This window comes from Rattus rattus, chromosome 11, assembly GCF_011064425.1.
Source record: "Rattus rattus isolate New Zealand chromosome 11, Rrattus_CSIRO_v1, whole genome shotgun sequence".
NCBI lineage: Eukaryota > Metazoa > Chordata > Mammalia > Rodentia > Muridae > Rattus > Rattus rattus.
In genome coordinates this window covers 7,749,278-7,821,366 of record NC_046164.1, presented here as the reverse complement: position 1 = coordinate 7,821,366, position 72,089 = coordinate 7,749,278, and positions in this window count along the sequence as shown.

Below are 72,089 nucleotides of genomic sequence, written 5' to 3'. Positions count from 1 at the left end.
TGGTCCTCAGCCTCCAGCTCTCTGCTTTTTATTTTTACTTATTTATTTTAATAACTCTGCCATATTTTCAGGTACATTTTCATTATCTGACCTGGGGAATCCTGTGCCTATGGGGTTGCAGTGTAGGACATGCATTACATGCTAACATTAGTATCTCTCTGTTTTACGTTTCATTTTAGTGAAATCTTTTTTTGTGATTCTTTTCTCACAAATAATTAACTCTCAGTTAAGCTTCTGCTGTGGTTCTCCTTCATACGGGAGGGCTGTGTGGCCATTCCTACACTGCTTAGATAAACTGTCTTGGTGGGTGATGAAGCTTGCAAATGGGTGTTCTCGCCTCTCAGCCTGGGCTGGAGGCTTTAGGAACAGCTCTGCTCTGTGTGACTCAGACACTTTAGTTTCTCTTGGCCCTAGCTTTTTGTGGTGGGCAATGGCTAGTGAGTGTTTTTGTTGGTTGGTTCGTTTTGATTTATTTTTTTCCCCTTGCTTCCTGTTTCCTCACATTTATTTCCCTGATGCTTGTCCGGCCTCCTCATCAATGGTGTTAACACTGTGCCTTCTACCTACCGAATGTGTTATCTTTGTCCTGCCTAAGTCACTCTGTTCACGGTTGATAGCTCTAAGTGTTTCAAGGATATGCTTTTGGTGCTCTGGAATAGCATACGAATTCATATTATAACATTTTCCAACACCCTGTTGATATTAGGTCTTTGGTTGGCATTTTCTCACTCAGCATTTTATTCTGATACCATCGTGATATATCCAGCTGGCCACAGATTCATGCTTCAGCTCAGCCTCCTAATGCTGGCATTGCAAGAGTGTGTTACCACTCCTAGCAGTCTGTCTGTCTGTCCTTCTGTCCATTTGTCCGTCCATCCATCCATCCATCCATCCATCCATCCATCCATTTATGTTAGTTCTAATTTTATTATTCATTGACTTTGTGTGTGTGTGTGTGTGTGTGTGTGTGTGTGTGTGTGTGCGTGTGTTCACTTGTGCATTCAGTCACAGTTGTTGCACATGTGATGGTCACAGGACAACCTTTCAAGGCTGGGATTTGTTCCTTTACTTTCACATTTCATGGGTGTTTTGAGGCAGAGTGTCCCATGTTTTAGTTGTTGTGGTTTGGACTGTAGGCTAGCTGTCCAAGGAGTCCAATTTTTGGATAATTTTTCTGTCTCCTCCTCCAATTTTCCACAGTAGTGCTGTGATTACAGGTGGGTGCGTCCATCCAGGCTTTTATGTGGGTCTTGGGGATGGAATACAACACCCATTGAGGGCTTTCCCTGGCTATCTGTCTGTCTGCTTATCTATCTATCTATCTATCTATCTATCTATCTATCTATCTATCTATCTAAAGATAACCCTGTGCTAGGTGTTGCAATTTTTTTTGTAAGTATGGAATCTGAGGTTAAGCTATTTATTTAATGGCTAGCATTGAGCTAAGCTGTGTGGGTGAGGTTCAAAGTCTAGGTCATTTTTAGTCTGTCTGTCTGTATGTCCTCAAAGAACAGCTGAGGGATAGCTGGGTTTGTGGTATGTCCCCCACCCCTGCCAAGATGAGACTGGCCTGACGTTATTGGAGATGCAAGTTATATGATTTAAAAAAAAAAAACAAAAAAAAAAAAACCAAAGAAGCCAAAGTCCACCCCCCTCCTTGTCATTTCAAATTGTGACCATCCTTTGCTGATGCCTGTTAGAAGTGGTACTTTTTTATTGGTTATTTTATTTATTTACATTTCAAATGTTAGTCTCCTTCCCAGTTTCCCTTCTACAAACCCCTTATCCCCTCCCTCTTTCTCCTGTCTCTTTGAGAGAGGTTCCTAGGACCCAACAAGGATGGTATTTATTTTCTAAGCTCTTTCTGTGATAGTCAAGTTCTGCCTTTTATCCTTGTCTCTTTCTTTTCCCTTTCCCTCCTATATTTTCTTTCAGATTTCCCATTTTCTGGCTCATGTGTTCTTTTCCTTTCAAAATGTTCCAGTGTATCTCCCTGGGAGGAGTTTCAGGTGCGTGCTTGAATTATTTATTGCACTGGCCTGCTTTTGGCAGTGACTTCCCCAGGAGACTGCCAGCCACAATTATTAACAACAGTTACCAACTGATCGGAGGACAAAGCTTAGAAACATTTGAGATGTTTCTTTCAAAATGCAGGCTTTTCATGTAAACATAAGATTCCTATTCTGGTATACCTGTTTTAGGAACCCAGGCCACCTCAAATAATTTTGTCATGAGCCATAGAAAAGCTGTTTGCTTGTTTATTTATTTACTTATAATTTTTGATACGCTGGAGTATGGAGAGATGGCCCAGTGGATAGAGTATGTGTGGGACCTGAGTTTGGATCCCCAGCTCTGATGTAAAAGTGTGAGAGTACAGTGACGTGCACCTATACCTTAGCACTGGGATGGTCCGAGGGGAGACAGATGCATCCCTATGGTTCCTGGTCAGCCATGTAAGTCAAATTGGGAGCTCTTGGTTCAGTAAGAGACCCTGTCTCAAAGAATAGCGAGAGCCCAATAGAGGAAGATACCCATGCTAGTCTAAGGCGTGCATGTGCACGCACATATACTCCATACATGGACACACATGTTCATTTCAACCAGCACTTATCTCAAGGGTAGCAATGGCAGATGTGGGTGGGAGGTCACACACTGTACAGCTTCAGAGTACCACTTACCTTTCTGTACCATCTTATGGAGAAGTCTATACCCCAAGTTGAAGACAGTCGATTCTCACTTGCAATAGCAGATAATTAGCAGATACTGAACTGATGTTGTTAGGAGAAATGCAGTCTTGGGCTTATATTTCTCCCTAGCGTGGGGACTTCTGATCTCACACTTGTAACTGATCAATACCCAGCCTCGTTTTATGTATTTTGCTTAGCGGCCTCTTATTTACCATACATCGCTATTGCATTTTCGCTGAACTCACGATCAGCAGCGCTCTAGCTCGTGCCGGAATGAAGTACATCTAACCCATGCACTCTCTCTAGAAGGTACACACTGTCTCCTGTGCTTGGGAACTACACAGCTCTTCACTGCTGTGCCTGGGGTGACTTCAAATGTGAAGTCATTATCGTTACCAACACCAGCAATCACAGAAAAGAGAAGGATGTGACGTTCCAAGACTGCAGAAAGGACACTTACATACAGTACAGGGGCTAAAACAAGAAGGTCGGGTGTTGCCTAGTTTGTCTCCTCTGGGAGCATGTGTGAATTTGGGAGACACAGTTTCCCCTGATCTGTATGCACACAGCAATGCTACAAAAAGGGTTATCACTATTGACTTTAGGCTTCAAGTACATTTTAGGTTGTAGATGGATCCATAAATATGGAATCAACCACTAATGAGGATCGGCTGTACTTTTTTAAGGTGAGAATTCGGGGTGCCCAGAGGAAGTGTGGGTTTAGATCCACCTTAGGGGAATATTACTGTCATGCTCCAGAACTGAAGCCCCGTTACACAAGGACAGCTCCTCTCATGCATCCAGTCCTGCCGAGGAAGAAGCTCAAACGGATGATGACAAGCTTTGGTGAAGGCCTCAGGGAGTTAGTGTCAGTGGGCCTTTGAGCTGGGAGCATTTTGACACTGTGCTGCCCGGCCCTCTCTGTGTGTTACTGGGAGACTTGACACAGGACCAGCTGGAGCTGCTACACTGAATTCACTGGCTCTTCCTGGCAGGAATTCCCACCCTGTCTGCCTAACTCCTCAACCAGGAAGTTTTCTTTGTGTCGGACAGGAAGCCTTTGGTCGTCTCCTGGTGCTGGATCAAATGTGAGGCCTGAGGCTTGCTAGGCAGAGGGAATTGCTTTTTGCCTTTTCACGGGATGCCAGCTTTCGGCTAAGTGCTGGGATATAGCATGACAGAACCCCACAGGAGCAGTCACAGAGGGCTGGGTGCTGGCACACACAGGCCCTGAGCCTTCCAGAAGAGACTTCTGCCAGAAGAAAAAACAGGTGCCACCTCACAATTTTGTCTTGAGAAGCTTCTCGTGTCAACCATTTGGATATGATTTTCTGAACATGAACAGGGCTCGACTATACTTAAGTGACTTTTGTCATCCTTTGATTCAATCTCTCCCGTTTCGGAAAAGAAAAAGATGTGGAATTTGTGACAGTCTAATGCCATCTCTTACAGAGCCAGAAGAAAATGTCCAGTGGTTCTTTATAAGGGGTGCTCTGGGTCGTTTTACTTATCAAATACAAAGCGAGATACCTTCTTTAATTGTATGTTTATACCTGTTTGTGTGCATATGTGTGCATTTCTTTCAATCATAAAGATACTTGATTGAATAGCTTTTCTTGTTGATGAGTATAGATTTTTTTTATTGTTAATTGCTGATACTGTTTCTCCTCCAAAGCGATATGTTTCCACTCGATTGTTCATCCCTGACTAATAGGAATATTCCCTCTTGGAAATAGAGGTGACTAGAAAAGGGCAGTTGCAGGTGCTATCTAGGAATCTGGACTGTGTCCCAGTGATGTGTCGCATCATGATTGGCATATGTCATGTTGGTGTTGATGAATGGCTATAGTCTCACTTTATGCATGAGATTAACCTGAGTATCTAGATTTGGAGTGTGTGTGTGTGTGTGTGTGTAACGGTTACTAGGGGTATTTTGTGGTTAGTGTGAGTGGGTATTACACCTATCTCACTGTTACCTTGGAGACACCTGGACCTCAGTTGATCGTTTGGAGAGTTGATACAAGAACTAGAATTAAATGCCCAGGGGCCATGCTTACTACAGGCAGAAGGTCTGATGAATCTTTTTATTTGTTGTAACCAGTGGCCACTAGGTTCTTGATGTCTTTAGAGATATGTGTGCTTAGAATATTCTTTAAGGAAGGAGCTTCCATGCTTGGCCTGGCTAACCAACCAGTACCACATTCTCCTCCCACAGGCAATGCCAGGCCCTCTGTCAACTTTACCTTCAGATTCATTGGATATGCTGGTGTCCCACTGATGTTACATGATCCTCCAGTCTCAACCACAGTCATCAAGTCCAGTGAGCACCACTCTAGTCAGGGATTTTATTTTACCCAGATATAAAGCTTTACTAAAAATAAAAAACCAAAAAACCAACCACCACCATCAAACAACCACCACCACCACTACCACCACCACCAACAACAACAAGAAACAAAACAGAAGGGCCAGATAGAGCAGTTGAGCTCAAGGGCCAAGAACTGTGTCTGAAGGGCTCCATACCAGTATCTGCTGAGGCTGTGGTCAGAGGATCAGGGAAAAGCTAACCCAGGGTCAGCAATATTACAGATAAGCCAGACTTTCATCCAGGATGTGCACAGAGAATATATCCAGTGGGTGAAGCAATGCCTTGGAACCAAATAGACTTATAGTCTGCTTTCATAATCAGGATTGATTTGTTTCGGCCTGGATAAAAAGATCACAGCTGTTATGTAATAATTCCCTGTGGCCTGCCACCTCAAGCCCCTGGATGAATGACTTAATCTCTCTGAGCTCCAACTGCTCTCCCTATAAAGGGAGAATATTTTCAGCCCTTATTTTCTGGGGCCATTCTGAGGATTAAATGAGATAGTTATGAGAAAATGAATGCATACACGATGATGTACAGTCCCCAACTTAGCACAGTGCCTACCTTTGCCTACCTGCAGCACTTGATAAATGGGAGCTATTATTTATGGTGCCGTTGTACTGTATTTCTAATAAAACTCTGCCCTCCTTTAGCCTTAGGTAAGTATCCAATGCCAAGGCCCTCTCCACCTTCTGGTTCCTGTGATTATAAGCACTCACACCTGTGCACCCATGCATGCCTGTACTTTCGGGGGTCCCTGTGTCATGTATTCATGTCACACGGGTCTTGTTCTCTAAGGCTTGCAGAATGGCCTGACTTTGGGAGGTTCTGCAATGTTCTTTGGAGGTAAGTGCCCATCTCCATTCTAAAACAATACACCGTTTTCCCCAGGATGGCACAGTGACGGCAGCAGGCAGGCCTTGGTCGCATGGGCTGAGGATGTCCTTAATGCCTTAACAAGCAAAGGCAGGGACTTAGAGAATGAACCTGCGTCATAGACAAGAACTGAACTGCTGGTGATTGAACAGGAAAGTCTGATGGGGGGTATATGGTAGAATTAATTTCTAAAAGTTTTCTGATATTTATGTTTGGACCTCACATCCCACAAGTTATGATCTTTGAAAGACCTATTTAGGTGTACCAAAGTGACTACTAAAAGAGCCGTGACAACATTAATTTGATTTTGCCCTTTAGCTCCAGGATCTATTAGTCTACCCTTCTTTTCTCTAATAACACTCCTCTGGATTCTGAAATACCAAAGGCTGTTCCACGGCAGGGTGCTGTGTTCATGGGGAAGACTATGAGGTGTGGTGAGTGTTTACTGACCACCGAGTGTTTTGTGAGCACAAATAGCTCTTTTCATCATTCTTTCAGATGTCAGAAAGGTTTGTGAACATTTTCAGCATTTGTAATGAAATATATGAAAGGAGGCTGAATCTTCTTTCTTATGCTTGTTCAGTGTACCTAGTAGAGAGAACTTACTTAAAGTATTAGTGTCATTGGCTGAGATTTGTTATTTGAAGATATTAGATGAACTGCATATACATATTAATATATATGTCAATTGTATGTGTATATACGTATGCACATACACACACACACACACACACAGAGTTGGGCTCTGATACAGGGTCTCCCTTTGTATCCCTGACTGTATTGGAACTTGTTTTGTAGATCAGGCTGGCCTTGAACTCATGGATATCTGCCTGCATCTACCTACTGAGTACTGGGAATAAAGGCAGGGGCCACCATTATGTTTGGATATGAACTCTGACCTCTGGCGCCTTCGATTGATTGATTTTGTGGCTTCTTTTATTTGTTAAAAGAACTCAGCAGAGTTGAGATTTTTGTGTAATCCATTTCCATTTCTATTTTCGTCTCGGAAATTACAAACTAACACAAGAGAACGGCTTAATAACTCTCAGTGTGTTAGTGCTATTAATTCATATTTTACTTATGTATTTAATCTCTATCCTCTGCACTTTCCACCTTGTGTTGCAGCATTTTTAGGTAAATTCAAATAACATAATGTACCCTATCAAGACATATTTTAATATACACATGTAAAAGATAATGAAACTTAGAAATTTAACCAAGATGATGTTCTCATAACAATTAATAACCCCAAATATTTAATTATGTTAAATTTGCTAATTGTGATTTTAGTTTTTCTTTGTTTCTTTGTTTTTAAGGATCCATCGCAGGCCCAAAAATTCTGATTGTTTGCTGTATTCTGTTATTTATCTCTTTAATGATTCTTTTTAAGAAGTTGTATTTTCATTTAATTATCTGTTTCGCATGCCCTCTGTAAGAACTTGCTTTAGTTTCCTAACGGCTTTTAGTATCTTGTATAGATGTGTACAAATGATCCACCTCTCTCACCCCCAGTTTCTTACTTTGAAAATTTATAATGTTGGGCCAGACTGTCCTTAAGGTCATTTATAGTTGTCAAATTTTCGGGGGAGAGGTTGGAGGAAACACTTTGACTTTTTTCTGTGAGAAAGGAAGTGTGTTGTTGCTGTTGTTGTTGCTGTTGTTGTTGTTGCTGTTGTTGTTGCTGCTGTTGTTTTTAGAATGGACCGACATTAGAACTGAAGATAAAAGTTGAGGGCAAAGAATCTCAGCATCCGGAAGCGTGGTTTTGGGGAGCCAAATTAAGACAAAGCCTTAAAACCAATTACCAACACAGGGCACGCAGGAAAACCATCAGCTAGATAAGGGCTACATCATGTGTCATCACCACGATCTGAGCCTCCTCACTCTCCACCAAGGTAGTGACTATATTGAGTCTTCTTGAAGGACAGATCTCTTAGAGGGACAACCCTTTTGACAGCAGGCTTTTCTCTCAGGATGCACCAGTAGCCTTTGCTTCTTCTGCTTTGCCTCTCACTTCTACTTCTGGGCAAGTCAAACAGCATGGTAGCTGCTTGATATATATACCCATGGCATAGGTGAACTGGTTAATAGCAGGAAATACTTCGTTTGGATTGCTTATCAAGATAGCCCTTTGCTACAACAGCAGAAAGTAGTGGTGACATTTGACAAAGCAAGTGAGGTCTCCTTATGGCTGGATGTCTTGTCCAGTGCCAAGGTTCTTAAGCTTCTTAAGCAGGAGAATTCATCACCTCTTTGGCTCCCTGCTTCTTCACAGCAAAAGAAACCAGGGCATTTTCCTTCCCTTGTCTGACTTTCCTGTTGTATCGTGCTCAGCCATAGGAGAAAGCCAAGCACATATCTTTCATACAGTGGGTGTTAGTGGAGTGGGACCTGCTCTGCCTGGAAGGAAGACAGGTAAAATGGCCCAAATTTCCATTTGAGGATCTCTGGGTCTGTCCCTTTATTAGTAAGACTGAGCAGGAAAGGGATTAGTTCCACAAAAACTGAGCTGAACCTCAGTCTGGTTGGTCTTCACTCTTTAGAGGAATTGGTGGCTAGACTGTCCACTGGAAACAGAGTCTCCCCTCTGGGAGAAGATGGCACCCTCCAGGATGGTGTTTAACCTCTTCTGTTCCTTGTACCTCAACAAAAACAGCCAGGCAAGGTGAGAAGACGTGTGTGTGTGTGTGTGTGTGTGTGTGTGTGTGTGTGTGTGTGTGTGTGTGTGTGTGAAAACCTAATGGAAAAAGAGATAGCCAGGGCTACAGATAACAGAATCAATCACCAACTTTACTTTTAAATCATTAAAATTAGTATTTTTTTTATTATCTACTTTTCTTATTGCTGTAACAAAATGCCATAGAGAAGCCGATGGAGAAGCTCAAGGAAGGGGGAAGGATTCATTTTGCCTGGTTGTTTGAGAGGATGCAGAGTGTCTGGGAGAAAATGGCAGTCCGAGTTTGAGGTGGCCGGTCATACTGCATCTGCAGACACAAAGCAGGGAGAGATGAACCCTGGCACTCTGGTCACCCCTCTCCTTTGTGGTTCAGCCTAGTGTTCTAGCCCACAGGCTGGGTGCTGTGGATTTTCAGAGTGGGTCTTCCCTTCTCAGTCAATCCTTCCTGGAGAGCTCTACATGGCTACATCCAGAGGTGTGTGTTCTAGGTGGTCCTAAGTCCGTTTAGGTTAACAGCGAAGATCAACCATTCCAGAGATAGAGCAACTGAGATAACCGGAAGTGAAGAACTAAATGAGAATGATTTAACCGGGAAGACAGCTAGAGTTAAAATGCAGTGAATAGTTTTATGGTAGATTTAACACGTTTGAAGAGAAAAGTCATGAGCTTTTCGTTTCTCCCGTCCCGTATACTTTTAAAAATAATTTTAAAAATAATTATGAAAAATTGTATGCAAAACAGTAGTAGGAGTAGTAGAGTAGACCTCAGTGTTTCCATGGTCTAGATTAAATGACTTCTAAGTCATGATTAAATTTATTCTGTCTGTACGAGCCACCTTTTTTCATACAATGTTACCCTGCATACCAATGACATCACACTCTGTTACCCTGCTCACTGGTGACATCATTGTACATCACATTATTTCATCACCAAGTAATTCACCATCTACATTTCCAGTGAAGACATCACAGCATTTTCTTGGTTTCCAGTGTTGACCTTATTGTTATGGTCGTGTGATTACCTCGGTTCCTTGATTTCTTGTATAACTCTGGCTTGTTATTATTCTTTTTACTTGATAATTGTATCTTGATTGTTTAGTTTCCTGTCTGCTATAATTTACTACTAGTGCTCTGACCAAAGTCTTATGTCTATATCTGTATGGCGATAAACCTCGGGTGCTCAGGTGGTTCTGCTGTCCCTCAGGAACTATCTCTCTAGCAGTTATTTGAGATCCTGCCCCAGTTGCTCAGTGTTTCTTCTTTACTGGGTTCACAACATGGCTGTGGTCTTGGCTCTCTCTTATGTGCTCTCCTGCACTGAATGCCGTGTCTGGGATTCTTCGTTTTCCTTAGGGTGCTCACCCAGATCAGAAGAGCTGTGACTTTCACTCACCCTCGGAGGGAAGGTCAGTTAGTTAGGTCAGAGCATCCTGGTCTATCTTTACTATGAATAGGAAAACTATGAATGCTGGCCTAGCCTCCTAGGTGGTGAGTGATTTCTATGAAGCCGTTACAGATGTTTTCCATTTTTTTCCACCTCCCACGGTTAGTGGGAAGGTGTATGTTATTGTTATCACCAGTAAAATCCTCCTGGAATATCCAGGACTTATCTATCATACTTTTCTGAAGTTTCATGACGATATACTATGGTGTAATTTTATCCACCTTGCAAAGAACATTAGCGCCTTTCAGCTGTGCCCTCCAATATGGAAACTACGTAGCAATCATAATCCCTTCCTTCCCTCCATCTTCCATGGTCCGTTCCCCAGGATTAGAATCTTCCTTGCCTTCTTTTTCCCTCCCTCATCTTTGCTCTCATGTGGCCTTGCTGGTTCCTTTGAATCGCAATTAGAACCAGGTATGCTTTTTTTTGTTTTAATGGCTTAAACAATTTATAGTCTTGTAAAATGCTGGCCTCAATTTTAAAGAAAGAAAGGCCTTCTGAATCAATAAAATAGTTTTGCATGGACAGTGAATGAGCAGTTATAGAGTAGAACTTGAGTGTAAATTTATTTTGCTCGTAGATGAGGGTAAATCAAATAGACTTCAGGGAACAATGAAATGGCTCAGTGGGTGAAGGTACTTACCAGTAAGCCTGCTGACTGGGGTTCAGTCTTTGTAACTTAGTGTGGAAGGGGAGTAAGAAACAATTCCCAATAGTTATCTACACATGTGCACGTGCACACACACACACACACACACACACACACACACGCACACGCATGCGTGCGCGTGCATGCGCACCATGGCGTTTGTACACCTGCACTTGCACACACAACAGTAATAAATAAAAATTATAGAACTGGACTTCAGTGTTGCATAAACTCGGTTTTGATTCTTGCTTTGCTATTGCTGGTTTCTACGGGGAAGCCTTTGTCCTCTTCAAGTCTCAGTTTCTCTAGCTCTAAAATGGACATAATAATAGCAGTCATCAGATACTAATTTAAATTTGCTTATGCAAAAGGCCTGCAGCCTTGAAGTTGGCCTGGTTGAAGAGACCCTCTAATGGCCAAGTGCAAACTGCTTTGGAGAGATGGAATGTCACATGACTCTTGATATTTTTCTCTGGTTCTGCCTCTTCCTGGCTGTGTGATGGTTAAGATATTTCTTTTCAGTTTGCCTTTGCTCTGTTTAAGTTTAAAACGGATATAGCATCTCTCTCTCTCTCTTCAGTAATCCCTGTAAGGACTGTGCACGGCAGAACGCTGTGAGCTGCTAGTCCTTCTGTAAGTGTTTGGCTAGGTGTTATTAAGATGAGGAAGTACTGGGCTAGAGAGATGGCTCAGCAGTTAGGAGAGCTGGCAGCTCTTCCAGAGTTCCTGAGTTCATATTCCCCGGACCCACATGGCGGCTCACAATCATCTGTAATGAGATCTGATTCCCTCCTCTGTGTGCATAACGATAGAGCACTCTTATACCTAAAATACACGAATAAATGAATCTAAAAATATCAGACGAGCAAAGACTATGGCAATTGGTAACTGGCTTTTGTTCTCTGTAACATGCTGCTTGTGGGACTTTCCTGGGCTGGGCTTTTCTTGACAGTTTAAATCTAATTATGCATAGTGACGATTTCCATGTGTTCACATAGTGAAGTCTGAAGGTGACCTTGGAAGAATTAAGAATTAAAATTGGCTGTCTGGTCTAGAACACTATATAAAGTAAATGTAATTGTTTCATTCCAAATCCTAAGACTTCCTCTTCTAGACAGAGTGGGATGTAGGAATCCAGTTACTGGAAATTTTTGCTTTATTTCTTTATAACAGTACGGAACTCCTCTTTTGGAACTGAAAAGTAGCTTAGGGAATATGTGATTAAAAATTTTAATTTTATTGATGAAGAAATTAGGCTAGAGAAAGGCTGATATTTGTCCAAGACACAGCTGTGTACTAGGGAAGCCAAAGAAAATAGCTGTGTCCCTTAAATTTCAGCTGAATATATATACGTATACATCGCCAGTTACAAACCATAGTAGAAAAGGTAGACTCCAAATGGGTTTTCAAAACAAGTTGTTTAAATTATGCAAGAAAACGAAAAAAAAAATCATCAGCGAATTGGGATTTAGTAAGCATTTTTGAGTTTCTAAATTAACACCCTAATTTTCATATGCTACAGGGCTATTAATTATGTATTTCTTTTACATTATTTAACTCAAAATGTATCTAAAGCATCAATTTCTCCTGTTTGGAGGATTTTGGTGATCACAGCTGTTAACTTAAGGATCATGGTCACAGACACTCAGTAACTTACCTCAGTAACTGAACTCTTTGGGAAGGTAACATCTTCTCCAGGAGTCCACTCTGTTCTCAACATTCGTTATTATAAATCCTAATGACTGTGAATACACAGGGTTTTGTAAAGTCCTGTGAAATCTAAGGAAGGCACACACCGGTAAAATCAGGGCGACATTCCTGATGGGCAGCAGAAGACCCCAGCTCCCTACACATTAAACATTTTTTTTTTTTAAATTTGGAACTAATGGGTGTGAGAAATAGTGTTGTTCTGAAAATTTACAGTCCAAGAATGTAATTATGCTTTTGTGGGGGGAATTGGGGTGCTTTTCAATATTGCTTTTATTCCTTCTGTGCTGACAAGATACAGATTTGGAATTCTATTTCTTTTTTTTATTCTTTGTCCCCTTTTTTCATGTTTTGGTATCCTGCACAGGCACAGGTACAGCATGATCCGGGCAGTGGCAGAATTGGGGCAGTGCCCAAAGATCAGAAATGTCCTCTTCAAGTCTCAGTTTCTCTAGCTCTAAAATGGACATAATAATAGCGGTCATCAGATACTAATTTAAATATGATAGCTTATGCGAAAGGCCTGCAGCCTTGAAGTTGGCCTGGCTGAAGAGACCCTCTAATGGCCAAGTGCAAACTGCTTAGGAGAGATGGAATGTCACACGGCTCTTGATGTCTTTTTCTGGTTCTGCCTCTTCCTGGCTATGTGATGGTTAAGATATTTCTTTTCGGATTTGGCTTTGCTTTCTTTAACTTTAAAACTGATATAGCATCTCTCTCTCTCTCTTGAGTAATCCCTGCAAGGACTGTGCACAGCAGAACACTGTGAGCAGCTAGTAACAGCATGATCCTGGCAGTGGCAGAATTGGGGCAGTGGCCAAAAGATCAGAAATGTCCTGCAGTGAATGGTAGCTTTAACTCACAGGCCCAAGGCCCCTTAGCTGCAGATGTGTGGTGGGGCTTGACACTTGAGGTCCATGCTGGCCCCTTCTCCATCTTAACTTACTTTGGCATTTGCATTTCTGTTTTTCTATAAGCCTACATTGCTGCTACCAGAGCAAAGAAGTCCAGCTGTGAAGAAAGGATAAACATTGCCATTTATGGCTTTTCTCCTCACTCTTTGCAGGAAACCTTACCCAGGTAAAAAGATACCCTGTGCATCTCATTCCCTGAACAGGAGCATGATGGAGTTACAACTCTGTGCTTTAACGTTTCATTTCATATTGGTTTTCATCACAACACATAGCTGATCCATTCTTTTTTTGACAAATGCTTTGGTGTCCCATCCTAGCAATGGGTGTCTCATTTTTATTCCGTCTTCTTCCAGATATTCCTTTCTTCCTCAGGTAGGCAGCATCCTTCCCTTCCTTAAAGGAAGCTCTCACTTAAATGTGTGTTGCCTAGAGGGCTGCTTTTTCTAAACAAGGGAAGGCAAGCTGGTGAAAGCATAGGAATGCATCTGTCCCTACCTGCACCTCCCTGTAACCTCTTGGCCTATGAGAGGTGGTGTGTTTGTGTGTTTGCCAATATCAGAGCTACAGTGGCGGCCCCAGGAAGCAGCAGAGCGTAGACAAGTGAGTGGGTGGTTGGGTACTGTCAGTGGTGAATCCGTAGATTGGACATAATGAAGCAGAAAATCAAGATGCCTCGCTGTCAGAATTTTCAAGGTCAACGCTGCTGCACACTTTCTTTTCAAGTCGGGTTAGCACAGGACTTCATTTCGGCAGCTCTGAGTGCCTTCCTGAACAGGAGGTATGTCCCAGAGCTTGTAAAGCCCATCTCAGGAAGAGCATACAAACTCCCGGAGGACCCTGAAATGTCAGGTTTAGCCTGCCTTCAAGCAAGCAGGCTAAACTTTAGAAAAGAAGTAGTCTTCAAACTTTTTTATGGAAGAGGGACTCGTTTTTCAAAAGAGCTGTCTCTACCATGTCCAGTGCATAGAAGGGATAAAGTGGTGTGGGAAACATAGGTTTTGGTAGTGCTGGGGAATCTGGTTGGTTTCTATCAACAATTTTAACAGCTAGGTGTGTTCCTGGAACACAGGCTGTGAGAAGGTTGACCAGATGTGGCATTTCTTTTCAATCAAAGCATTATGTCTTTTTTTTTTTTTTTTTTTTTTTTTTTTTTTTTTTGTCTGCAGAGAGAAACGAGGTGCTATGAAGACTCTGTTTTACACATAATTTCAAACAGGAAACACTTTCTTCCTGGTCAACCCCCCCCCTTTTTTTTAAATGGCCTGCCTTTACTTTGTTAAGTTGAAGGGTCCTTCTGATGGCTGAAGATAAGGTGTATCCCTTCAGTTAACTTTTAGCTACTAAAGGAAAAGTTTAAAAGTATTTGAACTGCAGAAACTAGCTTGTAAGGACAGCAAGTCTCTCTACAAATTCCAAAGCCTGTGCGATTGATTGCTTTTAGTGTTTGCTATGGCCAAATGATTAACTAGGACCCTGCAACAAGGCCTCGAGAGATGATTTATGCTGTGAATGCAGGAAGGATGTTTGCATATAACCATCAGATTTTTTTTGAGGCCCTTTAAACCTTGTTTATCTTGGGGACAGTCCCTACTTCCATCATTTATCTTTCCTTTTGTATTTTATTGTCTTCTCAGAAGGCTAAGCCAGCCTCTTAATGTTTACAAAGTATGGTGGATCTTGGCTTTCTGGGGCTTCCCATGAGTCTGTGGGAGAGAAGTGTGCTTCTATCAATTGCTACTACCAATGAGGGGGCAGATTTTTATGATTAATCAGTTTCCCAAACTAAACAGATACGATTCTCACAAACACTGAAATACACCATAATTATTTAGAATTTCATAATGAAATGTATGCTGATCAAAGCTAGGACTAGCTTTTATGGAATTTTCTTTCTAACACCTTTTCTCAGATTTTTATTATGGATGGAAAATTCAAGTTACCCACATTGAAATAGCATGTTTTATTTAAAAATATTCTTGATGAGGGCCAGCCTTGATGGCATAAACCTTTAATCCCAGCAAATAGGAGGCAGAGGTAGGCAGATCTCTGAGAGGTCAAGGCTAGCCAGGGCCTCATATAGTGAGAGCCTTTCTCAAAACCAAAAACAACAGAAAACAACAAGATAAGCCAAACAACAACAAAACCAATCAACTGAACAACAACAACTACTACTACTACTACTACTACTACAACAACAACAACAACAACAGCAACTACTACTACTACTACTGTTGCTGCTGCTGCTGCTGCTGCTGCTGCTACTACTACTGCTACTACTACTACTACTACTACTGAAGCATCTACCATATCTCATTGGGCCTGTAGGTCACTGAGTTACAAAAGTGGAGAGGGCAGAACCATTGCCTGTCTTCAGTGAAGCCCTGGTCTCATTTTTAAATCTATAGTTCTAAAAATATCTGCTGAGGTCAGCTGATCCACTCTTCCCACAGGACATTGTTTGAAGGAATCTATGCTGCAGGATGGGAAATCATCCTGTTGGTGGAACTTTAATCCTCTGTGCCTTTAGAGCAGGGCTAATGGAATAGGAGGAGCACAGACTTATTCTGAGCACAGTGACAAAGGTTCTTAAAACTCACTATCACTCACAGGTAGGTAGGTGAAGGAAGAGGAAGACGATTGTCTTTAAAATTCCTCCTCCTTTAGGCATAATGTAGACTGGAAGAGAGGCAGGATTCCATGGTGACTCTCTGGTAACAAGAACCTAGAGATTCAACACCAGCCCACTGGATGTGGATGTGGATGTGGATGTGGATGTGGATGTGGATGTGGATGTGGATGTGGATGTGGATGTGGATGTGGATGTGGATGATGTGGATGTGGATGTGGATGATGTGGATGTGGATGTGGATGTGGATGTGGATGTGGATGTGGATGTGGATGTGGATGTGGATGTGGATGTGGATGTGGATGTGGATGTGCTGCCCTTGCTGCCTAGAGAGGTGGCATTCCAAAGTCTTTCTCTTTTCTTATCTTTCTGTTACCCAGCAGGAGTACAAATGTGGAGCAGCAGACCAGGCCTTCAGGAGTTCTTCTTTGTTGTTGGGAAGGCGTGTTGACATTTATCGATAGTACATATAACTCTGCTCACTTGGGCAATGAGTACTTTAGTCTGTGGATGGATGGAATCATACTGGTCAATACTGTTCTGAAAAGGACCAATTCTGAATAGCAGTTCAGATGCTCAGCCCATCTGTTCTGTCATACCACAATATAATTTGTTGTACCATTATGCTGTATTTTTGAATTGATGCCTTTTCTGGTGAATCCATATATATGTGCAGAACTATCTTTTGCATGGCTTTTTTTGCAAGATGTGTCTGAAGGCAGTTTTATACTATTCAAAGGAAGACTAGGATATAAGCAGGAGACTGGGAAATTTAACACAGCAGAATACAAGGAGTTTCTTGCCATTGCCCCCATTGTGAAAGGTTCAGGGTTACTTCTCCTAGACTCTCAGGGAGAATAATGCACCTAGCAGCTTTAAATGGGGTTCATATTTTAATTCAGAAATGAAGGTTCTTTCAAGGTATGTCCATGTATTTCCTCCCTGATGGAAGCAAGCATTTTTGAGTTTAAGAAATGCCTGTGCCAGGCATGTGGCATACACCTTTAACCCCAAGGGGGGCAGAGCAGGCAGATCTATTTAAGTTTGAGTCTATCCTGGTCTACATTGAGAGCTCCTGGGCATCCAATGCTACATATTGAGACCCCTGTCTCCTAAAACCAAACCAACAAACCAAAATAACAACAACAACATCAACGACACAAAACAAAACACTCTTCTTTTGCACATTTCATCTGTTATTTTAAAGTAATAAACATTTCCAAATATTTGCTGTTCATTGGCGTAGTCCAAAGCCAATAACTCTCAGAGAATGGCTGATTACGTTTTGGAGAGTCTTCATTATGCAGGCATTTAATGAAGGTTTCGCTGCACATGGCAGGACAGTGGGAATGAGTACACATTCTGCTTCTTGGCTTGGATGCAAACCTGCTTCTTGGTGGTAATGCTCCTTGTACGATATAACCGTAGATTGATGAACAGACACTGTTCAGCTGTGAGCTCTGTGTAGACAGGGCTCCATGTCTGCATGTATCTCTTGGACCCTGCCATCTGGAATAGTAACAGAACTTAGTTAGGGCTGTATCTGCCTTTGCGTAAGTCACCGAGTTATGTCCACTCTTTAAAACTTGCCAAGTATCAGCTTGTTAGCAAGCCAAACTCTATTGCCTTTTGTTTAATCCCACAAATTCTTGCATGACAGATTCAGCATTGTTTGTCAGAACAATTTGAGAAATGTAAAATAGATGGTTCTTGCCTCTTATGTGGAACACAACACCAAACAAACACACACATGCTCTCTTTCTCTCTTTCTTTCTTTCTCTCTCTCTCTCTCTCTCTCTCTCTCTCTCACACACACACACACACACACACACACACACACACTCACTCTCTCTCTCCCCCCTCTCTCTTTATCTCTCTCTCTCTCACACACACTCTCTCTTTCTCTCTCTCTCTCTCTCACACACACACACACACACACACACACACAGCACTTGCAGAGTGTTAAAGACTGTCTGTGTACTTCATAAAGTTGTCTTCCTCTCATCTGTTATGAGTAGGTGTGATTAATTTCCAAAGTGACAGACAGTAGAAAAATCAGAACAATTGTCCAGATTCTCCCACCCTGAGTTTTCCCTGCTATCTTTTGCCTTCTGTTATCTTGAGTAGAGGCCACTTAATACAGCTTGCACTGTGACATCAATTCGAACACTTACCCAGTGACATTTAGCCAAAGTTTATGGATCCCGTGCTATTTTGAGACCTTTCTTGCCCAACTTCATCAAATGCTTTACTTTAGAAATGCTGACAGTTCTTCAGATTATTTTGTGATGTCAAAAATGTTTTATATCCTATAAAATTTGGGTAGTTGATGTTATTCACTGTAATTTTCCTTCTTTACAGCTACTTGTAATTTATGTGTTTCTTCTTACTTTGTCTCATAAGTCTAGGAGATTGCATAGATGGCTAGTACATGGTATGCCCTTCCTGCTCCCAATGGCACCACCCACTCTAGACTTTTTGTCTTCAGTTGTGTTTCATGGATATTCATAGACCAAGAGTCTCCTTTGTCTTCTCATTCTATCAAAGTAAATGGTGTATTTTTTTAGTAGGGATTGTAAGGACTGGGGTTATGGCTCAGAGATTAAAAGCACTGGCTGTTCTTTCAAAGTAGCTGCCTATGATTCCCAGTACGTGAGCTCACAACTGTCTGTAAGTCAAGTTTTGGGGGATCCAGAGCTGCCTTCTGGTCAGAGCACTGTATGTACCTGGTACACAAACATTTATGTAGGTAAAACACTCATATACATAAAAATAAAAAAGAGAATCTTGGGGGGAAAAAGAAGTGATTGTATTGTCTCAATGTAAAGAAGCGAAAACTATGGAGTCAGTCAAGCAACTTGCTTTAGATAGATTTGGTCTTGATCTAAACACACATTTTTTAGCATAAGATTGTATAAAAAGATCTTAAAAGGAAAGAGTGAAATTATATGGAGCTATCCTATACGTGCCACCCAGCTGGTGATAGTACCAACATCTGCCTATTTTGATGCCCTTTCTTCAACATTATGCTTGCTTTGTACCTTTTAAGTGCCAAAGAAATTCACCTGACATTGGGAAGATAAGAAGATATTAAAGTTTTTCGCTCATTTTAATTGCATTTATGTAACTCTATTCTCATAACTCCTTGAAATAATTCTTGTTATTATTTTAAAACACATACAAATCTAGGAAAATCCATTTCTAATCCCCATAAAGAGAAACAAAAACAAGCAAACGGGCAATCTTAGCAGGTGGGTAATTAAAAGCAAACAAAACCAAGTGATCTGGGAGCTGGCATGCTCAGTCAGGGGTCCTGAGAGTGTGTATTCTGTTCAGGAGATTAAATGACCTTGAACTTTTAGCAGCAGCCATTGGATTGACTCCAGCTCATTTCCCTCCGTAGTCTGATATGCTTCCTCTGCCATTTTCCTGGTCCATGAGAAGAGAGGGCATGAGGTAGAATGTGACTTTGACAGTCACCTGTAATGATAAGGTCTTAGTTCTGTTTAGTACATCACTTCTCTACACCGATGCTGTTGCTTTGAGCTATAAGGTCTTTGATACCGTCATGGGGTCATCTTTCTATCCCTAGTACTTGCAATAGAACCTGGTTCCTGATGGGTTCTCAATGGCTAAAAGCAGAGTCCCTACAAGGTAGGGTGCCCTTGGTTAAGAACCTCCATGTGGACTGCTTACATTTAACATGGATTAATATAATATAAATGAAAACATGTTTGGCATGTGTTTGGTATAAGAAAACACCATTGCTGGTCGTTGTAGTACACACCTTCAGCCTCAGCACTTGGAAGGCAGAGGCAGGTGGATCTCTGTGAGTTTGAGGTCAGTCTACTTAACATAGCATGCTAGGACAGCCAGGAATACATCGACAGACCTCGTCTCAACAAAAGAAAAACACTTATCATTTTGGAGACAAACTGGAGGAGAAAATTAAATTGACCTAATTTTACTCCAAGTACATTTGCACAGAATAAAGTAAACAGTACAATTTGTAATGAAAAGGAAGTAAGCAAAAAGAACGCAAGGCAGGGTGAGATCATAGCCAGAAAGCCAAGTTATTTCTCAAAACGCTTATTTCTGGTATGACCTTCTCTTCAAGCTAACTGATGAGACAATCACTTGCTTCCCCTAGAACAGCAACACACGGCTTTCGGGGGCTTATTTATAACCTCCTGCGAAGAGCAGGCAGTGAAGAAGAAAGCTTAATTATGCATTTTCCACCCAATGCTTCCATGTGGCCAGGAAGAAATATTATTCTGCTTGTATCGTAGTATCTTCTACATCTGAGCAAACACGCCTAGCTCAAGCCCCATCCTGGAAGTCAGCTTGGTTGTTTCTTCTGTAGGGTGGCCGAGTTGGTGGCCTTCAGTGGGATCTCTGTTAGGTCATTTTCCATTAGGGAGATGGATTTCTTTTCCAAAGCTGTGCTCTAGGAGAGTTGCCAAGCAGCTACCATTAAAAGAAAAATGACACAAAAACCCAGCAAAGAACACGATTCTTTCATGTGGCCCTCTCTCCCTTTGTGCTCGTTAAGCTTGCTGCTGACTGACCAGTTATGAAATACAGTCCAGGAGTTCCTATGCCCCGGGCTGTTTCTGAGCTCTTGGAACCTCAGTCAACGCTCGTTTCGAAGAAGTTGGCCACTCAGCATTCCAAGGGTGGCCATCCAGGATGGAATTGAGAAACTCTGAAAGTTTATCAAAGGCTTTTGTCGCTCTAATTTTGTGAGGTTTGCAAAGCATTTATTTGCAAAGGTTCTGTGCCCTCACAGAAAAGAGCATCCCAAAGCCCTTGTCTTTCAGAGCCTTCCCTGGCTCTTTGACAGGATCTGTAGTGGGCCTTAGAACTTTTAACGTGTTTTCTTCAGATCTTCGGCTGCACTGATATGAGCAACCAGAGAGGAGAACTTGGCACCTCTTCGCTTTGCTCTGTGTCTAACAGTGAGCACAAGTCCCCCTGAGCAGCACTCATGATGTGCCCACCCAGACAATGACAGCCTTTTTTCTTTTCTAAGGTCTTGAGAGCTTGAATCTGAATTGTGTATTAGGATCCCCAAAGAGGCATTTGTTGTTTTATTTTTTTTTCTTTATTACAGAAATGAGACACTGTCCCCAGGTATCTTTGGCAGCCTACAAAATGGAGACCTTTCAGATGATTGAATTGAATTGACTGATTCTAAATGTTATACCATTAGTGAAAAATGTCCAAGAATCACTTTAGGGACCTGGAAACGGTACAGCTTAATCTCAGTCTGCTCATCCTAATGCCACTGGGGCGACTCTGCTGTGGCCTCATGGATTCTTTCCATGTGGAAAGTTCTAGTGGGAGAGTGACTGCCAGGGTCAAGAAGGCAATGTCCGTCTCTTTCCAAGTGAATTTCCCCTCTGTTGCTGCTGCCCAAGAGGGCCACATGCTCCCATGCCTGACCTTTGAGTTCCAGCAGCTTCTCATTGCCTGGCCTTTGCAGTCTCTCTTTCTGCTCCAGTTTCCTCCATAAGAGTTTTCATTTAGAGCGTGCTGACTGGAAGGAGTGGTGATCAGCTCCGTGCTGAAGAAGCAGTTCCTAAGTTGAATTCCTTTGACTACATCACAATCAACAGGCTCAAACAGCTCCTTTCACCTTGAAATTATAGCCCATTGTAAGTTTAAGTTTGTGTAATAAACCCAAGGCAAATGGCACTTACAGTCTTCCTATGTCATTTCTTAGTACAAAAGTACATTTGGCTTTCCTTAGTGACGCGTGTGTGGTCTCCTTTCCCAGAGTAGGCGCCTGTTGGAATCTCTTGTCTATTTAATGATGTCACTAGTGCTTTAGACAATGGCACTTCTGCTATACAAGAATTAAAATCGAGATCATCAATGTGGTCATGGTGATGAAGAGTTGTTCCTAAGACAGGTTAGAGCCATTTGATATTAACTGGGAGAGTTTAACTGTAGCCATCAATGAGACAGCAGCTGAAGCCCTGACATTGAGGATAGCCCTGCTCAGTTCCACGTCAGCAGAGCAGTCATGTATGTGGCACCATACACTAATGCTAGTGTGTGGGGACAAAGGAGACTGGGATGTGGGCAGTCACAGTTCCTCCTTCCTTACGCTTCCTGCAGAAAGTATGAAATGGCTTATTGGGTCCTTCTGTGAGAGCTGTCAAGTTAAAAATCAAACCCCTTCATCCTGCACTATGTTTGAGGGGAGAATGGTTTATGTACCGATGGTGGGCAGGGTTAAAAGAGATAAAGAGAGGGGCGTGCCCAATAAGAGGAGTTGGGACCAGGCTGATGGCACAGGTGTGGATGGAGGAGACAGTATTTGTGGAATAGGATGTGAGTAACTCCTCCACATTGCCCAGGACTCAAGAATAATATAAGTTAGGGCTCCTGGTCACCTAGATTCTCCACTGGAACACTTCTGCATAGTCATAGGAAATGGTGGGAAAAAGAGAAATTCTTCTTTGAGCAGGAACTTTACTTTGTGACTCTGGGATCATGTGGGTCAGAGCTGGTAAGTCTGTAGCAGTGATTAACAGTCTGAAAGCTGTTAACGTACCTTTCAAAATAAGCGGGAACTAGTTTCGTAATTATTCATAGGGTGTCATTCCCCAGATTCATAATTATCGAGGATGTTTTCCTCTCCTGGGAGAGAAAGAGTGTCTCTATTGTGAATAACCATCACTTTACCCTGTCTGTCTCCTAGCTCAGGATAGGAACCTGTTGGTATTAATCAGCGTGACATTATCACTTACTAATTGTGCTTTCATAGTTCTTATTTTACCCCTAACTTGTTAATGGGAAAGAAGGCAAGTACAGTCAAAGAAAAGCTACGTAATACCCTCCTCTGTGCCGAATAGAAAAGAAAGCTGTGTTTTACATGCTTCTCAGCCTACAGCAGTCCCTGGGGGCATGGCCAGAGGACTACGGGTCACAGGTGTCACCAACCGTCTGCAGACGTTTGGCCTCTAGAGTATTTAAAACGATCATCTGTGGCCTGCATGTCCTGTGGGAAAGTCGGACTGTCCTGCTTTTCCCTAGCACTTGGAAGCCTTGGGACGTCCATTCTGTATTCTGTGATGACTGAAGTTCTCTGATGTGCCTCTCGCTCCTGCTCATCAGATGGGTTTGCTGTTCCATACAGCTGTTTCCACAGGCACTGGCTGCTTCCTCTATGTGTTCGGGGTCACTACATCTTGCTAGGTACTAGGTCAGTGATAGACCAAGTGATGGATCCTGTTACCGTTCACGTTATCTATCGCCACACTACGTATATTGTAATGTAAAGGGTGGAGTGCGCTTCCTTTGATTTGAATATTTCTTTTTCTTTCTGAGACGTTTTGACACTTTTATACACTTTCATTTGCCTCCTTAGCCTCTGCCGTAACCCGTTCCCTCTGCGTTTCTCCGTCTTCCCACCTACAGACCATAGAGAAAATGATGACCCTTCCTGTAGTAACCAGCAGCAGTCATTAGCTACTCAGGAAGGGAGATGCCTCGTGGGCACCTCCTCTATCCAGGATGGAAGGTTGGAGCACCCAGTGTTGGGTGGGGACACAGCTGCTATGTGCTCACGGGTTACAATGGTAATGCCATATCTGGGTGGCAGTGTTTCACAACACACTTTCCCTAGCCTCCTGCTTTGGGAGCATTTCACTGCTTCTTTTGTCATGGAGATGTTAAGTATGGGTCACTTAAAAGTCTTAAAAGGCCCTCTTGTGAGAAACGGGAAGAAGCAGGATTGTTTTACTTAGAAGTACCTTTCCTTGTGGAGGAGCGTCCCTCCCTCCCTCCAGGCTTCTTAGTCGTCATCCATGTTGCTGAGGTGCACTGATGTCCGTGTTTCACCTTTACCGGTTTCCCCTACACACACAGAATGTGGTCGCTTGACGTAGGCTGCTTGGTGTGAACACCGATTGCCACCTATCAATCGCGTGACCTAGACTCTTGAGAGCGTCTCCGTGCCTTGATTTTGATCTTCTCACCAATGATGTGGTGAACTACCTTGGGAGATTGTCTTGGTGATAAAAACGGGATACTTTAGATATCAGAATGAATTTTTAAAACCGGCTATTATTACTTGGTAAACAGTTTAGCATGCTATCTCATTTTAGAGCAAATTAAATTCTTTTCCACAGCGCCAGGGGTAAAACTCGGAGCCCGATGCAGGCTAAGAAAGAACTCTCTCATTGAGTTGTTACTGGAGTTTGAAGCATCAGGCCCGGGGCCTGGGTAATTCTCACAACTTGGGTTCAACTTAGAATATTTTGGCTTCTGTCAGGATGGTTACAAGGCTACACCTTCAGCTCCAACTGCTGCTTTTCATTTGGCTAAAATTCTGATGCAGTATTAGGGGTATGTTTGGTATGTCTGCATTACCTGCCTTAAAGACCCTGAGGTTTGGGACTTGAGGGTAACACTGAGGAGAAATTACCCTTTTGCACAATGGATTTATTAGAAGAGCTATGAATAGCACAGAATGACAGCATGGTAGGGGCTCTTGGGACAGCTTAGGCCCCTGAGGCAGAGTTGGAAGAGGTGTGTGTGGGTGTGTGTGTGTGGGGTATGTCCCTTCTTAAAGGTTTCTGAGCAGGGGGGAGGTTCTATGCTGCTTTGCTGACGACTGTTCCACAGAAGGTCTGCTGACGACATTCAGACCTTTCTCTGACTCCTAAAGACCAAAGGAAAGAGGGGTGTGTGTGTGTGTGTGTGTGTGTGTGTGTGTGTGTGTGTGTGTGTGTGTGTTTTGCAGTTAAAGGAAATAACACACGTGACCTTGAAGATGAGGCAATAGAGAGGAGAGTGCGTCTGAGTCCAGAGAGAGACTCCAGTATGGGCTCCAGGTTGCAGCACTCTGCCCCAGTGGCTGCCTTCATCATCAGGCCTGGAGCTTAAACATTACATCTTGGATCTTCAGCCCTTCTTGGTAAAATGAAGGAAGTCCTCTTTGCAGCGTCTAAGTGTCTCGGTGGTGACCGAGCCCTGTGACAGAAGGCTGCCCTCAAGGAGCACTTCTTTAAGAATGAGTTTGATGAGATGAATGCAAAGGTCCACTTTTCAATTCCTAATTCCACACATTCTTGGAGCCTTTGTAACCAGCTAGAGCTTCAGCCAAAAGACCCACAGCGTACTAACTGATTGACAAGAGAATGCACTTTGTATTAGATATATGTCACGTTTTATAATTTGAATGTCTTTTCTTTTTCTTCTTTTTTTTTGGGGGGTGGGGTGGGGTGGGGGAAGGAGGTGTTGAATTTAACCGGTTTGGAAGACAGAAAAGCAAGCATACTCCCACGGGTTAAAAGATTCCATAAATGCGTTTCGAGCTCTGTACATGAGATGGAATATTAAGCTTGGGAAGATGCTCTTCACAGAAGCTTAAGACCTTGTCCCTCCATCTTCCTGTTTATTTTTCCGGAAAAAAAAAAATAAAAGATTCTAAGTGGGAAGAAACAGAACCGATGCCACGAGAACTATTTCTCTGATGTGAATTCCACTTCCTTGCGCACGAGGGATCCCATATTGCAACCCGTCCTTGTAAGGGAGTAGGAGGCAGCGTCTCACTGTGGTAAACAAAGGTGGAGTGTGGTGTGCCCCATTTCAAGAAAGTGTCCTCTTAAATGATTGCAGAAACACAAATCTATCCCAGCGCTAGGCTTTTCCATGTGGACGATCTTGTAAATTGTGTCTGGCCTCCCTTGTTACTGCTGTTACATTCATTCCCTCCCTGTCGCCGCTGGTTAGGTGGGTGTTTTCCTTTTATCTGATTGCTGTAGAAACCCAGGTTATTTCTCCTGAGGCGAGAAGTGTTCTCTGGGGCTGGTTCATCCTGAAGTGCCCAGCCGTCTTTCCTAAAGAGAGAGGCTGTTGATAGTTTCAGTGCCCTGTTGTGTCAGAAAAGGCTGACTTGAATCTGAGGACAGTGGTAGCATTTGATCACCGAAGAAAGGGACCGTCAGAGCAGCATTTGGACTTTAATTGCTAACTCTTAGGACGCTGTTGGTGCAATGGCTCTTTCCCTGTCTCCAGCCTGCTGCAGGGCTGCTCATCCTGCCTAAGAGGCTGTCTTGTCAACTGTGATTAAACAAGAAGCAACAGGCAAACGACAGACAGTTGTCACCACCTCTGCATGGCTCCAGGAAAACAAATGCAAGCCAGAGATGACAGGAAAGACTTTGAAGATGCTGTTCTTTTAATTGAGGCTGTTGGAGCAGTGCCTTAGCGTTAGAGAAAGTGATGCTCCTGGTCTTCTCATTCCAAGTTTATGTGCCCTTTTCTGAGTAACTTTACATACACACAGACCAGAGACATGGGCTTCCCCCCTTGTGTTACAGCAGTCTACACTGTATTTATCATTTTTAAAAACCGCTTTAATTAAGCTTTAGGGTCAAAGATTTCAAATATTCCTGGGACCAGTTAATTGAGTTAGCTAATTATTGTAAAAGTAGGTAGGATTTATAATGGTTTTATTATCAGAGGTCATGATTTAGGAATCGGTTTCTTCCTAACTTGAAGGAATTTATTAAGAGTCCTGAGGCCTAATCCTTTACCTTGCCACACAACGAAGAAAATTTACATTACTAATGGAAGTTAGGTTTTCAGTCCGACCCACAAATCTCTGTAATTTGTAATGGGATGACATATTATACTTAAAAGATGCTATAATTATAGCAAAGCTGTAATATTTTCTTTAATCCCAAGTCATAATACTGAATGCAGCTTCCTACATAGCTCAAGTATTAACAGAAAGAGTAACTCGACCTATCCCTTTGTGAACTGTTAGGGGAAGTTTTCTTCTTTCCCCACAATCAGAGTAGTGTGAGGTGTTCTAATTTGATCTCCTCGTTCACGTGGTGATGAGAGGACTTGTGTGCGGCCTCATGTGACAGAGATGGCATCAGGAATTAGCTTGTGCTGACCTCCTGCATCATCCCCATCTCTATGGAAGGGCTAGGAATAGGTCACCTAGCTACGACAGATACTGGGTTCTAGCAGCTGAAAACAAATGGAGATTCCTACACTGGGCTAGAGTGCTGTAAAGCCAAATCAAGTTAGAGACCCCAAGGGCAATCCTGACTCGACATTAAGTAGCACCTCACTAAGTGTTAGACAGAGGTGGCACCGAGAACAGAACAAAAGAGACCAATAACTAAAATGTGGTGAAGTCTACGACCTCGTTCTGTTAACAGATTCTACACAGAGAGATTTCAGCTTTTCCACTTTGTATAGTTTAGCTCGTCACACAGATGGCTTTTAGTATGTTGAGGCACGGTTTCTTCTTAATTTATTCAGAGTTTTATTATAAGAGATGTTTATTGTAGAAATAACAGCATAAATTTTAAAAAGAGAAAAAAATTCTAGTTGTAAATTAATTCCTTCCCACATTTGGAGGGTTTTTTTTTTTTCTAAATATGCATTTTCTATCCTTTCGTATTGTGTGTCATTTAGCATCTTAATGTAGCTATTTTTAATTGTTTTTAAAACTATTTATTGCATGCTTATTTGTATTCACGTGTGTATGGGTGTTTGTGTGTGTTTGTGTGTGTGTGTATGTATGCATGTTCACACATGTATGGCATGTATGTGTGTATGTAGGTGCTTATGCATGTGGAAGCTGAAGCTGGCCTCAGTCCTTCTCAGCATCTTTAATCAGGGTCTCTTGAGGAACCTGGAGACCCCTGGGACCAGCCAGCTTACTCCTGTAAATCTGTGGTCCCAGTAGCCCTTGATCCTTGCAAACCAGATCTTCCCAACTCTGAAGCCAGGACACCCTCTGTCTCTGCATGGAGACCTGGATTTTCTGTGGTTGTTGGGCAATCTAAACTCTGGTCTTTGAATTTGTGTGTCAAGTGCTCTGTGCCCTGAACCATAGTCACACTAAAGATATAAATGGCCTCTATCCTTGCTTATAACTAAGGCATTCTCAATTTAATGTGACTATATTTAAACACAGACAACACTCTTACTGTATTTTTCCTTTGAAGATTTTTATAATGTTTTCTCCCTTCCTGTTAACCTTTTTTTTTTTCTCTTTCCATGTAGGGTTTTTAAAAAAAATAACACTGCCTTTCTGCCTCCATTTGTGTAAAACCAGTCACAGTTCCTTCTCAAAACTCAGGCTTTCTTCAAATCGATTCCTAAAACTTTCCCAAAGATCAGACAGGCCCCGCTTAGAACTCAGCTATCTATTCACTCATTCAGGTCCGAGTCTAGGCTGTGGGAATGGAATCATTAAAAAAAGTCATGTTTCCTGCCCTTCTAGCCTTTAGTCTTTTAAGTCAGAATACAAATTAAAAAGACAAATTCTAGGGCAATTCTCATGGTGCCCTAAAAATTCACGAGCATTAATCATGTTGGAATCCCTCCTCTGCTCCCCTTCCCCGTCCTCATTAACATCCGGGCAACAGTTAGTTTTCTCAGCTAAAAGTATGATGAAGGTGGAGGGTGGTTTTTATTTCTTTTCTGACAATGTAATAGTTTATAGCTTTCCTCATTGCCCCCTGTGTACATTCCTCTTTATAGGACTGTACCATCGTAGACTGCTGCTGTCTCATTTTATGAAAAGTCTCTCACAGTCCTACACAGGGCATTCATCAGTAGCTAACTTTTACTGGACCCTTGTGTTTATGTTGACTTGAGAGACTCAAGTATCTTGTTGGTGAAATAAAACAGTGTGGTAGAGAACACATCAAATTGGTAGGTTAGAAATATCTAAGTCCAAATTTATTTATTTTTTTTTATTGGTACCTGTTTCTATTTTTACTACCCAAGCCTTCTGTCTACTCATCTGCAAACTATGGGCTGGATAACAGTTAAAGTTCTCAATATCAGGCAATTAGTGTGTAACAGGCCACGCCAGGTACGGGTGCACAGATACAATAAACATTTGCGATTCTCCGGGAGGCGTCTATAGGCCCTCTGGGTCCTTCCACTGATGTGAGTCAGGCCTTCCTGGTTGTGATTGGACCTGCTTTGGCTTCTGCAGTCAGCTAATGGAGTGTCTAGGGCTTGCTGCTGTGCAAGGCCTCTCACACCCTTGGCTAGCAGGTGGCTTTGCTACTGATGGGGCAAGATAACATTATGCATTTCTTTCTGTTCGGTAGGGTCACTTGGGGTCATTCACATGAGCCCTTGCCCACGTTTCAAAGAGTAAGCGGATACATAGGAGGCCTCTCAAAGTTTGCCAAGTACTACCACGTCCTGGTGGCTGAAACAAATCTCAAGGCTAGATCAGATTCAAAAGATGCAGAAATCGACTTCAAAGTCTAATAACAAGATGTGCAGACTGGGAAAGGCGTGGAACCATTTTGCAAGCAATTTACTCTAGGCTCTTTTGGTCTTTACATTTTTCTTCAACCTGTGATCTGATTGGATTTTTGAATATCTACCAGGGAATTTGTCGTGGAAAGGAAAACGAAGGAGAAAAAACAACCTGTGACTGCATTAAAGACACTTTATATAGGATAAAGCTGTATTCATTTCCAAAAGAAACCTAAGATGACAGATATCGCAAAAGAGTTAGCAATATGATTTAATAAATAAGCCTCATCTGTTAAAAAATTGAGAACATTTCAGAGAAATCCCTTTTCGGGGACTTGGAGTAGCTACAGGATACAGAGAAGTAAGCATGGGCTGAAGTTGCTAAGCCTCAAAGGATGGGTTGGCAGTGAAGAGATCAATGCTAATCAGATGCATTTGTCTTTATAAATCTCTGTTACTTATATGCATAAAGAAGGTAAACGTTATTTTTATTAAGAAGAGAAAGAAACACTTTGCTATTGAATAATTGGTCTTAAAAACTTTTAGTTTAGCAGGGCATGGAGGTACATGTCTAAAATCCTGAAAGTCTTGTACCAGAGGCAGGAAGATTACCACAAGTTTGAGGCTCCTTTAAAGTACATAGTGTGTTCCCAGGCAGCCAGGGCTAAGTAGCAAGAACTAGCCTTAAAAGAAAAACAAAATCAACTAACCAAAAACTAAACAAACACGTGAAAAACCTTTTATTTTGCTTCAGGGAGAAGCTTTATCTTGGATATGAACTCTCCACTAATTAAACTAATGTCGAAAGAATGTTTTATTTTTTTTCAAGAGCTTCTACATATTTTAGGTGGATACTCCTTTGAATAAATCAAACAGGATTATTTTCAACTGCCAGGAAAGACTTCTAGCTGTATTCCAAAGTCTGTTTCCCTTTGTTTTAACTTCTAGCCTTCTTTGCGGTTCAATGTGTTACCGGAGGTCCATCTTTTTGGGTGCGACTGGGAAAATGTATACCACCTCCTTCCTATTCCAGGAAAATGCCATAGTACATTACTTTTCTATCTTTCTCTCCTCCTCCTTCCCCTCTTCCTTCTCCTCCTCCTTCTCCTCCTCCTCTTCCTCCTCATCCTCCTCCTCATCATCCTCCTCATCCTCCTCCTCCCTCCTCCTCCTCTTCCTCCTCCCCTTCCTCCTCCCCTTCCTCCTCCTCTTCCTCCTCCTCTTCCTCCTTGCTCACTGGGGTGGCCAGCTCTAGCATGACTTTGGAAGCCATGGGTTGACTTTGAAAGTTCCAGTGTGTTTTTGCTTTCCTAAGTGACTGCCTGCAGTAGATAGACCCTCTGTCTGTCTGTGGAACATCTGCCTTGGATATTAACTAAATGAGACATGTCTCTTACATAGGGAATCTGTTTGCTTCACAAGTATAGTCTGTCCTACCTAATGTAGCAAACAGTACATTCACTTGGAAAAAAAAATCAAGGCAGGAAAGCATGATTCCCTTGCTAGGCTGTAGTCTCTGTCCGCCTCCGAACAAAGCCGGCTGTCTCCCGTGTGGAAGGCTAAGCACACTGCTGACGTTTGTGCTTCAGGTAGCTCAGGATTTATCAGGAAAGCAGGTTTGTATACTGATGGCTACTATACAGTGTACAGGGGAAATGAATCACAGGGAACTCTCTGTTCAGGAACTCAAACAAGAGAACATTCTTTTTCTACGGCAGTTCAGAGGAAGTTCCACAATCTAGACATTAAGTAGGTCTCTGTAGATGGGCTAATAATGTGGACAAATGATTGGCATTGAAAGTTGTTATTACAGAGAGCGTTAGTTAGCAGTTACTGGGTACTAGGCTAATATCTATCCTTCGATGTAACACTTTAAAAAGTCCACATGGTATTTTTCAAGATAAAGAAACTGAGGCACGCTTGGTAAGCAGGTAAAGTAGGTTCCCATGATGAGGAAGTGACTCACCTGGGCTTTGAAGCCTAATAGCTGGAGTCTATGTTGCTAATCACCCAGGTAGTACTTAGACCATGTGTTTTCATTTCAAGCTGATTTTTATGAGTTTCCAGCTGTTTAGGATGTGTAATATTTACCCATCGTTTACACTAATGGCTTGTCAAGTAGTTTTCTACTAAACACAGACACAGTGCTGCCCTGTGCAGAGTTCATGCCCTAGAGATTTTTTCCCTCAGAAGCACAGGCTTTTCCCTTTGCATCTACCCTCAAGTACTTCCTCAGACTCATGACAGAGCCATGAGATTCTTCTCAGTCAGTTCTTTAAGAGCATGGGTCTCCCAGAGAGAGCCAACAATGGTTTTTACTGAGTTGCTTTGGCTTTTCTCCTCTATAATATTCACACAGTGTGTTTGGTTTGGCAAACATAAATCTTATCGAATCTTCACTTTTCTCCGTTTCTTGTTAGGTTCAATTGGTCTGTGGGCAGTACCATTTTTTATTACTACCAACTACATTTCTTTTTCCTTTTTATTGGTATTGGGCCCTTTGTCTGGGGCTTATACCATATAGCGTTTCTGGTGGAGATAATTTTAGTTTTCTTTAAAATATTACGACTGTTGTCCCACTTTTCCCCTTTGCCTGTGGTGATTTTTCTTTTGCAGAGGAAGGTGGCTGTTAGCAGATCCCAAGAATCCCATTAGCTGCCCACCAGATACCTTTGACTTTGGAGTCAGGAGGCTAGACAGGCACTAAATGTTCTCGGAAATCCTTTCTCCCTGGGGCCATTTCATCTGGCTAATTCTGCAGGTTGTTGAGTTCTGGGAGGGTGGGTTGCGTGTACCCCCTGGCAGAAAAGAATAGGGACAGGAAGCGGGCAGCGTCAGTTTACTGATGTTGGCAGCTCTTCAGTGGGAAATTTAGATGTAAATTATGACCCAGGTTGGATCTGTTGCATGTACTACAAGAAGGGGCTTGGGAGTCCAACACGGCTGACGAGAGAATTGTGAACCACAAGCTGCCCTCTTGTCCCTTGAATACAATTGCCTCGACCCTCCAAGAATGAATTTAGTAAATATTTTCAATTGTCAGACATTTATTCTCTTTACCTCGACAATGTTCCCGAGGTCAGGTAGTGAATTAAGAGCCAGACCTTTTAATTTCCATGACCAAGTCCACTTTCCTTTAGCCCTGTTCCCTTTGGAAACTGTCCTGCCTCTGTTCTGGATGACAACACCAGTTAGGGCTTCTGGAAGTCTTGGGTTGGTACAAGGGATGGCACTGTTCATGTCCTATGATGGAGCTCAAATCCCAACTCTCCCATTTACCCAATTAAACTTGCATGAAATTATTTAATCTCTTGACTTCTGATGTCACATCCCAAGTGGGAAGGGGGATGTGCACCTTATAGGGCCGTTTAAGGATTAAACAATGTGGGAAGTGTATGTAGGCCCGAATGAATCTGTATTGTTGACATGAGCACATCCATGTCAAAGACCTTGATGCTTCGGACCCATGGTCAAACCCTCCCTGAGAGAAGCTCAGAAGGACAGCAAAGCTTTCCTTTAGTCTAGGATTGAGTGCTTATGAATGATTGATCAGTCTGTGCAAACAATTGATCAGTGTGTATAATAACTAGCAAGTGTAGCTTCCTCCTCTAAAATGATGGCTACCTGAAATTGCTCTCCTACAGAGGACCTCCTCCTCCTGATGTACATGACAATATGTTGATTTTCTGGGTTGCATTATAGGTGCTGTCCTTCAGACTGAGCACACTCCATCCCAGCATTTCTCTCTGTGTGTCTACTGTTTCCTAAGTGTCTGCCATTTCCTCATTCTCTCATTGTCCCAGTCAGAGTTCCAGATTATCAGTCTCTGATGGTTTGGCAAAACAAGGCACTACGTGCCTTGGCAAATCAAGGCTAAATCTAATACATAGTAACTGACCATTAAATTCTAGTTACGACTGGATTCGATGCTTATTACCTGTAACCAAGCCTCAAGACTGGATGATGCAAACAAAATAAGTACTAAGGCTCAAAGATGGACTTTGAAAACAGCTCACAGATTGTGCTACTTAATGACACTACTAATTCATTAATCAGTTAGATTTTATTATGTTGTCATTAGAGTGCTTTTCTTCTTTGTTATTTTCATGAATCAAGGTGAGCAATTCTGGGCCCCACCTGAGCTGATAGTGTGGCCTAATGGGAAGTGTGAGGTTCAAGGAGGAGGAGTGGTATCTGGATTTACATTCTGGAGGGGATATGAAAATAATTAGCCATTTTACAAGAGCTAATAAACAAGACAACAGGCCATCTATTAGCCTTGATGTTTGGAGAGACTCAGTTTCCTTGACCCTAGAATAGAGAGAAGATGATAACCTTAATGTAAGAAAAACTCACTTATCCCTAAAATGGAGACAAGAGATGACAAAATGCTGTCATCTATTTTTAAGGTGTTTCAAATGTTGTCCTGAGCATCTGTGATCTCCCAGCAAGGTGCCCTGTTTCTCTAGGCATCCAATTCATTTCCTTCCCAGTGCTTAGCTCAGGCTGTATTCAAGTGCTTCTTTGCATGCCTGTGTGCTAGGTCTCTCTTCCCTGTGGCTTGGTGTTTGCTTTATTCGCCATTCTTCTGGCATACCGTGGGCGCTCAATAAATCTTTGCTAAATGACCAGATGAAAGATAGGACAGCAAGAAAGGGTAGCAGCCAGCAGGGCTGGCTCTCCTCTGTAAGCCCGTATCATTTATTTGTTGCTTCATTTCATATTGCTTTTTCGCATCACCTGTTGTCTTGTTAATTAGCTCTTGTAAAATGGCTAATTATTTTCATATCCCCTCCAATAGGTAGTCAGGCCCTTATGTGCCCGCACCATAGATGGGAGCTCACAGATTGTACAGTGCTTTGCATAGTAATTATTTGTTGAATAAATGACCCAGGAAAAGAAGAAGATTCATTCTGGGGGATTTCACTAAAGATTATAACTTTGGGACAATGTCATGAGGTCAGAGTGTATTTGGAATGGTCCGTTGTCTCCATAGTTCTATTCTACCCATTACCATGTAATGGTGATCATCAAAATTTATAAAGATGAGGTCAAGGGTCAGCCAGATGGCTCAGTTAGTAAAGGCACTTGCTGCCAACCTGGATAACCTAGAGTTCAACACCCAGGGCAAAAAGAGAGCAGACTTCCTCAGGTTATCCCCTGAGCTCTACAAGAACGCTGTATACACACACACACACACACACACACACACACACACGATAGATAGATAGATAGATAGATAGATAGATAGATAGATAGATAGATAGATAGTAAACTCAATCATTTTTTAAAAAGAAAAATGAAGCCAGAACAGTCCTGTTGTCACTGTCCTCCTTTCTGTGATTGTCTCGGTGGCTCTGTGTTTGGTCCACTGTGCCCATGGCCATACTCCATCTTGTGATGAAGTTGTTGTACAACTGAATTTCTTTCTCAGGCTCCTGGACTTTTGGAAAATGCTCATTGCCTTCCTGTTGGCTTCCAGTATCCTGGTCCTTTTCTCTCTTTAGTTCTCTCTCCTATTTTTATCTTCTAGCTTTACTTTACGGTCTGTCTGTAGCTTTCGCTGCACTCTAGTTCACAATGAATCAGCTGCTTTTGGGTTCAGGGCTCTCCCTGTGGATAGCTTGAATCTACACGGTGCTCCTTCTGCTCTGTTTTAGTGTTTTGAAAGCCATGGCCTTTGGTCTCTCCTGGACCTCACTGCTGGGGCCAATCTTTTATTAATTCTTAAAATATTCCCTATACAAGTCTGCTACCCTGCCCATTCCTCCCAGAGAGGCTAAGTAGTTTCAAGTACTTTTTTTTCAAAGCCACAGAGATTATAATTGTCATAGTGAGGATTTAAACATAGAGACTCTGGCTCCAGCATCATTCACCGTTCATTAGTGCCTCGTGATGTGTTTTACATGTGTTCACAAACTACTGCCAATCGTGTGGGATGAGGTTTGGATGATTTTTCTTTTCCTACAGAGAAAGATGCTGTGACATCTGATCAAATATTGAGCTGTAGTCATTGTAGTTTGGGTATGAATTATCTTTTTTAAAGGTTCAAGCAGTAAGTGTTCAGTCCCAGATGATGGTACCATTTGTCAAGGTTCTGCTAACGTCAATAGGTGTCATCTGAATGAACTATATAGGATGTGGAGGTGTAAGCCCAACAAATCTTTACATTTCCAACTTGTTTTGGTCATGGTGCTTTGTGGTAGTAATAGAGCACTATGTAAGAAGTCAGAGAATCCTGTTCTTGGTCCCTTGGTGTCTTGTCTGTTTTTACTCTAGCAGGAAGTGAAGAACATCCTCTACCATGCTACTGCCTTGGGGATGCTCAGCCCAAGTGCACTGGCCAAGCACCACAGACTCAGCCAGCAGCTAGAATAAATCTCATTACCCTTCAGTTGATTCTGTCAGAATACCCATGTCAAGGGTGGCGGTGGTGGTGTTTAAGGCTAGCTCCAGTTGAAGGACTCCAAGCATACTTCAGTGTTTTTATCACAGGTTTCTGGGTGGTCTTCTGCCATATTTTCTGTTCCTGGGATGACTACTGTGCACAGGCTGTTTTTTTCCTACCATGTCACTAGTCTCTCCTGGCTAGAAATCAAAAAGTTAACATGGAACTGTGAAACTCACCCATTCCTTCACTGGAGGAAGTCTGCAGCACATCAGCACAATCTCAATGTTCACTCCTCCTTTCCTTCTTAAAAAACATCCAATGGCATTCTGTTTCCTACCAAATGGAAAAACTATTCCACCTCCTTGCAAAGTCCTCTATAATCTAGCCTTACCCTTTCTTTCTATCTTCATTTATGCTATGAAACTTGCCATGTTTTTTTATGCCCGTTCTTTTCCTCATTTTAATTCCTCAAATCTAAAATAGTCTCTCAACCTTTTTTCCTTAACCAAAAACTACTGAGTCTTGATTCTGTGATCCAGGCTCCTGTAGTCCTTTGGTGGCATTGGCTCCAAGCTTGTCCTGTAGGTGTCCTCTTCCCTTCTCTCACCTCCTCTAGTCTCCTACTGCACTCCCCACCCCCAGTCCCATGATGTTCTGTCACCTCTTTGTCTATGTGTCACAGTTTGACTTCTACATATTTCTAGCTACTGTTGCTATCACTGGTTTTATTGTATCAACAGTAGTAAAAGTCTTACCCATAATAAATGGTTTTAATAATATAGAATCACCCAGAAAGGTTTTGATAGCCAGTACATATTATTTACAAATGGGGGAGGGTGTTTTAGAAACATTTTCAGTAGATCTGATGTGAACACTCTTCTTGTTTAACCAAATAATTTAATTATGAAAACCACATAGCCTTTGCAATTTCTAATTAATTCATTGATAACACTTTCTCTGACCTAGATATAGCTGTTAAAAGGAAAACAAGTATAAAATGTGTTGAAAATTCGGCTATATTTAGTTCAGTAGATAAGCTGAGTTTGGAGAACACAGTTTTATTGAGATAAAAGAGTGAGTTAGGATCCAAAGACCATATCTTAACACCACTCTGACACTGAAAAGCAAATTAAAAGATAGGATCCCTCCCCCTTTAGTAAAAGGAGACATTTAGTTTTAAGTGAGTTTTCTTTTTGAATAGCTTATCTTTTAAAAAACGATCACCACCAACATTGTCCCATCCTTTAGTTCATTGTTTTCTCTTGTGGCCTTCATGCTGAAGAGTCCTTCATGCTCTAAAAATGGTAAATTTGCTTGAGGTGTCATTGTTAGGGTTGAATTTACAGGTGAACGTGTGGTGAAATATTTGCCCGTGAAGTCAATGTTGGTTGTAGTAATTTTTCTAATAGTGAGATGTGGGTTGTGAAATGTTCACTTGTAGGTGACTCTGGGTCTTGATGCACAACTCAGGTCTCTCTAAGTACTGGCTTTTTGCTGTACTCACTCAACAGTTTCTCGTTGGTAGTGTTCATGAAGTGTGGTGAAGGGGTTAATAACACCTCTAATCTTTCTGGTGCATCCGGTTGTCTTCTTGGAATTTTGTCTGGTCGAGATCTTTCCCAGTCTTCTAGGTCTTCAAGCACATGCTTTGTCTGTGTTGAATCCTGACCAGGTGCTGGGAGATAGCCCTTCAGCCCTTGCTTTGGCTCTAACTTTCAAGCGAGGCCATCTGTGTGAGATTGCCTATGGTCCCCTCCCTGGGACCTCTTTTCCTATAACCTTTTTGTTCTTTATGATGCTCTGTTTCCCATCTCCATTTCACTCTTATCTCCAAGAGGAGATAACTTTTTGCATGTCTTTAAACACAGAAAGTAACTTGTAATTAAAACCATAAAGTAAGAACAGCTATTGAAATTATTCAGTAAGGGCCATGCGGTTATCACGTAGTTATTTTTAGCGTTTTCTGAGAAGAGTCTGGCTAATATCTCAAGTTGGCCTCAGATTTGTCATCCTCCTGCCTCAACCTTCTAAGTGCTGAGATTTTTTTTCGATGTTAAGAATAGCTTGGCTCTGTGCCCATCATTTTTTTTTTTTTTCAACACATATCTTTATATAAGGTACAAAAAGTGGGAGCTGTGTTCACTGACTAGTGGTGGGGGAAAGGGACAACTCCTAATAAGAAGCATGATTACCCTCTCAAAACTATTCTCATTTTGTCTGGAGTAAACATTATTTTGGAGAGCCATCTTGGGCAAAAATGACAGGCTGACTGAAACAATCAAAACAGTTCTATTTGTGCTATACTGTTCCGGCATGTGCTAATAATTCTTACTAATGTTGCCAGTCTCCGAAGCACGCACTCTCAGATTCTATTGTACAGATGGTGGGGCCAGGCTCTCCATGACTAATTCTTGATCACCACGTCTTTTGGTGTTTCTAGTGCCCGGGTGTTTCACGGAGCAGCAACTACACTGGTGAGATCAAGGTAGCGGCTTCTTTTATATTTTTAGCACCAATCTCGGATACTTTGCCTCTCTGAGAGAGCCTTGTGTTTCCCAGGAGCCCTGTGGATTGAATTTTTCCTTCTTCACTGTTTCAATTTAGGAATGCGTTGGCTTATGGTGTCAACTACAAGTAATCACTGTCCACTCAGGTCACATAAATTACTGTGCTGTTAATTTAGGGCCTGTGAATGTACTTATGCCAATGAATCACTTCCACATTTGGTGTGATTTTTGGATCCCTCTTAATGATGACTTAAATATCACTCGAATATATAAGATATGTAAATGTATGTAAGCAGAAGATAATGATGTGACAGCTTGATGGATGGTAGTACCTCTTGCCAAAGATTGTAGTCCCACGCTTCCCTACACCACGTTACAAGAGCCTCTGTGTTCTGATAGCCAGAAGTGATCATCTGTCTCGAATATAAGCAATATGGAAGGGGACAGAAAGCTGGAATGTGTTTATTCCCCTAGAGGTCTCAGAACTACCAAGCACACCAGTTGCCTAGCTAGCTAGATGAGTCCAGTGTTTGACTGACAACTAGTGATCTTCTCCATGTTAGTCTGGAATATAATTTGTCTTGGAGATAAAATGACAGGACTGTGAATCTTTAACTAGGCCCTTTTAAGTCCAGGAAGTTGAAAAGCTGCATTAGGTTGGGTATTTCAGGCAGGAGAACAGTCTAAATTCTGAGCCGTTCGCTTGGAATGAGAACACCTAGGTGGGAATTGTTGGGATGGATGTTTTTGATCAGAAGCCAAATGTAAACCCTAAATGTAAATCACTGATCTTCTCCTCCCAGCTTCAAAATAATGCATTGCGTTCATGCACAGACTGCAGTATCATTGAGGCAGAAAGGCATTACTAGATCTGGTAATGCTCTGTGACGACTTTCATTACTGCATCTCAGCAGGCTCGGTTTTAGGCAGTATGATGAAGTAGGTGAGCTCAGCCTCTGATAGCCATGACTTCCTGCAAACACGTTTGCCTCTCTCTGTGGTCTCCAACACTGACCAGCGAGTTTGCTTTTTATCACATTGACTGTGGGCTATTTTGTTTTTTGTTGTTGTTGTTGAGGGTTTAATGGTAGGATTTCCCTTTTGGGCATCTTATTACTAATACTCCTGACCATCATTAATGGATACCTGATCTGTTCCTGGTTCTGGTTGTGTGCTCTGCACATAGTCTTTTCTTAACACACACATACATACACACACACCCTTCCATGCACTCAGACAGACACATGAATGCACACATGCAGACAGACAGACAGTCAGTCTCTCTCTCTCTCTCTCTCTCTCTCTCTCTCTCTCTCTCTCTCTCTCTCTCTCTCCTGCTCTGACCATGAGTTCCACACTCCATGTTCTTCTCCCCTCTTTGGCATTTCTTTTTCTCCTTCCTCATTTGATATGTACCGGTGAACAAATTCATCATATATGTGCTAATATTCTATAATTTAAAGCTCTTAGACTCTGTAAGAAGTCAGCTACGTTAAACAATTTAACCATGTTAACAGTCATGGTTCTAATCAGTCATACCTCCACTAAACATTTATCATATTTAATCCTTATAACTTCTCAACGGTGGGGGTGATGATGTCTAGTGTGTAGATGAGGAGATTGAGTAAATGTGTATAAGGTCATTGACTAGAGTTGCTACAACTGGGTGTGAGTCTGGAGTTGGCCACACTCTTACCTCCTCTGTGTTTTTAATGGTGGCAAACGAGAACAGGATGAGGGAGGAAAGGGAGGCACGGGGTGGCTGAAGGGAAGGGGGGGGGATGCCTTTTTGTTCATCCTCCATTTTGTCTGACTTCTGCATTGTCACTGTGACTTTCTAGGGAGTCGTATTAGTCTTAGCTGCGTGTCACAGAGGACGTTTAGGACGAAAGAGAAAACAGTAGATTGCCTATTAGATTCATTGCGTTGGGGAAGCAGCTCCTCTATGACTTAATGCCTAGCTGGTTAAATCTTAAAAAGGTGGAAGCATCTTCAGAGTGACAGGATAGTGTTGTTACCTCATCCTTTTCATACCACGTATATTTCACTATATGGAATAAGGATTTTCCCCCTCCCACTTAAAAAAAAACTTTTATCTTCGGGTTCACTTAAAAATAAAACTTATTTTCTATTGAACTGAGTGTATTCTCTCACTGTTTTCTGGTCACCTTTCACATTCCTTCTACCTTAGATGAGCTCATTGGAGAAACTCCCGGGAGACTCCTGGAATGGCAGCTTCCCCGCCCGGGTGACCTGTCAAGGATGGTCACACTCGCCTGCCCTGCATGCATGCACTCTTCCCAACGTTGGTCTCGATGGCGGGTGTCTGGCTGTCAAGGCTCCAACATAAAACAGATCACGCTCCTAAATCAGCCAGTTTGCGGGAATTTAATAAAGGGATTCTTTCAAAGGTGACGGCGGGGCATTATATAGGGAAACAAGAGGAATAATTCAGTTCCCCAGGGCTGGAGACTGCACAGAGCCAGTATTAACCTTTCATCTGAAAGGGCAAGGGGAGGGAGTAAGGAGCAGGACCTGGAGGCAGAGAGGTTTGCTTTATGGGAGCTGTGACCTCCTGGGCAGAGCTTGGTGCATGGCAGAGAGGCAGCAGGCAACCCAGATTCCTAGCTTCCCCCTTCTGAGCTGCACTTTCCTCCCTGGTCTCGATGTGTGTCTGCTCATGTGGTCCATATGGGGTAGTGATACATGGAGATGCTCAGGGGCTCTCGCTCATGTGCCAGAGCCACACCCCTGCCAGATGCTAGCCAGTTCTCTCTTGGTGACTGTCATTTTCCAAATCGATAGCGTTGAGATCTCAGCCACTCAGACACCAGCGAGTTGAATGTCAATTGACTCTCAGGAGAATTTTTAGGTTGACTTTGACCAAATTAAAAAGATCAACTCTGGCTTGAGTTAGTTTTTACCTAATTAAAAGATGAAGGGATCTCCCTCAACCCTTGGTGCCTTACTGTTATTTGTGAGGTATTGATATTTCTCATATCAATATTCATAAAAGTTGGTAATGGCAACTAAAGGACTGAAAGCCAAGGCATCTACAGTGTTAGAGAATCCTGAGCCTGGAAGGAGTTCTCCATTCTCTCTCATCTCTCTTCTCTCCTGCTCTCCCCTCGCTGTATCCTTCCTTTCCCTACTCCCCGACACCCCTTTTTGTGTATGTGTATGTGTATATGTGTATGTATGTATGTACGTACATATGTATGTATGTTTGCTTGTGTATTTACTTTTCTTTTTAAGAGTGCAGAATCTCTACTGAAGTCCTAGCAGAAATCATCAGAGGGAAGATTTTCGGCCCAGCCCACCGCCTTTCCCATCAAGTGTAATTGTGGGAAAGAAATTCTTCACGGGGTAGAAATCAACTCACTGTGCTTTTGACAGTTGCTCTAATAATCCACTGAAAACAAACTTCATCATCTTTCAGATGTGTGAAGAAAGTCATTCCCTCCCACCCCCCGATACTATCTCATTTCCAGGCTAAACATTGCCAGTTTCTCCCACCTGCCCTCATGTGGTAAAGTTAATTTCAAGAGTCATTTGTTGAGCCCTCAACTGTAGGCAAAGAGCTTGGTCCAGGTTTCAGGAGGACACACCTGCAGTTTATAGCGTGTTGGGGAGAGAAATGTAAATACCACACTACAAGACAGAAGGTTGAGTGTTAAATACATGTTTAGCTTACATACCTGTAAGTCTTCATACAAATCGTGGCTGAAAATACCGAACATGAGAAGAACAAGGGAGAGACCCTTGGGGACCAACCATAAACCTTCTCCAGACAGAGCCTAACACATCAGTTAACTCGTATCAGTGACTATAGTCATTCAACCTATTCTTTTGTTCTGGATACCTCATCATCCCATCAAGAATTTAGGGAGGACTTCTGTAAAGCCAACACATCTAGACCAACAGTTGCTCAGGGATTATACACCTCCGTAGTGAAGTTCTATTACAATCCCAATGGCTAGGACTCCAGGGTCATAGTGGTGTGATTGTTTTGTTAATGTATATTTAAATAAAAGGATTCCACTAGTCTCTGAAAGTCTTGCTTTGTAGCCCAGATTGGCTTTGATGTTTACTACATAGCCCTCCGGAAATAAGCCACAGTGTGACTCTTAAACTACTTTTCAGGACTTTACTATTCCTGTCTCCCACAAAGGGCCAATGTCACACTTCTGAAGCATGAAGAAATAGGGAGACAGGTGAAGTGATCATGTCTTTCAAAACCTTATCTCGCCCTGGCCTTCTGCTTACATATACAGCCAAGGTAAACTTCCCGAGAAGGTGGATTGAATGTAGGAAACAGAACCAATTCGTGGGAATACTGTTGTCGTTGCTGGAATGTTGTCATCCGTTCTGGCCTCTTCAGATCCTTTATTTGTGTTCCTTCCATCTCCTCAGCCTCTAGGGCTTTTCTTGTTGTCTGGCTCTCCACAGAGAAGCACCTGTGGTGGCTTCTTCCCTTTTATATCAAGTGCCAGCAACTAGGGAGGCAGGTTATGCTGAGGTAGACAATGCTCCCAGTCTCCCCAGGCTCTGGATGAAAGACAATGGAATTCCCCTGAATGAGTAGGGAGTATTTCATTAAAAAATTTGAGCTGCAGAAACCCTTTGTAATGGAAAGCTTTGAAGAACTGCCCTTGCCCTACCCCAGAATCATATATTTTAAATAATATTTCCATAACCTTTAAATGTGTTGTGCATCCAGCAACCCAAAGAAGGTAAGTGAAGGAGAGATTAGATTGCCATTCATCCTGAAAACCTTATCTCAGGGAATTTAGTTTCATTGAAGGATGATGCTATTTAGACACTTGTTGTATGTCTCCAGGTCTAGCTGGCAGTTATGGTGAGACAGATGGACAGAGCTGTCATCTTTGACAGGCCCTGTAAATAGTTGCAAACCCAGGGAAGTACAGCTGGTGGAAGATACTGGGACCCCTAAGTAAGATCCATGGATAGATGTTGCTAAAAAGATTTGAGTAAAGAACACCTCTGTATACATTAAGTTTGCTCTCTGACTCCTGCTGACATCACTATGTTTGTATTAAGTTATTCAGCCGACTAGTAGATATCAAGCCCTTACTGTATAGTTAAGACTCAGCCTCTAGAAATGAGTCATTTCTTCTACCTATAGAGTTCCTAGTTTGGTGTAAGAGGCCCAAAGTTAAATATGTGCCCACTTAACATCTGATTGACCATGTTCAGCTCCCCAGGAGCTGGGTACACTGGGAGTTTTGAGCAGACAGATGACCCTTAGTTTTGGGGGCACTCGGATAGTTCGTGATTATACAAAGCATTTTTACTCATAGCATTATTTGAGTAAAATATTCAGTAAAATGGGACCTCAGCTTGCTGTGAGGCTAGAAGACCAGAGTAGCTATGCCTATCATTGTTTTTCCATTGTACAGTGGGATAAATGCCGACATGGGAACACTTAATGGGGAGAGCTTTGACTAGCTGAAGTGGGTAATAGAAGAGCCTTTGAGAGAGGCCATGTTTGCATCTTGAGAGACAATGAAGCAGTGAGGGTTCTAAATCTCCAGTCTCCTCCTCAAGGTGGATGTTCATACCAGTCACTAGATTTCAGGAGTAGAGTATTTGAGAGAGTGACAGAGTTTGATTTGCCTCAGTCTACATCTGAGAGACTTCATTCTGTCTAAGTTAAGATGCCCAGAAAGTACAGAGACACACTGGTCTGGAGCCTAGCATTAAGATCACACAGGATTCCTCAACAGTACTTAGAGGAGTGGGAACAGAGGGAGAAGAAGGGAAGTGGGAACAGAGAAGATCTGGAGTTGAGAGCAGCTAGAGAAGGATGAAAGCTTGGCAGAAGGATGACTGGAGACACCAAGGTGTGACTGGGTCAGTGATGTCAGTGTTGTAGGAGTCAAGCTGTCTGTGGACTCACTGGGAGCTGTGTTTGGCATAGTTGTCTGCCTCACTAGCAGGTGAGCTTTCAAGAACCAGCAAGAGAGAGGGCGGAGGAAACATAATCATCTGAAGTTCTTCAGAAATGGGAATCTCTGTTTCTTAGTGTCCTGTGTCTTAGTGTCTTAGTGTCCTGTCTCAACACAAACACCCAACCTAACCAAATAAGAAAAACTATACACCGCCAAGCAAAGCTATTGTAACAGAACATGAAGGATCACTGGGCAAGGAGGCAAAAGGGGTTTTAGTTTCCACACGGTGGTGTTTGACCCTCCTAAAGGAGGGTTTGACAATACCTAAGAAAATGAGTGGTCCGTATGTTCAGAAAATCACTGCATTGTATCTGCTGATTGTTGACCCTCTGGTGTGTTACCTTCCTTCGGTGTTGAATGATCCCTTTGGGATCTGGTGTGAAAATGTGCCTTGGTTGGATTATAAGAAACCTAGTCACCCTAGAGTAGGCCTTGGTTCTGGACATGGGGTATGGGAAGATATGATTTATTATGTGTTTCTGGATTTTATTTTATCACAGCTCTAGAAAGTGGTCATGGTGTGCTTCCAATGCATCAATTAACCAATTGAAAAGCTAAACACCATCAACAGAAACCCAGAGATGTCCAGAGTGCAGAGGTATCATGTGAGGAGAGAGACTAGTATCAATTTAGTGATATTATGATCTAGGTCGACTCTCGCTAGTCAAACTGCCTGCAGTGATATTACTGCCACCGGAGAACATGTTAGAAAATGCAGTCTGAGAGTGGCTTCCTAGAGCCCTCTTCTCATCAGCCTCATGTAGGATTTGTGCTCAGAGGAGGCAGAGAAGCATTTCTCCATGCTCTGTTTAAATCATCACAGTCAGTCCTCAGTCGCCAACCTAGGCAGAAGCAAATGGTAGTAGTTCTCTGTATCAGTTGATCCAGGAAAAAGAGAACCAGGAGGAAGTATTTTTTTATGAGTTTTATCATAAGAAATTGACTATTTAAATGAGAAATTGAGGAGGCAGGACCCTCTTCTGTAGAATAAGCAGTCAGTGAGGTAGATTAGTGTATAGTCCAGAATTTCTGGGCATGAGCCAAAGTTACGTTCCAGAAACAGGAAGGAAGAACAATTGTGAGTTCAGATGCTCTTTGGGGTCTTGTGGGACTAGAATAGTCCAGCTCATTTAAGGGCTCACATGATTAGATTAGGGCTGGGAAGATGGTATCAACTGATTAGGGACTTTAGCACCCATGCCAACTCCTTTCTTAGCAGCATCTAGACTAGTGCTTGATTAAATAACAAGGAAGGGTTTTTGCATTGCTACCTAGGACTCTCTCCTCTGCCTCTTAGCCCAGCCAAGTCAGCATAAAAATTGTATCTTCATTTTTCTGCAAATAGAGGCTATGAAATGATTACTTTATAACCATTAGCTTGTTAATGGTACGCTGACATTCAATCTAGAGCTATATAGCTTTGTGTCTCCAGAAAGATAACAGTTTTTACAATGGATTGATGAGGCCAGGCAGGTCAATGTGGTGATAACTTGTGGCTCCTTGTGTGTCTCGTGTAGGAGCCTATGGCAGGTAAGGGTAGAGGTAAAGACAAAGACAGGTGAGTGTGACTCAAGTGGTTCATAGCAGGTAGCTGTTTTATCGGCTTGGGCTTTGTTAAAGTAAACTTGGTTTCTCCGGATTACTGCCTTGCCCAATCTAGAGAGAAAGTACTCGCAGGAGACCTTATTGATTGTGAGTTAGTTGCTGACCTTTCTAATCAAGTTGCAGATGGTGTTTGAAGCCCTATGTGCCTGGGCTCCTCTGCCCCCTTTTTCCTTTAGAGATCATTTTCTCCTCAGAGACAAACCCTCAAAGATACTTGTGAGTGTGTGTTTTCCAAATCTAAAAAGGTTACTTGTTTTTCTTCCTCATTGTTGGGATGTATACAATAGCAAGATGCAACTGGGCACCCAGTGTTGGCATACGGTTTTAATCTAGGGACATACATTATTTCAGTAAGAATATAGACCTGTCTGCACCTGATGCAGATTGAGGCAGCCAAAGCCTTTGGAAGCTTTGCCTGCTAAGTGTGATTTGCTCACTTCTCTAAAGTTTTCAGACTTTGGTTTTGACTCTATGTCTCTCTCTCTCTCCTTTTTTTTTTTTAAACCAAGGTTTAGTTTGCCATTTTCTCTTCAAAATATCTGGTGGCTGCTTTGTAGGCCCCCCTGGAGTACTGTCCTCTTGTCTAAACCTGGGACTCTTCATTGCTGTCCCACAAAGGTTCGACTCTAACGCTGAGCGTCCTACAGTTGTCATGGGAAAGGGGATGGGTCTAAGGGGATGGGACTGCTCTTTCATAACGTCAGCAAGGTGGGGTTTTCACAAAATAATAGATTGGGAAAATGGTACCCAATGGCTCAACCTACAGACAATTCATATTTGACTTTACCTATCTCCCAAACAGCTTTGATGAATTGCTTTATTTCTGTATGTATTAAGGTCTATGCTAAGCAGCTGTTACACAGGCTGCTCAGGAAATTAAGATCTTTCCCATCCTTTTTTTTTTTTTTTTTTTCCCCTTCCTAGAGTTGTGAAGCCTTGATAGGAGGCCTGGCCAGAGAATACTAAATGGTGATCAGTTATCGGGGATATCTGCTGTAAATGCCATCTGTTTCAGGCTTCACATATCTGTAATAGCTTTCTTACAGAAGCACTCTATTTATCATAAAGCTTGTCACTTGTGAACTATGTGGAAGTCTATAGTAAGTTGGAGCCAGCACGCTACGTTTCAGTCACACAAGGCTCATTAGCACTTGTGAGGTCAGGACAGGCTTGACTTTTGTAGAAATAGATGGGGTTTTCTTTGTATTTTTTTAAAAACAAACAAACAAACAAATTATCTTGTTATACAGAGCTTGTCAGCCAGCTCACAGCGGCAATATGCAAAGTGACACAAATCTCTGTACAAATCGTGAGGCGGTCCTGTTCTCTGGTGATTTCCCCACAGACGGCATCAAATTTGTGTTCTGATTAATTACTTTTCTGTTCCAACTCAATATATAAATAGCATGAAGACCGTTTTCGGTGGCAGTTTCCCAAGGGTAAAAACCCCCAATACATCATGAGTTATTTCTCTGTCTTTCCTCTCTTTTTTTTTTTTCCAGCCCATCACTCTCTAATGTCGGACTGTGCCTAAACCCATGCACTATTGTTATTGTATATTTTGTGCCAAATTGTATTATAGTAATATATGTTCTTAGTTTCTGGAAATCGGAGAGCCTAAAGTCTCATCTGATCTATCGAGCAATTGATCTCACAGCCTGCAAAGGTGGCTGTTACTTTGGGAGGGTGTCATTGGCTCTGTATGCAAAGGGCGAGAGGAGATATGAAGGGACTCCTGTCTGGCTTCCTCCTTGGTGTTTGGAGGTCCAGGCAGAGTTGAAAAGCTACGTGAATTCTCTCTGCTATTCTGCTCCTAGAAAATAAACCCTTTAACAGGATGTGGCTTTATAAAGCATGGACTTGTAGTGATATGAGATGGCTGGCCCCACCATGGGTACCCAGAAGGATGATGTGTGCACCATACCTGTTCCTTGCAGTGGGAAGGCTGTCACCATTCTTAGGCCTCATTAATAGAGGAGCAGAGGGTTCTGGGCAGAGTAGCAAGCTGTCTCACTGTTGATCTTGGTAGAAAGAATTGCTCAGTCAAACTTTGCCCCCATAGTTTGTAGCCCCAGATGTCCCACCACCTGCCCGGGTTTCTTAATTTAGCTGCTTGGTTATTTACTGATACTAACATTTGCTACAATGTACTGTTGTAAAGATAGGATCTTTCCCTCTCCCTTCTCCACATCCTCTTTCCCTTCCCCTCCCCTCCACCTACCTCTTTCTTCCTTCTGTAGGAGATAGTGCCTGACACAAAGGATTGGTTTAATAAATGTTAATTGAACAGATGAATACTGAGTTACCATTTTATTGTGCCATTGGTCATCCACTAGACTGATAGCCTCAGGAGATGTTGGGTGCTCAGTTGGGTCCCTTAGAATCCATATTTTGAGGAGATAGCCTCCTATGTCACTATATTAGAAGAGGAAGAACCAGAGTTCAAGTTCTCTCTCTCTCTCTCTCTCTCTCTCTCTCTCTCTCTCTCTCTCTCTCGTGTCTGTCTGTCTGTCTTGTCTGCGTCTGTCTCCAGACATCAGTAAAACTCTTTGTAAGCACACATTAAGAAGGAAGCCATCGGTAAGCCAGATCCAAACCACAATCTGGGGCTTGGGCTTCTTCCCGTCTCTAGTGCGAGGAACCCATTTCTGCTACTCAGGTCACTCAGCCTGTGACATGTAGTCATGCTAGGCAGTACAGTCAGGCAAGGCTTGAGCCACAGTGACAGTCATGTCGTAGGTACTCTCCCCCTTTTCCTTTTAGACAGGTCCTTGCTATGTGACCCAGACTGTCCTGGGACTTGTCATCTTCCTCCTCCCTCAGCCTCCACAGTGCTGAGGTCACAGGCCTGGACCGCCACAAATGGCTGCTTATGTAAACCTTAATATCCTTGGATCTCATTGCCACATATGATTTGGGTTTTAATTTCCTTAAATGTGCCAAACTTTTCCCTCATTATCTCTTGTCTACTAATTTTGTCTGCTTTTGAGATATGACATTTTATTACTCATAGGAGTTAGTCCTGATGAATTTGAAAATTCATAAACATGTTAAAATGTTAAAGTAACATCAAAGAATATTGAAAGATGCTCTATCAGGCCTTGGAGGATCTGTTTGCATTGTTTTTGTGTGTAGAAAGGGGCTCATTTCCTTTGTACTAGTCTATAAACTGAAGGGCAGCTCCTTATTTACAAAGATGATGTCCTATTAATTGTGGTTCTGTGGCATCTACAGCAGTGGGATATCTTCTGAGGGATTCAATACCGACTCAAAAGCTTATTGAAGGAATAATGAACATTTTCTGGATGTTCGATGATTTTTTTTCCCCCAGTTTTTGATGTAAGAACTTAGAAGTCTGTAGAAAGCTTAAGTGACTTAAGTACTTTAGAATAATCAGTATTTCCTCTTAGTGTATTTTGCATTGTGATCCTTGATCATGTTGTTCAAAATGAAAGCTCAGAGCTAAGGTGTTAAGATCTGTTTGTGAGTTGGTTTTTACAGCTTCATGTTAACGGTGTGTGCGGACAAATATTCCTCACTATTACTGAGGGTGACTTTATTGCTTTCCCTTTAGATTTTAGTATTTCTCCAGTCCTCAGAAACTCTACGTGTGTTTTGGGGGGTGGGGCTTGGGGGGAATGTGAAGAATTTAAAGTAACGGTTTCCTTATCACACAGGAGACTGAAAACCTCACCTTAAGTCATCTGACCTTGAGTGATTTTTTTTTTATCCCTCTGTAGAGAATAAATGGCAAATGACAAGATTGCATATGTGTTGATGCTTACGGATCTTCTGAAAGGGAACTTATCAAAAATTGGTTTCAGTGAAGTCAAGTCTGAAGAACGGAACTGGGCTGAGAAACAGCTAGGCCAATAGCCCAGGAATACCTATGGGAGTCCAGGGACAGTGCGTGTGCTGGCTGCTTTAAGTAAAGCTCCAATAGGGGCTACACCACTTCCTCCCATCCCTTTGCTTGTTGAGATAACTCATTACTTGTATCTTGATTACCATACTTTTGGCCTAGCTGAGGTTATCATTATCATCTATGCTCACCTTACATCTTCAGCAACTTTAGTCTGGGCTCTGAGGTCAAACCCCTAGTCTGATTCTCCTACTTGACTTATGTGTGGTCTTGGGCAGGTTAGTGAATCTTTTAGTGCCCCAGGGGCAACAAAAAAACCCCTTTCAAGTGTGTCCAAGAATAATATTGGATATTGAAGGAGTTCTTCATGGGTTGGACCTCAGTAGTTTACTGTTTTTATCACCACCCTCATCCCCATTGTTTTCTGTTTACTGAAGAAGCCATTACTTTGACTCATTGGATGTAATTTTTTCAAGTGACAAAGATGACATCGTAAAAGAATTTTAAAATGGGAGGCATCAGAAACCAAGCTATTTGTTGGACAGATCACATGTCTTCTTTTAGGAGCCTAAAGATGGAATAATAATACAGACTGAAAGCTAAAAGAGAAATCTTTTTCGGATGGGACTGTGTCACAGGCGATATTGGTGTTTCTGTTGCACCCCCATGGGTCACCTCCAATCACATCCCCTTCTGCTGGGGACTCTGAGAGGGTGACAGTCCCATGGGTGCTCAGATTCACTTGACATCACATCAGTTTGACCTCAGGGCTCACTAATTTTCATTTTCCATTTCAGGGGGCCTGCCAAGAATTAGCATGGCAGTAGGCAAGTGCGGCCTACAACAGGCTGTTGATGCCTCTCCCCCCATTGTGACTGCAGCATCCATCTCTACTCCTCTATAGCAAGTGGCCTTTTGGACTGTGGCCTTTGTGACACTCCCTGAGCTTGGCTTATTCTCTGGGCTTGGTCTTATCTTTCTCTCTGAACACTTACTCCTGCTTTTTACCCTGTCCCTTTAAATGAATGGCCTGGATTTAAGACCTTACCCTTGTCTCAGGTTCTGCTTTGGGAGGAACCAACCATAAGAGAAAATGAAAGAGAGCGCATAGTAGGTCAGCATGCATTTGGGATGTTGTGGCTGTTCTCCACTGTATATGGCTCACTCCTAAGATGTCTTAGAAACCGTGTAATGTTTTGATTTGTTTCAAGTACGTTAAAACTTGGTTGAGGGCAGAGACAATTTTTTAAAACCTGCGTTTTGTGTTCTCTAATTCCTCTCACTTGGTAGTGGACACACTTGTTGATGGATCGGTTCTCTAGTTGAATCTCACATGTCCTCTTGAGACTGTCATTCACAGTAATCTGGTTTTCGCAGTCAGCGAGGAGTCTGTGGCAAATGACAAATGAGTTCTATTAGTTTGGGATTTTAGTTTTTAAGAGTGGTGGCTCAGGTGATCTTTGCAGCTGAAGTATCACCGTGGTTTCTGTAAGTAATTTATCCTTCTAGGGACTGTCACTTCTGAGGGCTGCCCCCTTATCATGATGTCTCTTCATGTAATAGTGAAGTTTCTTGGCTTTCTGGTTTTGATCTGGTTCTTAGGATAAAGAAATTAATTCCTTAGGGAGGATGTGTCTACCAGGCATTTGTCTACAGATGAATGAAAAAATGAAAGCGTTTTCTTTTTGCAAACAGTGACTGAACAAATCCATAAAAAAAAAAATGGTCAAAAGAAAGTAGAATCCATCAATGTTTTGAAACATTTAGTACTTTGAAATGTCAATTTATCTCTCTTGACTTTAACTCATTTCTTTATAAGGAGATTATGTGGGGATATCTGTGAGAAGCAAAAGTTTTCAGACTTCTAGCTCCTAGATACCTAGTCTTGCATTGACTCTCTCCGTCTCTGTCTCTCTCGCTCTAAAACATTCAGGCATAAATATAAACCATAAGAGGCACTCCCACCTGAGCTTATATAATAACTACTGAATGTGAGAAAACTGAAAGGAGCAGGCCTTGTCTTCCAGCGACAATAATTTGGGTTTCCCTGGAGAAGTGAAGCGGGACTGAAACAGGTTTCTAACCCCTGTCAGAACCTTGCGTTGTTAGTTCTGTAAATAGATAGGAACTTAACTCAAAATAAAAAGAACTGTTTCCTGAACACAGCAAGTGTTCAGCCGCAAATAGTTCCCTACAGGCTCCTGGAAGGCACGAGTCTGTGCCTGGTGTTTCAATGCCTGCAGTATACAGAGCCACTGACAGGTAAGGCCACACCTCTGTTGGATATTCCTGCTGGCACCTTCTTCCAGAGCAGCCCTGATGATTATGAATTCTGGGCAGGTTGGAGTAGAGAAAGGATATACTTCAACTGAAAGAAAATAGAGAGCAACTTCTAACACATACTTGTGGCCCATCTTTCAAAGTCTCTCCGGTGCTATTTTGTATCTAGTAAAGGGCCTGCAGCAGTGCTGATGGGATCCTTCTGTGCAACGAAGTAACTCATCGAGGGTTTCGGAGCCCACAAATCACATCTTTTTCACTCAGACAAGTGGTTGCCAAAGAAGTTAGGAAAGCGTCAGTTTGATGAAACTCCTTCCAGCAAATTGCCATTTCTAATTATTCAGTGAATTTACCTCCACAGTCGTACCTCACATCACTCAGAGGAGCCGTACTTCAAGCGGAGATGCTCCTCCTCTGGAGAAAGTGATGAGAACATTGTAACTCGAAGTTTCCAGCCTGCTTGAATTTATGTTTGTCTTATTCCGCTGCAGGTCTGGAACGGAAAGTGAAAATCCTCCTGGCTTTTTGTGATTCCCAATTGTTCTGTTTTCATCCATCTCCTTCTCTCCAACATAACGAGTTCTCAGTGACAATTTGAACTTGTCTCCATCCTTTTTCTGACTCCAATTTTATTTTTACTGCTTCTGTACAGAGCACATATATCATGACTTTTATTATTTACCTGTGAGTTTACATGTCCACATAGGTGTCTGCAACCATGTTTTTACCTGTTCTGATTTCATAAATTAGGCATCCAACAACGTTGCTTTAAAGAAATCTTTACTGGGAAAATATTAAAATACTAGTTTATTAATTATCAATCCCCAAAGCATGGGATTGGGATCACAAGGTTTTTAGGGGGGATTTTTTGGTTTCATGAATGGGGACTGTTGACCTGCTTTGCATAAGATTCCCTCTGAGACCTGAAGCACCAGGTGGGGGGATGGGGGTAGGATTGTGGGAGGGGGTGACCAGCAGGGGGACAGTGAATGATATGTAAAGTGAATAAGTAAAAAAAAAATTAAATTAAAAAATCCCTTTGAGTTATCATTTCATCCCCTGGTGCTTTCACTAGAGAGCTGAAACACGGGCCTTCAAAAGCCCCTCGTCAAATAAAGTCTAATAATATTGTAAGGTGTCCAGCTATCACCCTCTGTGTATAATGCACATGAATTCTTCAGTTAAGAGCTGACCAATTGCATTTGAAAGTTTCTAAAATTAAGAACCAAGTCATACCAACTTCATTAGCCTGTGTGTATTCATTTTAATTAAGCACAAAGCCAATATTTAGGATATGGTTGATGATAAAAAGAGGGGGCATCATAAGTAGGCATAATTGAGTGTTGGAGGCTTCTTACACAGGATCAGGTATGAGCTGGGAGACGAAAGGAAGGAGAAAGAACCATGTTTGGGAAGCACACTCTATGCTGTCACCTTTACTAAATCCAATGATACTTTACACCAGTGGGTCTTAAACAGGAGAGACTTTGCCCTTTCCAACTGTCCTCCCCTGCTATTGAGAGTCTGGGCAATGTCTAGAAACATTGATCACTATTAATAGAGGCATTACTAGAATCACCTAATGGGCAAGGTACAGGTGTTGCTGATACTGCCAAATGCATGATTATGTGCAGAAGAGCCCCCCCCTCTAAGTTATTCACTGTAAATTGTCAGTAGTGTCCTGGTAGATAAAGCTCATAAATTACAAATCATGATGTTGACAAATGAGAGAACAGTGCCTGGGTGTTCTTGAGTTGGGCTTTTGTACTTAGATTTCCAGACCTTGGTCACTTGTGTCTCCTCACCTCAGTAGCTTGCTAGTGGATCAGTAGATATTGATTGTGATGGTCTGGAAACTTTTGGACAGTCACAGTACAACATGTTTATCCTGAGCCACACCCACATATGGCTCCAATTAATGAGCAGAAAGGTTGCTATGAAGAAATCTGTGGCAGGTGGTGCCAGTTTAAAAGATGGAAGGAAATATGCCGTTTCCACTAAAGGACTACAACCTGTGTTGTATGCAGATGTTTTAAGCATTCATTGAGAAATAGGAGGATTATTCTTTTAGCCCTCCCAGCAAGCCTTGTCATCCCGCCCAGGCTCATCTGAAAACGGAATGGAATGTCACAAGCCCCCTCAATTAGCTTTATTTCTTTCCTTTTGTTGGTTCTTTGGAGACTAATCCAGGGCAAATAAGAATGCAGCTGAAATCAGGCTTGATCATAATACTCTCAAACCCAAGGGCAGTTAGAACTACGGCTTACGTTTAAACTCCAGTCTCAGATAAAGTGAGGTATGCGGGGAGTATTTACAGCTACAATTAGAAGGAAGTTTTAGAATGAAGTCTTGAAATATTTTTTACATTTAGATAGGGAAAATGTGATATGGCCCCATTTGCCTATTTCAAAAACAATGTGGAAATACTGGTCTAAAGTGTTTTATGTTTTTAAAGGGGAGGAGGAAGGCAAAATTATATTAGATCCTTGCTTCTGGCAGTGTTTATAATCCGTTCAACAATCTATGAGGCAAATAATGCTATTTTAGTTTACTATAGGCTAATGAGCTAAAGTGATTAGCAAAGTAATTTGTGAGCAATTGGAGAAGAATTCAGGTCTCTGTGATGGTAAGTCAGAGGTTCTTAATCTGTGGGTTGCAACTCTTCTGGAAGTTGACTAGCCCTTTCACGGGGTTGCTGATGACTACCAGAAAGTATAGATATTTACATTATGATCTGTGACAGTAGAAAAATTACAGTTATGAAATAGCAATGAAAATAACTTCAGGGTTTGGGGTCACCACCATGGGAAATGTAGGTGCCTATGAATGTAAAGGGTCACAGTGTTGGAACTGTGGTTGAGAACCAATGCTCTCAATTAAAACCAGGCCTTATCACTCCGTCCAGACTGATGCTCTCCTACCGTGTGTGTTCTGTGCGCTGTGTGGGAATGCCCAAGGTAATTGCGGCCAGCTTTTCCAATTGATGCTTTCTACGGTGAAGACACACCCACATCAATAACGATTTTTACCTGTGGAACTATCTTTAAGAAAATTATAGGCTTATGTTGTACTTTTCTGTATTATAACTTGCCTTAGAAGTAATCCATGGTTATTGGAGGAGGTCTTTCATGCAAGCAAGGTTCTAAAGCATGGATTTGCTTCCATTAACATTGCCTAGGCTCAGATGATGTTCTAATGGCGTAGGACTTTTAAGGAAACGTGGTATTGTGCTTAGGACTTATGGCCTAAGAGAAGTACGTTATAATTTGTGGGCTATTAAATACACACATAAGTCATCACTCCTCGCACTACCTGGGTTGCTCACTTAGGAGGTTGAACATTTCTCAGAAAACAAGGAGATAGGTCAGTGGGTACAGGCCCGGCAACTGCACTCCTGCACTTGGATCCTCAGAACCCACGTCAAGGACAGATGTAAAAGTGCACATCTGTAATCCTACCACTCCTACTACACAGAGATGTGGAGAAAGGGGAGCAACCCAGAAGCTTGCAGGCTGACTAGCCTGGATTATGCAGTCCAACATGGGAAAGAAAAAAGACTTGTGTTGATAAGGTGGTGGGTACAAACCTCCTCCTGAAAGCCATACTGACCTCTACACACATTCTGTTGCTAGTGCACACACACACACACACACACACACACACACACACACACACCACACACACACACACACACACACACACACACACACACACACACACACACACACATTACACACACACACACACACACACACACACACTCACACACACACACTTACACATACACACTCACACACACACACTCACTCACATTCACACACACTCACACACTCACGCACACTTACTCACATTCATACACACTCACACACTCACACACACATCTGTCTTCTTCACCAGTTGTTCGCTATAATCCCGCCCTTCCCCCACATATACACACAAACCAGAAAAACACTCATCTTTCAGGTAGTACTGGTTACCTTAGTTTCTACTTCAGCAATTCAGACGAATAATGATATGTCCCCAAGATCCTGGTTCTCTTGATCAGACATCCGAGTATTTATTTGTAACTCCAATCAACTAAGTATGTACTTAAGTCTCTGCGTCAGAGTCCCAGTGGTAGGAGCTCCCCGAGTGCATCAGACCGGCTTCTGTCTCAGTTAGGGTCTTGTTGCTGTGAACAGACACCATGACCAATGTAAGTTTGATAAGGGACAACATTTAATTGGGGCTGGCTTACAGGTTCAGAGGTTTAGTCTGTTATTGTCAAGGCAGGAGCATGGCAGCATCCAGGCAGGCCTGGTGCAGGAGGAGCTGAGTTCTACATCTTCACCCGAAGGAAGGCAGGAACAGACTGAGCATCCTCAGGCAGCTAGGAGGAGGGTCTGTCTCCAAGCCCACTCCACAGTGACACACTTCCTCCAACAAGGCCACACCTTCTAATAGTGCTATTCCTTGGGCCAAGCATATGCAAATCATCACATTCAACTCCATAGGCTTGTTCAAACACATGATTCTAGGGAGGCCATACCTAAACATAGTCCAACTTCCAAAGTCCCCCATAGTCTACCCAAAGTTCAAAGTCTCTTCTGAGATCCATCCAATCACTTAACTGTAATCCCCGAGTTAAGACAGGCAACCCCTGGGCAAACTTCAAACTCTACCATCTCCATGTCTGATGTCAAAGCGGTCTTCAGATCTTCAACTCCTTTTTCATCTTTGTTGACTGCAACAAACTTCTTTCTCCTGAGCGGGTTCCACTCCCTATTAGCAGCTTTCCTCAGCAGATAGCCTGTGGCTCTGGTATCTTTAACATCTTTGGGTCTTCAAGGCAGCTTCAATGTTACAGCTTGTTTCAATGTCTTGGATACACATGATCCTCCAAAGGGCTGGCTTCACTTCTCCAGCTCTGCCCTCTGTAGCACTCAGGTTGATCCAATCCGCTGCCTCAGCTGTTCTTGGTGATCATCCCATGGTACTGGCATCTCCAATACACTGGGGTCTTCCGTTGCAACCAGGCTTCACCAGTAGCCTCTCACAGGCTCTCTTCATGGTGCCAAGCCTCAACTCTTTTGCATGACCTCTTTAGTCCTGGGCCATCAAGTGCAACTGAGGCTGTACCTTCACCAATGGCCTTCCATGGCCTCTCACAGTGCCCAGCCTCAGGTGCTCTTCATGACCTCCTTCAAAACCAGTACCACCTGAGTCACTCTTACTCATTACCAAGTACAGTTGCAGCACGAGGTACGACCTTGGCTATCTCCGGAACACAGCTTCTTTGTGCTCTCAGAAAACACTTCCCAGAAGATTTCACCTCAATGATGCTGATCTCTTTTAGCTCCAGCTAACCAGCAGTAGTCTCCTTCTCTTCTTGAATATAAAGCCAGAGCCACATGGCTGAAGCTGCTGGGTTCTGCTGCTTGCAGGAGCTGGAACATGGCCCCCCTGTTCTATTACATTCTCACTAGCTTCCTCTTTTTTAACTCCTTTACTGCCTGAGCTTGGCTGTCCTGGATCTTGCTCTGTAGATTGGACTTGAATTTAGAGATCTGTATGCCTGTCTCCCAGGATTAAAGGTGTGTACCACCATACCTGGATTTAAGTTTTTCTTCACCTAGAACTTCACCTAGAAGATGCCTCAAAGTGACTTCAAGACTCCTTGTGAGACAAGAACCCTGATCTGCGGCTAGCAGACCCGCAAAAGCCCATCAGATGTTGCTTATCAAATTTACCTAACATAATACACAGCTCGAGTGCTTTGCCTCTTTCAACTCAAAACATTTTCTCTCTCTTCTTTGTGAGGGACAAGGCGACTCTTACTTCAGCATTTCCAGCAGTGATTCGGCCTTTTCCGACCTTATCGCTGTGCTGCTCACGTCTGGAGAAGGCAGGAGATTGCCTGCCAATCATTGTTATGTGTCCCCTCTGCCTGCTTTAAGAGTGGGACTCACGAAATCAAACTGTGGAGAAGACAAAGTATTTTAACCCTCCTTTTGCTTGCACCTTGGAATCTGCTCCCTACTCCCTTCTATACGAGGCAAGAGGGCATGTGCATATCTCAATCTTTTCTCCTCTGACTGTAATCGATAGGTAAGGCTGGCAGAGGATCCTAAGGCTGACGGAGGGGATGTTTATTCTCCCAGGTCCCCCCTGTGAGATGCCTCTCATGGGCTAGATTCCTCCCTCTGCTTCCAAATGCCACAGTGCTTCTGTGTTCTAGGGACCATTCTCTGTCATGTCCTTTTCCTCTCGTGTTGTTAATGGCATCTTCTGTTTTCCTGGGTCTCTCCTTGCACTGCTCACACGTTTGTCAGTAGTCTCCGACTTACATTTTCCTCAGTTTCTCCATTATAATGAGCCATCTGTTTCCTGCCTGGGCGGGAAACTCTGGCTTCTTTCTTTCAGGCCCTCACTCTCTGGTGTGTGGGGCTTCTCTTTCCTCTTCCATATAGGAGGACTAGCACCTCTGCGACTCTCTCCCCAGTCTCACTGTTTGTCATTACCAATTGCAGCTTAGTGGGAATCAGCTCAGAAGGAAGAATTAGAGTTAGAAGCTATCCAAGATAACATGTGATCCATCCGGTATTTCTTTTTAAAGTAGAGGAAATGAGTTGAGGGAAGAAGGTCATCCCGTCGAAACTTCAACCTAGATCCAACCTAGTGGGTAACCAGTACTCTTTTCCTCTGTGTAATACAGAGCCGGGGGATAAATGTCCCCAAAAAGAGAAATTTCAGAAATAAAGGGCAAAAGGTATTATCTCCTGAAATTGAAATCAGAAAGATCTAACGTCAAATTGTGGAAATTATCACTGTGCAGACATAATACATTCTGAGGGAGAAAAAGAATTGGTTTTGGGAAGCAAATCACTGCCAAGTCAAGCATGTTTCACCATCCCAGAGAAGCTGGGAGTTTACCAAGATATCAAGATGCTCTTTAATCCAGGGGATTTAGCAATTCAAAGGAGTGTGTCATCACAGGAGGGGCGCTAGTTTTTGGAGACGAGAAGCACCATATAAGACGTATTCATACATCTCTGATGCTGATTAATTAACTCAAATGTCATCCGGCTTGGCCATCCCACATGTTCTCATCTGACTCACAGGCAGCTTCCTCCGCTGACACAGAGTCTGTTCAATCCAACAACTGCTGAGCTGAAAGGACAGCTGTAGATCCCAGTTGGGAAAGCACTGGGGTGGAGGAGAGACCCACAGAACAGGGCAGTGTAATGTGACTCCTTTAGGTTTCCCCAGTTTACTCTCATGTAGACTCTTACCTGGGGACCCTGCTTTACCTGGGGAATGCACACCTCTGTGTGGCGTTTGTTTTCATAGCCTATTGATGGCAACCGCCACTTTGTGATGAAGGTCAAACCTGAGGGGGTTGTGGAGCAGTTGTGTTCACAGGGCCTCCCTCTGGGATAGTTCAACAGAATGTCAGAGAAGCCGTGCGGTTCTCCTACTGGGAGACACTATTCTCTACGAGAGCAGATACTCCCTCCCAGGGCTAGCACACAGCGTGTATTCAATCGCTTAATGGATTCAATAGATACTTTATACAAATCTAGTAAGTGCTAGGGACCAGCATCGAAGATACAAGAGTCACTAAGTTTGAGTCTTAACTCTCTGCAGCATATATACGAGGGGATAGAGCTAAGGCAAGAGCTCAGTCTAGGGCAGTGGAAGCAGTGGGCATTGAGGGTAGTTAATTATGATTAAAGTATATGCTAATCGTGTAGAAGTAGCAAGTGAAGGCACAGTGAGATCTGAAAGCCAGTGGCATTGGGTAAAGAGAGAGTTAAGTGGAGTTTCAAGTCCATGGCCAGACACTTGGTTATTTGCAGGGAGGGGTTGTATTTCTATGGACATGAGGACAAGAACATTAAACTGTCAATATGTTGAAACAGATCTTTCAAAGTAACTGCTCTTAAAAGGAATGTTTGATTCTAAGTAATCGAGAGGACAGGTTCTATTTATATTATCTCCTCTTGACCTGCCTCTCAACTGAGTTATTAAAAACTATGTTGTCTAAAACAACTCACCAATTCTAAACCCTTGGCTTCCTAAAGCTCTCAGGCTTCCAATTCACTTAGCAACATCACCTCAACCCTCTCTCCTCCTTGTCCAGGCCTCTGCTAGTCTACTCATATGCTCATCCTGTCTTTAACATCAGTCGTACAAACCAGACTGCTACTCCTCTTGCAATAGGCTCCTGATTCCCTAGTCCCCATGGCACCCTTGAATTCAATCTGTATTTTTTGCTTTCAAGACCCAATCTAGGCATCAGCAATTCCTATGAATCTTCTCCCTCCCTCTCTCCTTCCTTTATCCCCCTCCCCTGTGTGTGTGTGTCTGTGTGTGTGTGTGTGTGTGTGTGTGTGTGTGTGTGTTTATAATGCTATTGATACAACTAAGGACTTTGCAAATGCTCTACCACTGAGTACCATTCACAGTCATAATTCAGATTTTTTTTCTTTTCTTCAGCTGAACTGTTTCTGGTTTACCACTCTAAATGCCTCTGTTCTAACGCTGAAACCCCTGTATATAAACTAGTCAGGTAAAAAGCTTCTTAGTTACTGTTTCTCCTCAAAGTGATGTAGGTCTAGGTCTGCATCGTGTTAGCATGTCAGCAAGTTGCATGCCGTAAGTAGACCTCACACATGTTGGGGGAAGGTGCTATGACTTGTGAGAGGCAATAGTTTAAACTTTTCCTGACGTTCATCAAGTCTGTTAGCTTTTCCCATTGCCTTCTCTTGTACCAAGCTCTTCAGATCTCAGGGACACTATGTATCTACACTCAGAAATTGGGAGCATTGAGGCAGTTCATGAGCCATTGCCAAGTCCTTGCCTCTCAGCAAGATGATGCCATTATGGGAATTAGGTTGGCCTGGCCTGGCCGTGTGTATGACAGAGAGAAGGGAAGTGAATACCTGTGCCCACACTCCTCTCATCACGAAGCAAGGGTATCATGGTCGTCAGATCTCTTGGCAAAAATCAGTGGCTGTTAATTGATAAAATTACAGGGTCTGTTAGGGGCAGTGCCTCAAAAGAAGCCAAGAGCTGCTTCATTCCTAGATGAGTGCTGTGGGGCCTGTTGGCATCATGTGCCCGTACCCAATGAGAGGTCAAACACGCAGGGCAGTCCTTTCACTGAGATAGAAGAAGCATTCTCTCTTGTGCCTATAGTGATGGACATTGTGGCTCTGAGGTAGGGCAGTCATTGTTAGCAAAGAAGGCAACTCAGTGTTCAGATGTTTGAATTATTCTGAGAGGTTCTGTCTTGAAAGTCATTAACCTGGCAGAGCTAATTGGTGTTCATGGAGATCGGGATGAAAGTCATTTCGGAAAATTGGGGGTTGCAGATGAATGGGACATAAAGGATCCTGAGGGGGGGTTGTAGAACAGTCGATGTGTGGGATAACGTGCCCTGGTCACATATATACAGCTGTTTGTATGTGTGAAAGTCCCAAAGAACTGTTAAGTTGAAGACAGTATGTATCATGCCCCTTGTGCATGAACGCCACCAAACGTCAACAAACTTTAGAAAGAAGTCACTTTGGAAAATTTATATTTCATCACTGAGAAGACAAGGAAGCAGGGATTTGACTCTAACATTTAACTCAAAATAACCCTGCGACTCAAAGGCTGCCTTCAAGTGTGCCTGTTTATCAGGTCTAGGTGCTGTCTGAGCTGCCGAATATTAAGTCATGTCCAGTTCTTGTTTCTTCTCCCCAAGTTCCCCGTGCCCATGCTAGTCTGCACTGAGTCTCTGGGGGTGATTTTCACTTCATAAAGTTGTACCCTAAACAGTATGGAATCGCACCAAGTCACAGGACAGTAGGTCTCCTAAGTGATTTAGAGTTCGCTTAAGTCTTATGTATAGAAATGGGTAGATGATACTAAGCTATTTTTTGCCACAGACCTGAGCACACTGGGTTTGATGTTTGGGGGCTAAAATGGAGGATTCCCTCATGGATCACAAGACACCTATTTGTCTTTGGCGGTTGTCATAAAATATAGACGTGGTTTACACCTTGTCAATTGTGAAGTATGTGTTTCAGTAGTGTTGAGTGCTGTACAACCAGAACCACTATTTCCCAAACCTCAGTAAAATCACTCCAAGCAGAATCTTCACGAAAGCAATTGCCCCCCACTCTTATCTCTCCCCAGTGTCCTGCCTTTCTGAGAATTTGACTGTACTGGATATTCAATGAAATGAAATCATATGGTATCTGTTGTCTTCCCTCTGGCTTATCTCATTAGCATGATGTCCTCAGGGTTTATACACATTAGTGTATATATATCAGAATGTCACTCTTTTTAATGGCTGTCTAGTATTCTGTTGTGTGTAGACATTTACTACATAGATGGATGGCATCTATCTGTTAAGGACATGTGAGTTGTGGGATGGTCAATTCTTAGTCAACTTGACATAAATGAGAGTCAGAAGGGAAGATCAGTGAAGGATTATTTTCACAAGTGCGGGCTGTATCCTTGTCTATGAGGCATTTCCTTGATTAATTATTGATATGAGAGAGCCCAGCTTACTGTGAACACCCACCACTGGACATGAGGTACTGGATTATATGAGAAAGCAGAGTGAGCAAGCCATGAAGTCAGTGAGCAGTGGTCTCTGCTTCAGTGCCTGCTTCCAGGTCCTGCTTGAGTTCCTGCCTGGGTTTCCACCCTGGCTTCCTTCCATGATGCACTGTTGTAACATGTCAGTAAACAAACATTCCCTTCCCCATGTCATTTTTGATTAACTGATTAACGTTTATCACAGCAACAGAGAAACTACCAGATCCGGTTATTTTCCACACTTGGGCAATTTTAAGGAAAATTACAATTGATATTAACTAAAGTAATGGTTTCAAAAATTAAGTAAAATCTGAAAACTTTCGCCATTGCAAATTATCTGACCCTTAAGCTTTAGCTAAATATTACCTCCTCTGCTGAGCCTCCTGGGTTCCTCTTACCATCTCTGCACTTAGTGAATTGTCTGTTTCCTTCCTGCGTACCCCAGGTGGTGCCTTTTGTCTGTACCAAGAGAGAACAGGTCAAGGCAGCTTGAGAAAGGGCAAGGCTGGTAAATGAAAGGAGGAAGTCTCCAAAGATCATCTGGATAAAAGAATTGGGAACCAGAGAATTAGAGAGTAAGGATGTGGAGACACGGAAACAAGATGATCATTACTTCCTTGGATCCAGTGCAAAGACGACCTGATAGGTTTTATGAGTCCAGGTGCAGTCAGGCTTTCTGCCGTTATTCTTAGTCTTTATTTCCAAGCTCCCCACTGCATGTTCAAAATGCACGCACGCACGCACGCACGCACGCACGCACGCACGCACGCACGCACGCACGCACGCACGCACGCCAGGGCTATGATGTCTTACTTAGAATTTCTAGCTCTGAGCCTAGCATGCGATAGGTAGTTGAATTAATTGAAGCGCATCTGCTTGCTCTGGCAGAGAGAATAATGATGGCTTATTGGCTAAGGCTGGGTTCCTAGGAAATAGACTCTGGGTGTCAATCAGTGTGCAGGGGGATGCTTTATTGGTGAGCGCTTTGGGAAAGAACATGGCGAGTTCTGAACAACACGGTTACAGCCATTTCAGGGGACCCTAGGAATTTCTGGATCTGTATGCTCATTTAGAGTTGGCTGTGTGTATTAGCAAGGGGACCAGGACTCTGTTCGTCTCCATGAATCAATAACCGGAGTGCAGGTTCATTCCAGGGAGGGGAGATGATGCTGTAGAAGGAACTTTTCTTCAGCCAAGGACAATATTCTTGGCCGTTTAAAAGTTGGGGGAGGGATGCTTTTGTCCTACAGGAAGAGATCTGAGGGGTCTACCAAGCCAAGTGTGTGGTGTCAGTTTTAAATAACCAGAGTCCTTCCAGCTTGCTGAGTTACCTTCCCTCAGGCATTGTACAGTGAAGAAAGCTCACTGCCTCTGCGTACCAAGAGACAGGGAAGCACGCAGAGTGTTTTCCTTCTTTCTGCCTCCAAGTACCCATGACATGACTGCAAAGCTGTGCATGTTCCTTCTATTGATTTTCCATGGGCTCAAAGGACCAGGAACACCTTTTTAAATGAGCCTGGGGTCTTAGTTCTTCACTGTCTGTCCCTGTAAGGTACACCAGAAGCAAAGCAAAAAGCCAGGAGTGGTTCTTGGCATCTTTTTCATGTATTGTTGCTCAAGTATTCTGGAATAAGTGCACGGAACTTTTCTAATCGAGGTAAAGATTAAAGATACAGACTATAGATATCATAATTGCTGGAAGATGAACTTCAAACTCAGATCTGGTGTCTGTGATGAATATGAAAACTCCAAAATGGAAAAAAAGTAGGTAGATACTTAGACTCAGTGAATATTCTTGGCTTAGGGAAATTTTTCTCCTCCTACTTCTGGTCAGTTTTTACTGGTCAGTACATCCATTCTTAGTTCAAAATATGGCCACAATCTGTGGGTGCTTTTCCAAGTTGGGAAACCTCATAGGAATAGTTGTTAAGAGCCCTTTGTGTACAGACAACTTTAATGGAAATTGGGATCATTATTTATCGTGGTTGTTAGGTGTCATACAGAACCAGAATTTAACAATAAAGCAAGAAAATCGTTGGCTTTAAGGAGCTGGGATTGAACCTGATGTTTTCTACTGTGGCTCCCTGTGTAGACAGGATTGATTTAGTTAAAAAGAAGAATACAAGGCTAAAGGTATCTTCTTTTTAAAATCTCTCTTCCTTTCCTTACCTGTTCACTTCACTCTTAGATTTGTTTAGGCAAAGATACTGTCACATTCTATTGGTAATAAATCTTGCTTAATTTTATGGTCTCTTGATGGGTTCGGGATAATCTAAATTCCATGACTGTCCTGAAGTCATCCGCAAGCCTGTCATAAATTGTTTTGCTACATGTACAATTTCTAAATAACTGATTGCATATTATAGAATTTTCAAGTAACCACAAAATAGAGAGACTAATATAATGAATCACAAGTATACTTCAGCTTACCTCAGGAATTAACGTTTGCCAGTCATGTAAGACAAGTGCTTTACCATTGAGCTGTCCATCTGTCTGTCTGTCTGTCTCTAATTCCAACTTGCCCATTGAAAATTGCTGGAAAATTATGAAGCGAATCCTTCATTGTATATGTACACCCCACACACATCAATAAAAGTAGCACTCTTTATGGCCACCTCACAAGACTCTCTGGAGAACTGCTCGTGAAAAAAAATATGTTTTTGATTTTACAGCAGAAAATTTCCTCAAGCCAATAGGTTGCTCATGCCAAGACCGATTAATATTTCCATTCATAACCTTAGAAACAGTCCTGTGCTGTCTGCAAGTTGAAGCTCTTTGCTTTAATCCATCTGTTCTCACCCATAGCAAGCATTGAGGGCCCCTGGACGAACCAAGAAGCCTTTGGCACAGAATTAGGGACAAAGGCTTTCCTCCTGGCCAAACAGCATACTAACATAGCCATGTTCCCTAAGGCTGCTGATGGTGTCACAAGTGTGTGTGTGTGTGTGTGTGTGTGTGTGTGTGTGTGTCCCTTTTGCAGGCAAAGATCTGAAGTTTGTAATGCCTGTCCAGACTCTGGGCATCAAGGGATAGGCAACAGAGGTCTGGGATGCACATAGTGACTGTCCCAGCCGTCCTAAATCTCATCCCGGTCTATATCTTTTAAAAGCTTTCTTTGGGCTACAATGTGCACAACATAGCATCCTCATTGTAATTGTTTTAACTGTAGGTTGTTAATGATTGATGACGTCAAGTAACTGAGGAGCCAGTTCTCAAAATGTCTGTCTTGCAGAGAGAGAGGATCCATGTCTACTGAGAAATTCCTCTGTACCCCAAACCTCAGAAACTCTATCTTTTCCCCATCCCTGTGGTATTTCATATAAGTGGAATTCTACAATATTTGCCCGTTTTGTGAACAGCCTATTTTACCAGCTTTACAATCTCGAGGGTTTTCAACGCGGTGATGGCATAGTCAACGTCTCCTTCCTCCGTGGGGCTTGTTGCTGTTCATTGTTTGCATGTGCCACATTTGTTTACCCATCTATATGTCAGTGTTTTGAGTGTGGGGATAATGTTGCTGTGAACGTGGGCATGTGTGCGGTGCTTGCTCCTCAGGCGGTCGCCTTTGCTCTTCTGCGGTTTGGCTGCACTACTTAGGTTAAGCCCTAACCCGAAGCCACAGGAGGACACACAGCAGCGCGTCCCCATCGATATCTTAGGCTTTTTCTTTTCTTGGCCTGATGCGGGACTCACCGTCATCATCATGACTGCCACTTCATATAGCATTCAAGACGCCGTATGTGCTCAGCAGGTACTCGTTAAGCTAGCGAATGACTGAGTATAGTAAAATCCTTTCCATCGGGTCTTTGGAATCTCAGGATACATCCCATCTTAGGATGAAGCCTAGCATAGCTCTCTTCCAAACACTTGCTCCACGCCTAGCTATTCCTCTCTGTACTTGTCTTCAAAATGTGCAAGCATAGCCTATCCCTTATTACCTGTATTTTCCTCCAAGAGTTGAACATAGTAGGAGATCAAGGTATGTTTACAATTTATCACCAAATTGGTGAATAAATGCATACACGAGGGAATAATTTCACAAATGAGCCAGCAAACGTGTGCTTTGGTGAATGATAGAGTTCTTGAGAGCCTTCATTGGGATAGGAAAGAAAAGTTGGTGAAAAGAGAGAAGGGATGTAGATTGTCCTCTCATTGTACAAAATACAGTGGGTGTGGCCACTGCAGGTCATTCGGAAGCCCAGCAGGCATGGGGATTTTCCTGTCAGAGACAATCAGATACAAGCAGTTGTTTTTGTGACATGAAGGGGACCAGGAAGCCATGGCAGTGACAACTAGGGGCCCACGTCATACAGAGCAGTCGGAAGTCATAGAGAAGGAAGTGAAATCGTAGCTGGAGAGAACTGAGTCTGAGGAAGACGGAAACTGTCAGAGAAGGAACCAGCAAAGGGGGAGCAGTCATGGCGGGAGCTAACCGAAGCCCGTTTCGGCTAGACAGACAGGGAACTCTTTGGCGTGAAGCTGGAACAGTGCTCATGGGCGTGGCAGATCTAGAGGGGGACTTTCAACCTCCAATTAAGAGCATTGAGAATCCATTGGCATTGTAACATAGTGTATTCAGGGTTCTCCACAGAAACCAAGCCAGTAGGGTAAAAATAGAGAGGCAAGAGGAACGTTATGGTGGAATTGTAAAGGCAGGGCAGGACGGGTACCCTGTTCTGTGGGGAGGGCAGAGATCAAAGGCGGGGGATGGACAAAGAATCGGGGTTATGGTCAGCATTGGGGTTCTCTGAGAACAGCTGCTAAATATGAAACCTGGTGAGAGTGAGGGCATGTGAGAGACATAGTGACAGAAAGGGGCCTTCCTCAGTTCCAGGCCTTGCCTGCTTGTTTTCTGTTTATTTTGTTACCTCTGAAGGCAGTTTCTCACTGTCTTCAGAATCTATTGCCACTGTCATCACGGTCATTTTCTTGAGAAATTTGAACTGGTACCGTGTCAGGTGATCAGGCTCACTTCAGTAGACAATAGCTATTGCACCCTGCAGTCTTCCCTTAGGAGTGAACAGAAACAGTTGTGTGTGAATATGCATTTTTTTTAACTGAACGAAAAGGCAATGGTTCTTTCCATTGTGAGTGGTCACCCTCTTTCGATGTCTAAGAAATCTTATTCTGGTGATTAGAAGGAGAAGGGGACGGTTACAAAAGGATGTCGTTTTTTTGTTTTTTTTTTTAAGGAGCTGGTGACATTGTTCTAAACTCCACTTTCCTTCATTGAAGGTTGGGGATATTGTACGGGATATGCTCTCATGGTGCTGGTTTCTCAGGGGTCTTCTGAATTGGAGGCAAGTAGCTGGTGATTTCCCCCAAGCATCGTTCTGTTCTTGATGTGAGCATTACAGCCCTGAGTCAGGACGGCCAGAGCCAGGAGTGACTCACCTTCAGGCGTGTTGCCTGCTGCTGTATGGTACCTGACTGAGTGAGATTAAGTGCCGGTCTAGGATGGCTTATAGAATCAGTACACCACCGCCCTTCAAGTCATGCTGTCGAAATTACAATTAGCCTGGGATCCCTCAAGTCAGCCTTCTCTGAGAGCTTGTCGCAAAGAGTGATGTAGCACCTCTCCACACTCAGAGTCGCTCATCTGTACCTGTAGGAAGGGGTGGGGTCGGGCGTCTGTGAGGGACAGGTGAGAAGGTGATATGTATAGATAGCCTGACTCAAAATATTCTAAACTCTGTCTTCTCTCTGTGTGGTTTTCAACGTGTAAAACTGGGAAATTCTGTGGAAATGATGATTGTATATAGGAGTTTAAATTTATAACATGGACTACTCTCTGTCTATACAGAGGAAACACTGTTTTTCAGGGTTCATTTTCCCAACTAGGAGATTTCAGCCCAGATAGAATTCAGGAAGTACTTGTACAGTAATTACATTCTTTTGCTGATTTTCCCCTGTATCACTCTGAAGATGGTTATTTTTCTATGCTATGAGCCATATTCTCTTTAATGTCCTTAGTAGGAAAGATCAGTTAACACATCCACCAAAGAGCAAGCCTAGTTATACATCTGTTATGGTAAATTGCTTGTTTGCTTAAGAATGAAGTTGTCTCTCATTTAAGGCTGTTTGTGTCTCTTAGCAAATTAATTCAATTTGAATTTTCGAGCACTGTGTGATCGATTTTGAAGTATGTTTTACTTCACACCAGAGATCCATTGTTTTAGAAAACCAAAACATTAGACTTAAAAAAGAAAAGAAATCCATCTGTTATGAATGATGGAAATATAATCACAAGCAATACATTTCCTGCCGGCTTTCTTTTACACATAACAACCACTCACCTAGGTAATGTTGATATCAGCCGATCATGACATAGCCGGGGGAGATGATACAGACATTTACCGTGCAAGCATGAAGACCCGAGCAAGGTTTGCAAGACCTGTGTAACGTTAGATACATCAGCTCATCGAATTCTAGTCTTTAGGTACCAGATTTGAGGTGGAGGCAGAGGATCCCTGGAAGCTTGTGGTCCAGATAGCCAGATAACCCTGACCTTGCAGAAGTGAACAACATCCTGTCTTAGAGGAAATGGAAGGCAAGGACCAACATCCAAGGCTCTCCTCTGACCTCTTTATGTCACTCACACACACACACACACACACACACACACACACAGAGAGAGAGAGAGAGAGAGAGAGAGAGAGAGAGAGAGAGACAGAGACAGAGACAGACAGAGACAGAGAGAGACAGAGAGAGACAGAGACAGAAACACAGAGAGACACAGTGACAGAGACAGAGAGACAGAGACAGAGAGAGACAGAGAGAGATGCAGAGACACACACTGACATCTAATTAACATTTTTTTCATAAGGGATGCCTCCTGATTAAGCTGATTAGGCATCTAAATACTGATTTGGTTTCACATATCTATGTAGAGACCTGTCTCATCCTTGAGGAACAATCATTTTTGATGAGCAGGCTCACCTTACTTTGGAGTTCACTTGAGGTGTCAGGAATGAGTCATTGCCTCGATGTACCCAACTTGGAGATTACCATGTTGTTGGGCCTGGTTTTTGCTGCCATTCCACCAACAATAAATTTCACAATTGATCTTTCCATTGGCAGAAGTTAGGCCCTTTTGTTTCCTCTGCAGAAACCGGATCGCTTTGCTGTGTGATGGTTAGGTAGCCGCACCCTAATACTTTCCTTTTCAGTCTGGAATCAGGTAATGGTGGCCCATCATTCTTCCTGACAGTGGGGATGACACTCTGGCTTGTCCTATATTTTTTAGCACAGCCCAAGGACAGGAAGAATTGCTGGAATTTTATCAGCAAGCTCAAGAGCTGGGGACAGGAGTAGTGCGGATGGGAATAGATAATTAACTCCTGAAGGCTCCTGTCCTATTATCGCCAAGTCAGCCAGGGCCTTTCCTGCCTCTACTTCTCCCTTTGGAGTGACAATCGATGTTTTTGTTAACTCACATGTTCCTGTTCTTTTTGATGTAGCATGCCCCCAGGAGTCAAATTCAGACTCTGGCCGGTGATCTAAGGGTGGATATTTTTAGATGGCTGGAAAATCAGAATGATTATTTTGTGACACACGAAAACGGTATTCAGTGCTGGAGTAAAGGTTGATTGGAACACAGTCATGGGGATTTATTTACAATGCTCCTTGTGGCTTTTTCTCAGCAGTCTTACAAGGATGACGTAGTTGAGTATTTGCAACAGATACAGCGAATGGCCCATCAAGTCTGGTTGAGGCACGTTAGGTAGTTTAAAAAAAATGTCGTCTACCAGATGTTTACCCGGGGTCTTGTTCTTACCTGCACTGCTAAGTGATCTTTAGTATAGAAAAGATAGATTTTTTTTTCCCTTCAGAAGTCAAATGAAAGTTCTCAAGCATATTTCTCATGTTTTGTTTGTTTGTTTTATGGTTGAATTGTATTGAGGGAACCATCAAAGCGATAAGATATCAGAGCTAGTTCAGACAGTAAATCATTGCAGTAGTGAGATTAGTGTGCTCATTGATCTCTGTAAGCTCTGTCCCCAGCTATGTTATTTAGGAGTTCATCTTACCTTGTTATTCTAGATTATTCAAAGTTAGTACTGGTTCCTCTCCTCTTCTCTTCTCTCCCCTATTCTCTCCTTCTTTCCCCTCCCCTCCCCTCCCCTCCCCTTCTCTCTCCTTCCATTCTTCCTTCAATGAAATCAGCATATTTATCACGAAATGATAAAGGATGGATATATATTATATATGTTAAAAATAAAAATGTAAATTTTATTACAAAAGTTAAAAATATTTCTTTACCATGCTAAAGACTGATTCCAGGACTGTGTGTATGTGTGTGTGTGCTGCCTTCAATAGTTCTCTGTAGTTTCTTTCCTGCCCTTTCTAAATATCTTTGCTTATTCTAAATATGTATACAAATCTCACCCAATGGTAAACAACGTCTGGACTGATTAATTGATAGTTGAAGTAAAATTACCTGAGGGGTTTTTTTGAATATGCATTAGGAACTTAGACAATTTGCATATGTTCTGTATTTACGCAGAACAGATAAATAAGGCACCATTTACTGTGTTTATGCGATATCAGTTAGCACGGAAGTAAACATCTTAGTACGTCTTGGAGGGACTATCATTTCCCCAGTGCCAATGGAGTTTTTTGGTTTTGGTTTTTTTTTTTTTTTTTAATCTACAGTCATTTTTGTGGGGCCTCAGTTCGGTTATCATCCTGCATAGCTCACTCTCTTCTAACCCAGAGAGGGGTACCCTCCTTAAACTGTCCAGTATGTATTGGTCAGTGTAGTGACCGGGAATGATATTCTCTCTATGTCTATGTATAATGTTATATGATAATACTCAGAGAGCTGTGAAATGAGCGATGAAGACTGACAAACCCTGCTTTGCAAAGGGAGGCTTCCTCTTCCTCCCATTGGACAGTTTCCTCTTCCTCCTATTGGACGGTCAGCTTTAGCGCAGTCTGTGGATTCCCTTTAGCTCCTATCTGCTGTCAATCATGCAACCCGTGGCTAAAGACTGACCTCGTGCCTTTTGGGTGAAACCCAGGAAACAAGTGATTATGGACGCTTTGTCTGTGCTTGCATTATCATCCATAGTACAGCCGTGCAGAACTTTCCAAGACTACAGAGTGGCTGAGTTCAGCCTTCTGTAAATTCTGAAGGGGCGTGGGTAAGCAGGGCCGAGGCGTGGAGCCTTGCTGTGGTTCAACGAGGATTCTCCCTGGCCTTTAGGCACCAGTTCATTTTTGCTCAGCCCTGGGAGACTTATTAGAGTTTAAAAGCCAGAACGTGTGAAGACTTCAGTGGAATCTACTGGAACCCTCTTGAAGAATTCATCTAGGATGGTGGCCCCAGTCAGCGACTCTCATGGTTAAGTCATTCAAAGTTACCAGGTCCCTGCTGTCCACTGTCTCCTACCTGTTCATTTCACTTGTGGATTTCATTTCACAGACACTGTAGCCTCCTCTGGAAACTCATTGTCTCCCCCTCCCCTTTTTTTAAAAAAAATAACAAATGCTCAGCACTCTGGGACTTAGCATAACATAACTTCTCAGTGAGTGCAGGGCAGTATGGGAGAGTCTGCAGGGTCTCAGGGGACTGTTTGTGTTTCCGTGTATATGCTGTGCGAAGTTAATAAGCCCTAGCTAGACTCCGCCCGCGGTGAGCAAGCTCTGGGGCAGCAATTTGATTCTTTGGCCATTAGTAAAACAAAC